Here is a 72,089-nt window from a genome sequence, read left to right on the forward strand (position 1 = left end):
AACTCTAACTCAGTATTATGGTGCAATTTGGATCCACAAATTAAAATAATGGTCAAAAATTTGAAATAACGTAACGTCAACCAAGTATCAGGGAAAGTCTTAATACCAAGTGATATATAGACCCAGTATACCAAGAACCTTGGTGTTACGGAAAGTTCAAATTCCAATTTATAGATGCAGGATGATGATTACGAGTATACATTTATCTCCCAGAAATATAATCCACAAGATGGTACAAAGTGAGAGGAACTGGGAGGATATAATCACGGTTGCCACAGTTGATAGATTTCAACTAAAACTGGAAGATTTTTTATTGTTCGGTAGATTCGTCGAATTACTGATGTTTTGGTAGATTTTGCAAAACATTCTTCTCCAACTGAAAGGTACCTCAATTTATAGAAATTTTGAGAAAATTTTCTATAGAAATAAAATTTTGAGAAATTTTCTATAGAAATAAAATTTTGAGAATATTTTCTATAGCAATACAAATTTGCGAAAATTTTGTATAGAAATACAGTTTTGACCAATGTTTTATAGAAATAAAATTTTGAGAAAATTTTCTATAGTAATAAAATTTTGACAAAGTTTTATTAAGACTTTTAGAAAATTGTCAATAAATATAAAATTTTGGGAAAATACTCCATAAAAATAAAATTTTGGAAAAATCCTCTATAGAAATAAAATTTTGATCAGATGTTTTATAGAAATAAATGTTGAGAAAATTTTCTATAGAAATAAAATTTTGACAATGTTTTATTAAGACTTTTAGAAAATTTTCTATAAATATAAAATTTTGAGAATAAAGAAACCAGACGAGAGCAGTGACGTTTCGCTGACTCTAATAAGAATAAATGTTTAGTTATTGTAACAGATATCATTACTTCCTGAAGAAGCAATTCAAGGAAATTGCGAAATATTGAAGAAAAATAAAAATACATATAGATCTCAAGCTCGAAAAAACAGAAAAACTTTTATTTGGAAAATAAAGATCGAAAAAACAAAAAAATACCCAAAAAAGAAAATCCTCCATTAAAATAAAATTTTGGAAAAATCCTCTATAGAAATAAAATTTTGATCAGATATTTTTTTGAAGTAAAATGCTGAGAAAATTTTCTATAGAAATAAAATTTTGACAAAATTTTCTATAGAAATAAATTTGTGACAAAATTTGCTATAGAAATAAAATTGTGACTAAATTTTCTATAGAAATAGCTTTTAGACAAAATTTTCTATAGAAATGAAGTTTTGACAAATTTTTATATAGAAATAAAATTTTGACAAAATTTTCTATAGAAATAAAATTTTGACAAAATTTTCTGTAGAAATAAAATTTTCTATAGAAATAAATTTGTGACAAAATTTGCTATAGAAATAAAATTGTGACTAAATTTTCTATAGAAATAGCTTTTTGACAAAATTTTCTATAGAAATGAAGTTTTGACAAATTTTTATATAGAAATAAAATTTTGACAAAATTTTCTATAGAAATAAAATTTTGACAAAATTTTCTAAAGAAATAAAATTTTGACAAAATTTTCTATAGAAATAAAATTTTGACAAAATTTTCTATAGAAATAAAATTTTGACAAAATTTTCTATAGAAATGAAGTTTTGACAAATTTTTATATAGAAATAAAATTTTGACAAAATTTTCTATAGAAATAAAATTTTGACAAAATTTTCTATAGAAATAAAATTTTGACAAAATTTTCTATAGAAATAAATTTGTGACAAAATTTGCTATAGAAATAAAATTGTGACTAAATTTTCTATAGAAATAGCTTTTTGACAAAATTTGCTATAGAAATGAAGTTTTGACAAATTTTTATATAGAAATAAAATTTTGACAAAATTTTCTATAGAAATAACATTTTGACAAAATTTTCTATAGAAATAAAATTTTGACAAAATTTTCTATAGAAATAAATTTGTGACAAAATTTGCTATAGAAATAAAATTGTGACTAAATTTTCTATAGAAACAGCTTTTTGACAAAATTTGCTATAGAAATGAAGTTTTGACAAATTTTTATATAGAAATAAAATTTTGACAAAATTTTCTATAAAATAAAATTTTGACAAAATTTTCTGTAGAAATAAAATTTTCTATAGAAATAAATTTGTGACAAAATTTGCTATAGAAATAAAATTGTGACTAAATTTTCTATAGAAATAGCTTTTTGACAAAATTTTCTATAGAAATGAAGTTTTGACAAATTTTTATATAGAAATAAAATTTTGACAAAATTTTCTATAGAAATAATCTTTTGACAAAATTTTCTATAGAAATAAAATTTTGACAAAATTTTCTATAGAAATAAAATTTTGACAAAATTTTTTATAGAAATGAAATTTTGACAAAATTTTCTACAGAAATAAAATTTTGACAAAATTTTCTGTAGAAATAAAATTTTCTATAGAAATAAATTTGTGACAAAATTTGCTATAGAAATAAAATTGTGACCAAATTTTCTATAGAAATAGCTTTTTGACAAAATTTTCTATAGAAATGAAGTTTTGACAAATTTTTATATAGAAATAAAATTTTGACAAAATTTTCTATAGAAATAAAATTTTGACAAAATTTTCTAAAGAAATAAAATTTTGACAAAATTTTCTATAGAAATAAAATTTTGACAAAATTTTCTATAGAAATAAAATTTTGACAAAATTTTCTATAGAAATAAAATTTTGACAAAATTTTCTATAGAAATAAAATTTTGACAAAATTTTCTATAGAAATAAAATTTTGACAAAATTTTCTATAGAAATAAAATTTTGACAAAATTTTCTATAGAAATAAAATTTTGACAAAATTTTCTATAGAAATAAAATTTTGACAAAATTTTCTATAGAAATAAAATTTTGACAAAATTTTCTATAGAAATAAATTTGTGACAAAATTTGCTATAGAAATAAAATTGTGACTAAATTTTCTATAGAAATAGCTTTTTGACAAAATTTTCTATAGAAATGAAGTTTTGACAAATTTTTATATAGAAATAAAATTTTGACAAAATTTTCTATAGAAATAAAATTTTGACAAAATTTTCTATAGAAATAAATTTGTGACAAAATTTGCTATAGAAATAAAATTGTGACTAAATTTTCTATAGAAATAGCTTTTTGACAAAATTTTGTATAGAAATGAAGTTTTGACAAATTTTTATATAGAAATAAAATTTTGACAAAATTTTCTATAGAAAAAAATGTTGACAAAATGTTCTATAGAAATAAAATTTTGACAAATTTTCTATAGAAATAAAATTTTGACAAATTTTCTATAGAAATGAAATTTTGACAAATTTTCTATAGAAATAAAATTTTGACAAAATTTTCTATAGAAATAAAATTTTTAGAAAATTTTCTATAGAAATGAAATTTTGACAAATTTTCTACAGAAATAAAATTTTGACAAAATTTTCTATAGCAATAAAATTTTTAGAAAATTTTCTATAGGAATACAATTTTGTAAACATGTTCTATATATATAAAATTAAGCAAACATTTTCTATAAAAAGTAAATTTTGAAAAATTTTTATATCGAAATAAAATTTTGACAAAATTTTCTGTAGAAATAAAATACATAAAATTTTTGCAAAATTATCTATAGAAATAAAATTTAGACAAAATCTTCTGCAGAAATAAAATTTTGATAAAATGTTCTATAGAAATAAAATTTTGTCAAAATTATATATTGAAAATAATGACAAAATTTTCTATAAAAATACAATTTTGAGAAGGATTTCTAAAGAACTAAAATTTTCTCAAAATTTGAGAAAGTTTTATATGGAATTCAACTTTTGAAACAATTTTCTATAGTATTAAATTTGGACAAAATTTTCTGCAGAAATAAAATTTGGACAAAATTTTCTATAGAAATAAAATTTTTAGAAAATTTTATATAGAAACAAAATGTTGACAAATTGTTCTATAGAAATGAAATTTTGACAAAATTTTCTATAGAAATAAAATTTTGACAAAATTTTCTGTAGAAATAAATTTGTGACAAAATTTGCTATAGAAATAAATTTGTGACAAAATTTGCTATAGAAATAAATTTTTGGCTAAAATTTCTAGAGAAATAGATTTTTACAAAATTTTTAGAAAATTTTATATAGAAACAAAATTTTGACAATTTTTTCTAAGAAATAAAATATTGACAAAATTTTCTATAGAAATAAAGTTTTGACAAATTTTTATATAGAAATAAAATTTTGACAATTTTTTCTAAGAAATAAAATTTTGACAAAATTTTCTATATAGTTTTGACAATTTTTTATATAGAAATAACATTTTGACAAAATTTTCTATAGAAATAAAATTTTGACAAAATTTTCTAAAGAAATAAAATTTAGACAAAATTTCCTATCAAAATAAAATTTTGACAAAATTTTCTATAGAAATAAAATTTTGACAAAATTTTCTGTAGAAATAAAAGTTTGACAAAATATCTTATAGGAATACAATTTTGACAAAATTTTCTATAGAAATAAAATGTTGGTAAACTTTTCCATGGAAATAAAATGTTGGCAAAATTTTCTATAGTGAGAAAATTTTGACAACATTTTCTAAAAAAAGAAAATATTTAACAAAATTTCCTGCAAAAAGAAAATTTTGACAAAGTTTTCTACGAAAAGACAGTTTTAAACAATTTTTCCAGAGAAATAAAATTTTGAGAAGTTTGATATAGAATTAACATTTTTAGACAATTTTCTATAGAAATAAAATTTTTAGAAAATTTTCTATAGAAATAAAATTGTTTGATAGTTGACCTTTAAACTGTTAATTATATTTGTTTATTCATATGACCTCAAGCCGAACTAAACAAATATAAGAAATAAATTTTTTAGAAAATTATCTATAGAATTAAAATTTTAACAGAATTTTCAATAGAAATGACTTTTTTATAAAAATGTGCTACATAATTAAAACTTTTAAAAATTTTCCATAGAAATAAAATTTTGAGAAAAATTTCTATAAATCCAATATCTGTATCCATTTGAATTTTCGTGTTATTCACTGATAGAAGGGGTTAGTCCTTCATTCCAAAAAAAATCCTTTTTTTCATACTAACCACAAAAATTTGATCAAAAACTTAAAAAAAAAATTCTTTTCAAATTTGGTAGATTTGTGGTAAAATTTTCTTCAAAGTTTGGTAGATTATGACGGTGATGGACCACGTAGGGTCCATCTCGAAGTATAGCAAATGCGTTTCCGAGGGAAAAATGATGGGGTTTTGGCCGGTATCGTAGATAGTGATGGTGTATCGGACACGGGTGATGCGCATAGCATCACCCATTTAACCAAAAAAACCTCTACAAATTAAAATAATGTCAAAAAATTTTGACTACAATTTTCTCCCATTGTGAAACTTTTTTCCCTGTTTGCTATTTAATATACATCTGCCGTGATTTCATTTCAGCAAAATCCTTCATAAAATATTTCTAGTAAGGGTTGTCGAATTCTTCATGTGAAGCTTTTTTCAATTTGTGTCGCCTGAGTCTGGCGTTGGCATTGTGCGACAATGTTTTCACTTCCGTTTCCTGTTTCGTTGTCAAACCAATATTTACTTATTTTCTTAAAAACTGAGCCATGCCAACGTTTGTCTTATTTCGATTTGGTTCGAAAGCCAATTCTGGTGTGGTTGTTGTGCTTTCTTGCATTTTTTATGATTCTTTTAATTAATTTTTTTCACAATTTGTGAAAGTCAAGGATTTTCGTTGCCATGACAAAAGCACCAGGGCTGATGGTGGTGGTTTTTAACATTCTAGAGTGCCTTAAGTGGCTCGGTTGGCTGTGCAGTTTTGAGTTTATAATGCCATCATTTAGGACTTTGTTGATGTCGGTTGTACTAATTATAATATTTTGTTGTTGCATGGCTAAAGGTAAATTGTGAATGGGGGAGTTTAGTGGGCGATGGAAGATGATAATGATGTTCATTATTTAATTTTTTGGATAAATATGTTATAAATATTTAAATGAAAGATGCCTTATGTTTGTTTGTGTTTGAGAGTGAAATCATTGCCCTCCTAAATAATCAACCCTTTGAGAACATCTAAATGAACGACACAGGGTTTTATCAAAATACTTTTTTTGTTTTATATGAATATAAATTTTTAAATCTTATGAATATTAAAAATGCGTTATTCCAAGGTTTTTGGATTTAGGTAATCAACAAAATGGCCAATACATTGGGTTTTACAGCTAACTGGTACTCGGTCAATGGTGAAAAATATAAAATTCTTTTCACTTTTATATGTGATGTGTGGTCGATTTTGGAAAATATTCCTCTTCAACTATGAGGCACTTGAAAAACTTTTATAGAAATAATTTTCTATGGAAATACAAAATTTTCTATAGAAATAAAATTTTGACAAAATTTTCTATTGCAATAAAATTTTGACAAAATTTTCTATAGAAATAAAATTTTGACAAAATTTTCTATAGAAATAAAATTGTGAAAAAAATTTCTGTGGAAATAAAATTTTAAGAAAATGTTCTATAAATAGAAATAAAATTTTGAGAAATTTTTCTATAGAAATCAATTTTGACAAAATTTTCAATAGAAATAAAATATTGACAAAATTTTCTATACAAATAAAATTTTGACAAAATTTTGTATAGAAAAAATATTGACAAAATTTTCTATACAAATAAAATTTTGAAAAAAAATTCTATATAAATAAAAATTTTACAAAATGTTCTATAAAAATAAAATTTTTGACAAAATTTTATATAGAAATAAAATTTTGAGAAAATTTTCTATAGAAAAAAATTACAAAATTATCTATAGAAACAAAATTTTAACAAAATTTTCTTTAGAACTAAAATTTGGACGAAATTTTCTACAGAAATAAAATTTGGACGAAATTTTCTATAGAAATAAAATTTTAAGAAATACATTTTTTACAAAATTTTCTGTAGAAATAAAATTTTGAGAAAATTTTCTATAGAAATAGGGAGCCACCATGGTGCAATGGTTAGCATGCCCGCCTTGCAGACACAATGTCGTGGGTTCGATTCCTGCTCCGACCGAACCCCAAAATTTTTTTCAGCTGTGGATTATCTTCTCTCAGTAATGCTGAGTATTTCAAAACTTCTCTAAGTGGTTTCTAAATGTGAAACACCGTTCGGACTCGGCTATAAAAAGGAGGTCCCTTGTCATTGAGCACAATGGAATCGGGCAGCACTCAGTGATAAGAAAGCAGTTCACCACTGTGGTATCACAATGGACTGAATAGTCTAAGTTAGCCTAATATATCAACCTGCCAGCTAACCTACCTAACCTTCTATAGAAATAAAATTTTGACAAAATTTTCAATAGAAATAAAATTTTGATAAAATATTCTATAGAAATAAAATTGTGAAAAAAAATTTCTGTGGAAATACAATTTTGACAAAATTTTCTATAGAAATAAAATTTTACCAAAATTTTCTATAGAAAATTGTAATAAAATTACATTTGCCGTGGGATAAAGAGGAGGATAGTTCGCTATAGTTCTTTACTTTCTCTATTCTTATATAAAACATAACTCTAAACCTAATTTGACTATTATACTAAGCTATACAGATTTCAAAAAAATTCTCCACAAAAATCCCCAAATTTTTGGAAATCCCCCACCCAAGTCCCCAAACCAAAACTTCGTTCCCATCCATGAAAAAGTATCCCTGATTTGGAGAAAAATCCACTACACTGGTAACACTGCCCAGCAAAAAAAAAGCGTCGCCAAAAAAGTAGTGAATATGTTCTTTTTGGATCCGGAAGTGGGGCAAAATTGGCACAGAAGCGATGAATTTAACATGAGCTTGTCATAGGACGGATGTCCACCATTTCAACATCCCTTGCTCTGAATTTGTATCACTTCTTTAGGTGTAGTCCGAATTCAATGTTTCGGATGTGAATTATAAAATTGTATCATATTTTGTTAAATAAATAATTTTTAAATTTGTTTATGATTTTTAATGCATTTTAACGCTCTAACGCTTGTGCAATTTTTCTAGAATGGATTTAGAATTTTTTTTCGACAAAATTTAATTTAATACTTACTCTCTTTTTAACCTTGTTAAAACAAAACAAGTATAAACAGCCGTAAGTTCGGTCAGGCCGAATCTTATATACCCTCCACCATGGATTGCATTGAAACTTGTACTAAAGACTGTCATCCACAATCGAATTACTTGGGTTGTGGTAACACTTGCCGATGGCAAGGTTTCTTAACACTTCTTAACACCGTCTACTCAATTGTAAGTTAGTCTATACGGAGTATTTATTAAAAAAAGGTCGATTAACTACTATATGATACAGTTTGACAAAATTTTCTATAGAAATAATTTTTTTACAAAATTTTCTATAGAAATAAAATTTTGACAAAATTTTCTATAGAAATAAAATTTTGACAAAATTTTCTATAGAAATAAAATTTTGACAAAATTTTCTATAGAAATAAAATTCTAACAAAATTTTCTATCGAAATAAAATTTTAACAAAAATTTCTATAGTAATAAAATTTTGACAAAATTTTCTATCGAAAAAAAATATTGACAACATTTTCTATAGTAATGAAATTTTGACAAAATTGTCTATAGAAATAAAATTTTGTTAGATTACTTTTGGGGATCGGCTATATATAACTATAGACGGATATGGACCAATTTTGGCATGGTTGTTTTGTACATTGTGTATACTAGCACAATGTACAAAATTTCACCACGTACCAAATTTTAACCGGATCCGATGAATTATGGTCCTCTAAGAGCTCTGGAGGTCAAATCTGGGGATCGGTTTAAATGGGGGTTATATAATTAAGACCGGTATGGACCAATTTTTGCATGGTTGTTAGAGACCATATACTAACACCACGTACCAAATTTCAACCGGATTTGGTGAGTTTTGCTCTTCCAAGGGGCTCCGGAGGTCAAATCTGGGGATCGGTTTATATGGGGGCTATATATAATTATGAACTGATATGAACCAATTCATGCATGGTTATTGGATACCATATACTAATATCACGTACCAAATTTCAACCGAATCGGATGAATTTTTCTCTTTCAAGGGGCTCCGGAGGTCAAATCTGGGGATCGTTTTATATGGGGGCTATATATAATTATGGACCAATTTCGACCAATTTTTGCATGGGAGTTTGAGGCCATATACTAACGCTATGTACCAAATTTCAGCCGGATCGGATGAAATTTGCTTCTATTAGAGGCTCCGCAAGCTAAATCGGGGGATCGGTTTATATGGGGGCTTATATAATTATGGACCGATATGGACCAATTTTTGCATGGTTGTTAAAGACTATATACTAACACCATGTACCAAATTTCAGCCGATTCGGATGAAATTTGCTTCTCATAGAGGGTCCGAAAACCAAATAGGGGGATCGGTTTCTATGGGGGCTGTATATAATAATGACCGATGTGGACCAATTTGTGTATGGTTGTTAGAGACCATATACTAACACCTTGTACCAAATTTCAGTGGGATCGGATGAAATTTGCTTCTCTTAGGGGATTCGCAAGCCAAATTTGGGGGTCCGTTTATATGGGGGCTATACGTAAAAAAGGACCGATATGGCATATTTGCAATACCATCCGACCTACATCAATAACAACTTCTTGTGCCAAGTTTCAAGTCGATAACTTGTTTCGTTCGGAAGTTAGCGTGATTTCAACAGACGGACGGACGGACATGCTCAGATCGACTCAGAATTTCACCACGACCCAGAATATATATACTTTATGGGGTCTTAGAGCAATATTTCGATGTGTTACAAACGGAATGACAAAGTTAATATACCCCCATCCTATGGTGGAGGGTATAATACTTACTCTCTTCTTAACCATGTTAAAACAAAACAAGTATATACGGCCGTAAGTTCGGCCAGGCCGAAGCTTATGTACCCTCCATCATGGATTGCATTACTTAAGTTGCGGTAACGCTTACCGATGGCAAGGTATCTTAAAACCTCCTAATACCATCTTCTAAATTGTATGTAAGTCCATACGTGGTATATATTAAATCAAAAAAGTTCGATCCAATATGTATATAATTCAGTTTGACAAAGTAGACATAAAATTTTGACAAAATTTTCTACAGAAATAAAATGTTAACAAAATTTTCTATAGAAATAAAATTTTCACAAAATTTTCTATAGAAATAAACATTTTGACAAATTTTTCTATAGAAAGAAAATTTTGACAAAAATTTCTACAGAAATAAAATTTTAACAAAATTTTCTATAGAAATAAACTTTTGACAAAATTTTCTATAGAAATAAAATCTTGGTAGGTTATTTTTGGCTCGAGTGGCAACCATGATTATGAACCGAATAAAATTTGAACAAAATTTTCTATAGAAATAAAATTTTGACAAAATTTTCTATAGAAATAAAATTTTGACAATGAGGAAAATTTTATTATGAACCGAATAAAATTTTTACAAAATTTTCTCTAGAAATAAAATTTTGACAAAATTTTCTATAGAAATAAAATTTTGGTAGATTATTTTTGGCTCTATTGGCAACCATGATTATGAACCGATATGGACCAATTTTTGTGTGATTGGACCAATTTTGGTATGGTTGTTAGCGACCATATACTAACACCACGATCCTAATTTGAACCGGATCGACCGAATTTTGCTCCTCCAAGAGGCTCCGGAGATCAAATCTGGAGAACGTTTTATATGGGGGCTATATATAATTATGGACCGATATGGACCAATTCTGGCACGGTTGTTATACTAACACCATGTTCCAAATTACAACCAGATTGGATGAAATTTGATTCTCTTGGAGACTTCGCAAGCCAAATCTGGGGATCGGTTTATACTGGGACTATATATAATTATGAACCGATGTGGACCAATTTTTGCATGGTTGTTAGAGACCATATACCAATATCATGTACCAAATTTCAGGCGGATCGGATGAAATTTGCTTCTCTTTGAGGCTCCGCAACCCAAATCTGGGGATCGGTTTATATGGGCGCTATATATAATTATGGACCGATGTGGACCAATTTTTGCACGGTTGTTAGAGACCATATACCAATACCATGTACCAAATGTCAGCCGGATCGGATGCAATTTGCTTCTCTTTGGGGCTTCGCAAGCCAAATCTGGAGATCGGTTTATATGGGGTCTATATATAATTATGGACCGATGTGGACCAATTTTTGCATGATTGTTGGACACCATATACCAACATCATGTACCAAATTTCAGCCGGATCGGATGAAATTTGCTTCTCTTTGAGGCTCCGCAAGCCAAATCTGGGGTTCGGTTTATATGGGGGCTATATTTAATTATGGACCGATGTGGATCAATTTTTGCATGATTGTTAGAGACCATATACCAACACCACGTACCATATTTCAGCCGGATCGGATGAAAGTTTCTTCTCTTTAAGGCTCCGCAAGCCAAATCACGGGATCGGTTTATATGGGGGCTATATATAATTATGGACCGATGTGGTCCAATTTTTGCATGGTTGTTAGAGACCATATACCAACACCATGTACCAAATTTCAGCCAGATCGGATGAAATTTGCTTCTCTTTTAGGCTCCGCAAGCCAAATCTGGGGATCGGTTTATATGGGGGCTATATATAATTATGGACCGATGTGAACCAATTTTTGCATGGTTGTTAGAGACCATATACCAAATTTCAGCCGGCATGGTTGTTAAATATCATATACTACCACCACGTACAAAATTTCAACCAGATCGGATGAATTTTGCTTCTCCAAAAGGCACCGCAGGTCAAATCTGGGGGTCGGTTTATATGGGTGCTATATATAATTATGGACTGATATGAACCAATTCCTGCATGGTTGTTGGATACCATATACTAATATCACGTACCAAATTTCAACCGAATCGGACGAATTTTGCTCTTCCAAGGGGCTCCGGAGGTCAAATCTGGAGATCGGTATATATGGGGGCTAAATATAATTATGGACCAATTTCGACCAATTTTTGCATGGGAGTTTGAGGCCATATATTAACACCACGTACCAAATTTCAACTGAATCTGATGAATTTTGGTCTTCCAAGGGGCTCCGGAGGTCAAATCTGGGGATCGGTTTATATGGGGGCTATATATAATTATGGACCGATGTGGACCAATTTTTGCATGGTTGTTAAAGACCATATACTAACACCATGCACCTAATTTCAGCCTGATCGGATGAAATTTGCTTCTCTTAGAGGCCTCGCAAGCCAAATTTGGGGGTCCGTTTATATGGGGGCTATACGTAAAAGTGGACCGATATGGCCCATTTGCAATACCAGCCGACCTACATCAATAACAACTACTTGTGCCAAGTTTCAAGTCGATAGCTTGTTTCGTTCGGAAGTTAGCGTGATTTCAACAGACGGACGGACGGACGGACATGCTCAGATCGACTCAGAATTTCACCACGACCCAGAATATATATACTTTATGGGGTCTTAGAGCAATATTTCGATGTGTTACAAACGGAATGACAAAGTTAATATACCCCCATCCTATGGTGGAGGGTATAATAATATAAAATTTTTTTATTAAAAATATGAAAAAACGGGATTTAAAAAATTTTAATCAAAAGAACTTCCTGTGTGGTTAAAATAAAGAACATCTTTGGGAGGGCATTTTTGAAAGTGCGTTTAAAGTAGTACCTTTAGAAGAACTTCTATTTTTTGCTGGGTTTCTATTAGTACCACTACTATCAAAATTCCCAACTATAACTAAATTTAAATTTAAATGATAATTCTTACATATTCCATATTTCGTTCAACTTAGACGGAGAAAACAGTCCTTATGTTGTCCCTCTCATTCTCGTTCAAGATAATGGCACATGTTGACAGCACTTAAACAAATCAATGGTAAATCTGTTTTCTTTATCTTTTTTTTTTTGTTTGGAACAATATTTGTACATTAAAATAATAATAATAATGCAAAAATCTTTTAATTGATAAAAGATAGCTTCTATCAATCTTTGAGATTGCTTGATAGGATCTTATCAAAAGAAAAAAAAATTTAGAAACTTCAAAAAACGTAGGTTAAGTTTTTCTTTTGTTGTTCTTTGGGAAACTGAGCGTAAGAGAAAAAAAAGCAAAATGGTTCGATATAAAAAGCAATGCTGCCCATTTAACCAATGCAGTAACGCAATTATACTAAAAGCGTTTGCTTCTTCTTTTGGAATAAACGACAAGGAAATTTCCAACTATGAAATCTATATATGGTAAGTTCAGTTGAAATTATGGAAATTCAATGACGACGATTTAATGGAAATTTTTTTTAAAAGCCTTTGCTTGTGTTTTATTGACCTTGACGGTTGCAAATGCTGCTACCTTGAGTAGTTCCACCTATGCCCGTTATTTGTGTCAAACACGTGATGATGGTTTTCGAACCATAGTACCTGGTAGCTGCTCACAGTACTACGAATGTGAAGATGGTATACCCTTGGTCAAGACATGTCCTAAATTTTTTGATGCGAATATTGGCTTATGTACCGATTTGGATACGGGTTGTGTGGCTAGAGAAGAAATTGTAAGGCGTTTAGCTGCTACTGAGGCACCGCCATGTACAGCGAGTATTGCCACAACTACGGCTTGTACTGCTACCGAGCCGACAACAACCAAAACTGAATGTACGGGGACCACAACAATAGCAACAACGACGACTACCACGTGCACTGATGAAACAACCACCACTTGCACTACAACAGAATCTCAAACTACCTCCTGCACTACAACAGAATCTCAAACTACCTCCTGCACTACAACAGAATCTCAAACTACTTCCTGCACTACAACAGAATCTCAAACTACCTCCTGTACTACAACGGAATCTCAAACTACCTCCTGCACTACAACAGAATCTCAAACTACCTCCTGCACTACAACAGAATCTCAAACTACCTCCTGCACTACAACAGAATCTCAAACTACCTCCTGCACTACAACAGAATCTCAAACTACCTCCGCCTCTTCAACAGAATATCAAACTAGCTCCCCCACTTCAACGGAATCTCAAACTACTTCCTGCACTACAACAGAATCTCAAACTAGCTCCCCCACTTCAACGGAATCTCAAACTACCTCCTGCACTACAACGGAATCTCAAACTACCTCCTGCACTACAACAGAATCTCAAACTAGCTCCCCCACTTCAACGGAATCTCAAACTACTTCCTGCACTACAACAGAATCTCAAACTAGCTCCCCCACTTCAACGGAATCTCAAACTACCTCCTGTACTACAACAGAATCTCAAACTACCTCCTGCACTACAACAGAATCTCAAACTACCTCCGCCTCTTCAACAGAATCTCAAACTACCTCCTGCACTACAACAGAACCGCAAACTACCTCCTGTACTACAACAGAATCTCAAACTACTTCCTGTACTACAACAGAATCTCAAACTAGCTCCCCCACTTCAACGGAATCTCAAACTACCTCCTGCACTTCAACGGAATCTCAAACTACCTCCTGTACTACAACAGAATCTCAAACTACCTCCTGCACTACAACAGAATCTCAAACTACCTCCTGTACTACAACAGAATCTCAAACTACCTCCTGTATTACAACGGAATCTCAAACTACCTCCTGCACTTCAACGGAATCTCAAACTACCTCCTGTACTACAACAGAATCTCAAACTACCTCCTGCACTTCAACGGAATCTCAAACTACCTCCTGTACTACAACCGAATCTCAAACTACCTCCTGCACTACAACAGAATCGCAAACTACCTCCTGTACTACAACAGAATCTCAAACTACCTCCTGCACTACAACAGAATCTCAAACTACCTCCTGCACTTCAACGGAATCTCAAACTACATCCTGTACTACAACAGAATCGCAAACTACCTCCTGTACTACAACAGAATCTCAAACTACCTCCTGCACTACAACGGAATCTCAAACTACCTCCTGCACTTCAACGGAATCTCAAACTACCTCCTGTACTACAACAGAATCTCAAACTACCTCCTGTACTACAACCGAATCTCAAACTACCTCCTGCACTTCAACGGAATCTCAAACTACATCCTGCTCTTCGACAACAACAGCTTGCACTGGTACAACTAAGACCACACCTTGTCCAAGTTCAAACTCAAATTTAAACGGCAATGGTCTAGGATCGTCCTATCTGCTTCAACCTCCACAGACATTACAAGCTAACATTGACATGTATATGCTCTATGTGTGCCGCGATAAACCAAATAATTTCTTGGTAGCTTCCCTGAAGAGTTGTAATCAGTACTACATGTGCCAGAATGGAGTTGCTCTACCCGTTAGCTGTGGCCAATTGTACTTCAATGCCTTGAAGGGAGTTTGTGATCTACCCCATAGATCAGGATGTATTCAATCGGCTGGCTACAGAAAACTTTATTAGAATGTTAATGATTTAAAATTTCATAATGCTAAAAGTGAAAGGAATTGCTTGTCTCTTCAATAAATTTGAAATTCTTATGTATCTCCCATAATGGTGAATTTTTTGCTAACCTCAATATACCAAAAGAGAAAATACCATAAGGACTCATTTTACCAAATTTCAAGTACCGCAGGTAAATTAAAAGTGAAATATCAGAATTGGTGAATTTCAATGAGTTAAGTGGGTGATTTTCCAAAAAGGGTAATTGTTTGGCTAAAATTTTGAAACAGAAAATTATATTCTGATTATTAGAATGACTAATGAGAATATATCAAAGGGCGACTGAGCATAGACCTCAAGGGCTTGTGTACAACACTGTTTAAAGCTATCAACTTATATTTGAAAAAAAAGTTTATATTGTCTAAATTTGTGGCGATATTTGATCGATAATATTTTCCAAACCCGATAGTGGAATTCCAACAAAAATTTATAGATTTTTACTGTCTGATAGATTGGTAAAATATTTCATAATTTGGTAGATTTTGCAAAATATCCCTCTCTAACTAAAATATACCTAATATTTTATAGAGATACAATTTTGAGGCAATTTTCTTTAGAAATATTTTTTTCCATAGAAATAAAATTTTGTCAACATTTTCTATAGAAATAATATTTTGATAAAATTTTCTTTAGAAATAAAATGTTGATAAAATTTGCTATAGAACTGAAATTGTGACAAAATATTCTATAGAAATAAAACGTTGAGAAAATTTGCTATAGATATAAACTTGTGACCCAATTTTCTATGGTAATAAAACTTTAACAAAATTTTCTAAAGCAATAAAATATTATCAAATGTTTCTAGAGAAATAAAATGTTGACAAAGTTTTCTTTACGCAATTTTGATTAGAAATAAAATTTTGACAAATTTTTCTACAGAAGTAAAATTTTGACAAAATTTTCTATAGAAATGACATTTTGACAAAATTTTCTTATTATTATTATTATTAGTTTATTTAAAATCATAATAAATTATGAAAATAAATACAAAATAAAGGTACTAACAACTAAGCTTTTCGATCTAACAAAATGTTCTATAGAAATAAAAATTGAAGAAATCTTCTATAGAAATAAAATTTTGACAAAATTTTCTAGAGAAATAAAACATTGCCAAATTTTCTACAGAAATAAAATTTTTCAAAATTTTCCACAGAAATAAAATATTGACAAAATTTACTATAGAAATAATATTTTGACAAAATATTCTATAGAAATAAAATTTTGGCAAAAACTTTCTATTGAATTTTATTAAAATTTTCTAGAGAAATAAAATGTTATCAATATTTTCTATACAAATAAAATTCTGACAAAAATTTTCTATAGAAATAAAATTTTGACATAATATTCTATAGAAACAAAATTTTGACAAACATTATCTATAGAAATAAAAAGTTAACATAAGTTTTCTATAGCATTAAAATTTCCTTTGACAAAATTTTCTATTGAAATAAAATTTTATTAAAATTTTATGGAGGAATACAATTTTATCAAAATTTTCTATAGAAATAAAATTTTGAACAAATTTTGTTTAAAACAAGTAAGGAAAGTCTAAAGTCGGGCGGCGCCGACTATATTATACCCTGCACCACTCTGTAGATCTAAATTTTCGATACCATATCACATCCGTCAAATGTGTTGGGTGCTATATATAAAGGTTTGTCCCAAATACATACATTTAAATATCACTCGATTTGGACAGAATTTGATAGACTTTTACAAAATCTATAGACTCAATATGTAAGTTGGCTAATGCACTAGGATGGAACACAAAGTTAGTAAAAAAATATGGGAAACATTTAAATCTGAATCAATTTTAAGGAAACTTCGCAAACGTTTATTTATGATTTATCACTCGATATATATGTATTAGAAGTTTAGGAAAATTAGAGTCATTTTTACAAATTTTCGACTAAGCAGTGGCGATTTTACAAGGAAAATGTTGGTATTTTGACCATTTTTGTCGAAATCAGGAAAACATATATATGGGAGCTATATCTAAATCTGAACCTATTTAAACCAAATTTGGCACGCATAGCTACAATGCTAATTCTACTCCCTGTGCAAAATTTCAACTAAATCGGAGTTAAAAATTGGCCCCTGTAGTCATATGAGTGTAAATCGGGCGAAAATATATATGCGAGCTATATCTAAATCTGAACCGATTTCAACCGAATTTCGTACAATTACTGATACTATAAAACGTACTCCTTGTGCAAAATTTGAAGCAAGTCAGGGCAAAACTTTGGCTTTTGAGGCCATATAAGTCCAAATCGGACGAAAGATATATATGGGAGCTATATCTAAATCTGAACCGATTTCAATCAAATTTGGCACACATGACTATACTACCAATTGTACTCCTTGTGCAAAATTGCAAGCTAATCGGGATAAAACTCTGGCTTCTGGGTCCATATAAGTGCATATCGGGTGAAAGATATATATGGGAGCTATATCTAAATCTGAATCGATTTCAACCAAATTTGGCACGCAATGCTAAATCTACTCCCTGTGCAAAATTTCAACCAAATTGGGCCAAAACTCTGGCTTTTAGGACCATAGTAGTCCAAATCGGGCGAAAGATATATATGGGAGCTATATCTAAATCTGAACCGATTTCAATCAAATTTTGCACATACGTGTTATGTTTGTACAAAATTTCAAGCAAATCGGTAAAAAAAATCTGGCTGCTGGGTCCATATTAGTGCATATCGGGCTAAAGATATATATGGGAGCTAGATCTAAATCTTAACCGATTTCTTCCAAAATCAATAGGGTCCTATTCTGCCCCAAACTAGGAACATGTGCCAAATTTGAAGGCGATTGGACTTAAATTGCGACCTAGACTTTGATCACAAAAATGTGTTCACAGACAGACTAACGGACGGACGGACAGACGGACATGGTTATATCGACTCAGGGACCCACCCTGAGCATTATTGCCAAAGACACCATGTGTCTATCTCGTCTCCTTCTGGGTGTTACAAACATATGCACTAACTTATAATACCCTGTTCCACAGTGTGGCGCAAGGTATAAAAATTTTTTGAACGCATCTAGTATAGAAATAAAAATTTCACAAAATTTTCTCTAGAAATTAAGTTTTAACAAAATTTTCTATAGAAATGAAATTTTGACAAAATTTTCTAACGAAATAAAATTTTAACAAAATTTTCTATAGAAATAAAATTTTGACAAAATGTTCTGTAGAAATAAAATTTTGACAAAATTTCCTATAGAAATAAAATGTTGACAAAATGTTCTAAAGAAATAAAATATTGACAAAATGTTCTATAGAAATAAAATTTTTACCAAATTTTCTGGAGCAAATAAAATTTTGAGAAAATTTTTTAGAAAAACGATATTTTGAAAAAATTTTCTATGGAAATAAAATTGTCACAAAATTTTCTATAGAAATAAAAGTTTAACAATATTTTCTAGAGAAATAAAATTTTGACAAAATTTTCTAGAGAAATTAAATTTTGACAAAATTTTCTATAGAAATAAAATTTTGACAAAATTTTCTATAGAAATAAAATTTTGACAAAATTTTCCATAGAAATAAAATTGTGACAAAATTTTTTATGGAAATAAAATGTGACAAAATTTCTTATAGAAATAAAATTTTGACAAAATGTTCCATAGAAATAAAATTGTGACAAAATTTTTTATGGAAAAACATTTGACAATTTTTTTATAGAAAAAAACAACAACAAAAAACAAAAATTTTTATCGAAATAAAATTTTGACAAAAATTTGTATTGAAATAAAATTTTGACAAAATTTTCTATCGAAATAAAATTTTATCAAAATCTATACATATAAAATTCAATCTATGTTTGTTTATTTGTTTGTTTGTTTGTTTGTTTGCTTGTATGTACCGAGTTGGCTCCGAAACGGCTGAACCGATTTACTTGAAACTTTCAGAGATCGTAGGGGGCGTTCATGTGGTGAAAATAGGGTACCTCATTTTTTGACACCTGGTCGCGGAGGGGGACCTCCCCATTGTCGGACTTTTTGAAAATTGGACCAAAGTTGACCGATTTGGTTGAAATTTTCGTTGAAGATTGGGGTTGGCATATAGACAAAGATCCGCTACTTTTTATTTCGATATTTGGAGGCGGAGGGGGGCCTCTCCTTTGTTCGACTTTTTTTAAAGTACAGTGAAAAAACTAAAATTCTCTAAATTATCTGAGATTTACAGAGAGCATGTGGTGAGGTTATGGAATTAATATGGGGTACCCGATGATTTCATATGTGGATGGGAAGGGGGACCTCCCCCTTGCCCTACTTTTTGAAACTTGGAACAAAATTATGCGATTTGCTTGAAATTTTCATTGAATGTTGGGGTTGGCATGTAGACGAAAATCCGCTACATTATTTTTCGATATTTGGTCGGGGAGGGGGACCACCCCTTTGCCCAATTTTGTTTTTTTTTTGAAAGTTCAAACAAAACTAAACTCCCCCGACTGAAATTTTACAGAAAACATGTGTTACGAAATTTATATCAGGTTCCTGATTTTTTAATAAAAATAAAAGGTCATAGGGAGACATCCGCTTCTCTTAAGTACATACAGAGAAACAATTAAACTTTACCGAGTTACTTGAAATTTACAGAGGACTGGGGAGAGATCGTAACCTCCGTCAACCGTAATAGTTGATACCTGATTTTGTGATATTTGGACGGAAGAGAGGCCGCCCCTTTAGGCTTATAATTTGATTGACATTTTCTGGGACGTTTACAAAAGATACGCTTTTCGACATTTGGTCGGGGAGGAGGTCCTCCTCTAAAACTACAAAAAAAATTTAAGTTTTCTTGAAATTTACAAAAGCAGTGGGGGAAGGTTATGAACGAAGAGGCAACCTTCCTTGCCCCACACTTGAAGGAAAGTTTCAAGATTTTTCAGGGAAGGTTAGGGGTGTCGATATTGTATCGGGGAAAGTGACGTCCCTTTAAAACAATAGATCACAATTTAAACATCTCCGATCTACTTGAAATTTACAGGGACGTGGCAGGAGGTGATTCAATTTATACATAATTTTTAAATTAGTATATGATTTTTCGATATCTGGTTGGAGAAGGGGAAAATTGAAATAAACTTTATCGATTTACTTCGATAGAATTTATAGGGACCATTGAGTAGTTGCGAAATTAATATAGGGTACGTGATAGTCCGATATCAGGTCGGAGTGGAGCGAAGGTGGGGGGAGGGTTCCCTTTTGTCCGTTTTTTTTTTTCTTAAATTGAAAGTAGAGGGTTGTCCGTAAATGGGAACTCGGTACATAATTTTATGCTTTTGCACAGGCTTCTGCCAGACTCCTTTTTAGTAAAGAACTTAAATTTACATGAAATTGGCAGCCAACGTAGAGGGTGCATCATTTTCCAACATTTTAGCAAATGTTAATGTGGTAAAATTTTTTACTACTTTTGCTTTTTCCGATTTATTGGATGGGAAACAGTAATTCTTTGTATGTTATTATAATATAGTGCTTAATTTTCAGATATGTTGAGGAGAAGGATACCTTTCCTTGACAAACCCCACTTAAAATTCACAAGAAATATAGAAGATTGTCCAACTACTTGAATACAGAACATTATTAAAAAAATTTGGAGGAAAGGGTACACCCTCTCCCGCCGTATTTGTACCTATAAACGAAAAATCAAGTAGTCCGATTTGTTTAAAAGAATTGAAATCTTTTCGAATTTGTTTTCAGCACGAAGGATATAGTTGACTAAGTTAATGCAAAATGTTCCTCCAAATACGCTTCGGAAGGCGCAGCGAAGCGGGCCGGGTTACGCTAGTTTTCTATAGAAATAAAATTTTGAACAAAATTTGTTTTGTTTTGTTTTGAACTAATCTCGTATAGAAATAAAAAGAAATAAAATTTTTACACAATTTTGTATAGAAATAAAATTCTATAGAAATAATCTTTACAAATAAACAATTATAAATATATCGTGTATATGATGAAATAACGCCTTGATTTGAAATCTTAAATCTGTAGATTTTTCCGCCAATATTTAAATAAATACGAAGAGTAAACTCTGGAAAATTTACCTTCAGTTTCAAGCAATTTGATCAGTGCGCCTGGTAGAAGTGTTTTCTTTTCGGATGAGCGAAATTTTAGACAAGCAAAGTTTTCTTCTGACACAAATTTTAGAGATAATCGTTGAATCGCTTATCAAAAATTCGGATTAGTTTGCTCTAAACGAAAATACTTTATACGCGAGGGGAATTTCATTTCATAAAATTTCATTCCGGAGGAAAATATTTTTTCTTTGGGTGTACCCTCAAGAAGTGAAATCGGTCTATATCGATGCCTTGAAAAATGGACCGGTAAAAATAAATGCGATGCAGATTTTTGAGGGTCTAAAATTCCAGTATATTTACATTTTTGTGCAAATCGGATAAAACCTACGGTTTCTAGAAGCCCAAGGGGTTAAATCTGGAGATCGGTCTATGTGGAGGCTATAGTAAAACATGGGTCGACATACACCATATTCGGCTGACCTATTTGTGGTCAGCCGGATTCCAGAAGTCCTAGAAATAAATTCGGGAGTTAGGTCTATATGGGGGCTATACCAAAACATGGACCAATACTCACCACCTTTTAATGTTCCTCAAATACCTCTACAATTCCACTTTCAGACGAATTGGGTGAAAACTACGAATTCTAGAAGCCCAAGAAATAAAATCGGGAGATCAGTCTATATGGGGGATATACCAAAACATGAACCAATACGGACCTTTTTCGACACAACTCTTTATGGTCCCACAATACCTCTAGATTTCCAATTTCAGGCAAATCGGATAGAAAATACAATTTCTAGACGTCCAAGAAGCCAAATCGGGAGATCGGTCTATATGGTGGATATGTTAAACCATGGACCGATACGAAGCATTTTCGACACACCTCTTTATGGCCCTAAAATACCTCCGCAAGTACCTCTCGATTTCAATTTCAGGAAAATTGGATAAAAACTACGGTTTTTATAAGCCCAAGACCCCAAATCGGGAATCTTCGAACTTATATATATATATATATATATATATATATATATATATATATATATATATATATATATATATATATATATATATATATATATATATATATATATATATATATATATATATATATATATATATATATATATATATATATATATATATATATATAAAAAGGGTGATTCTTTTGAGGTTAGGATTTTCATGCATTAGTATTTGACAGATCACGTGGGATTTCAGACATGGTGTCAAAGAGAAAGATGCTCAGTATGCTTTGACATTTCATCATGAATAGACTTACTAACGAGCCACAACGTCGAATTTTCAGTGAATGGGCCCTAGAAAAGTTGGCAGAAAATCCGCTTTTTTATCGACAAATTTTGTTCAGCGATGAGGCTCATTTCTGGTTGAATGGCTACGTAAATAAGCAAAATTGCCGCATTTGGAGTGAAGAGCAACCAGAAGCCGTTCAAGAACTGCCCATGCATCCCGAAAAATGCACTGTTTGGTGTGGTTTGTACGCTGGTGGAATCATTGGATCGTATTTTTTCAAAGATGCTGTTGGACGCAACGTTACGGTGAATGGCGATCGCTATCGTTCGATGCTAACAAACTTTTTGTTGCCAAAAATGGAAGAACTGAACTTGGTTGACATGTGGTTTCAACAAGATGGCGCTACATGCCACACAGCTCGCGATTCTATGGCCATTTTGAGGGAAAACTTCGGAGTACAATTCATCTCAGGAAATGGACCGGTAAGTTGGCCACCAAGATCATGCGATTTGACGCCTTTAGACTATTTTTTGTGGGGCTACGTCAAGTCTAAAGTCTACAGAAATAAGCCAGCAACTATTCCAGCTTTGGAAGACAACATTTCCGAAGAAATTCGGGCTATTCCGGCCGAAATGCTCGAAAAAGTTGCCCAAAATTGGACTTTCCGAATGGACCACCTAAGACGCAGCCGCGGTCAACATTTAAATGAAATTATCTTCAAAAAGTAAATGTCATGGACCAATCTAAGGTTACAAATAAAGAACCGATGAGATTTTGCAAATTTTATGCGTTTTTTTTTTAAAAAAAGTTATCAAGCTCTTAACAAATCACCCTTTATATATATATATATATATATATATATATATATATATATATATCTCAAAATTTTATTTCTATAGAAAATATTGATAATATTTATTGCTCCAGAAAATTTGGTAAACATTTTATTTCTATAGAAAATTTTGCCAACATTTTATTTCTATAGAAAATTTTGTCAAAATTTTATTTCTATAGGAAATTTTTTTCAAAATTTTATGTGTATAGAAAATTTTGATAAAGTTTTATTTCTCTATAAAATTTTAATAAAATTCAATTGAAAATTTTTGACAAAATTGTATTTCTATAGAAGATTTCTTCAATTTTTATTTCTATAGAACATTTTGTTCGAAAAGCTTAGTTGTTAGTACCTTTATTTTGTATTTATTTTCATAATTTATTATGATTTTAAAGAATCTAATAATAATAATAATAAATATATATATATATATATATATATATATATATATATATATATATATATATATATATATATATATATATATATATATATATATATATATATATATATATATATATATATATATATATATATATATATATATATATATATATATATATATATATATATATATATATATATATATATATATATATATATATATATATATATATATATATATATATATATATATATATATATATATATATATATATATATATATATATATATATATATATATATATATATATATATATATATATATATATATATATATATATATATATATATATATATATATATATATATATATATATATATATATATATATATATATATATATATATATATATATATATATATATATATATATATATATATATATATATATATATATATATATATATATATATATATATATATATATATATATATATATATATATATATATATATATATATATATATATATATATATATATATATATATTTTTATTATTATTATTATTAGATTCTTTAAAATCATAATAAATTATGAAAATAAATACAAAATAAAGGTACTAACAACTAAGCTTTTCGAACAAAATGTTCTATAGAAATAAAAATTGAAGAAATCTTCTATAGAAATACAATTTTGTCAAAAATTTTCAATTGAATTTTATTAAAATTTTCTAGAGAAATAAAACTTTATCAAAATTTTCTATACACATAAAATTTTGACAAAATTTTCTATAGAAATAAAATGTTGGCAAAATTTTCTATAGAAATAAAATGTTTACCAAATTTTCTGGAGCAATAAATATTATCAATATTTTCTATAGAAATAAAATTTTGAGATTTAAAAAAAAAAAACGAAATTTTGACAAAAATATTTATGGAAATAAAATTGTCACAAACTTTTCTATAGAAATAAAAGTTTATAAAAAATTTCTAGAGAAATAAAATTTTGACAAAATTTTCTAGAGAAATAAAATGTTGACAAAATTTTCTAGAAAAATAAAATTTTGACAAAATTTTCTATAGAAATAAAATTGTTACAAAATAAAACTAGAAATAAAATTTTTTCAAAATTTTTTAGAGAAATGTAATATGGGCAAAATTTTCTAAAGAAATTACATATTGACAAAATTTTCCATGGAAATAAAATTGTGACAAAATTATTTATGGAAATAAAATTGTTTATAGAAATAAAATTTTGACAAAATATTGTACAGAAATAAAATTTTGAACAAATCCAGTATAGAAATAAAATTTCCGCAAAATTTTCTGTAGAAATGAACTTTTGACAAAATTTTATATAGAAATGAAATTTTGACAAAATTTTTTTATAGAAATAAAATTTTGACAAAATTTTCTATAGAAGTAAACCTGTGACAAATTAAAAATATTGACCAAATTTTCCATAGGAGTAAAATTTTGATAAAATTTTCTATAGAAATAAAATGTTGACAAAATTGTCTCTAGAAATAAAATTGTGACACAATTTCCTATAGAAATAAAATGTTGACAAAATTTTCTATAAATATAAAATTTTGGTAAAAGATTCTACTGAAAAAAAAATTGACAACATTTTTTAGAGAAATAAAATTTTACCAAAATATTGTTCAAAAACTTCAAAATATTTTTATACCCTTCACCACTACTGTGGTACAGGGTATAATAAGTTTGTGCATTTGTATGTAACGCCAAGAAGGAAAAGTCTGAGACCCATCGTTTAGTATACCGATCGTCTTAGAATTAAATTCTGAGTCGATTTAGCGATGTCCGTCTGTCTGTCTGTCTGTCTGTCTGTCTGTCTGTCTGTCTGTTGATGTATTTTTGTGTGCAAAGTACAGCTCGCAGTTTTAGTCCGATTGTTCTAAAATTTGGTATAGGGTCCTGTTTTGGCTCAACGACGATCCCTATTGATTTTGGAAAAAATCGGTTCAGATGTAGATATAGCTGCCATATATATTTTTCACCGATCTGGTCATAATTGGCGTGTATATCAACCGATCTTCCTCAAGTTCCGTACATCCGAATATTTTATGAGTCTCGAAAAACTTGCAAAATATCATCCAAATCGGTTCAGATTTAGATATAGCTCCCATATATAGCTTTCGCCCGATTTACACTCATTTGCCCACAGAGGCCAATTTTTTGCTCCGATTTAGTTGAAATTTTGAACAGGAAGTAGAATTAGCATTATAGCTATGCGTGTCAAATTTGGTGGAAATCGGTTCAGATTTAGATATATCTCCCATATATAGCTTTCGCCCGATTTACACTCATATGGCCACAGAGGCTAATTTTTTGCACCGATTTAGTTGAAATTTTGCACAGGGAGTAGAATTAGCATTGTTGCTATGCGTGCCAAATTTGGTTGAAATCGGTTCTGATTTAGATATAGCTCCCATATATATGTTTTTCTGATTTCGACAAAAATGGTCAAAATACCAACATTTTCCTTGTAAAATCGCCACTGCTTAGTCGAAAAGTTGTAAAAATGACTCTAATTTTTCTAAACTTCTAATACATATATATCGAGCGATAAATCATAAATAAACTTTTGCGAAATTTCCTTAAAATTGCTTCAGATTTAAATGTTTCCCATATTTATACCCTTCACCACTACTGTGGTACAGGGTATAATAAGTTTGTGCATTTGTATGTAACGCCAAGAAGGAGTAATCATAGACCAACCTTTTAGTATACGGATCGGCTTAGAATTAAATTCTGAGTCGATTTAGCGATGTCCGTCTGTCTGTCCGTCTGTCTGTCCGTCTGTCTGTCTGTCTGTCTGTCTGTCTGTCTGTCTGTTGATGTATTTTTGTGTGCAAAGTACAGCTCGCAGTTTTAGTCCGATTGTCCTAAAATTTGGTATAGGGTCCTGTTTCGGCTCAAAGACGATCCCTATTGATTTTGAAAAAAATCGGTTAAGATTTAGATATAGCTGCCATATATATTTTTCACCGATCTGGTCATAATTGGCGTGTATATCAACCGATCTTCCTCAAATTCCGTACATCCGAATATTTTATGAGTCTCGAAAAACTTGCAAAATATCAGCCAAATCGGTTCAGATTTAGATATAGCTCCCATATATAGCTTTCGCCCGATTTACACTCATTTGCCCACAGAGGCCAATTTTTTGCTCCGATTTAGTTGAAATTTTGCACAGGGAGTAGAATTAGCGTTGTAACTATGCGTGCCAAATTTGCTTCAAATCGGTTCAGATTTGGATATATCTCCCATATAAAGCTTTCGCCCGATTTACACTCATATGACCACAGAGGCCAATTTTTAACTCCGATTTAGTTGAAATTTTGCACAGGGAGTAGAATTAGCATTGTAACTATGCGTGCCAAATTTGGTTGAAATCAGTTCAGATTTAGATATAGCTCCCATATATAGCTTTCGCCCGATTTACACTCATATGACCACAGAGGCCAATTTTTAACTCCGATTTAGTTGAAATTTTGCACAGGGAGTAGAATTAGCATTGTAGCTATGCGTGCCAAATTTGGTTGAAATCGGTTCAGATTTAGATATATCTCCCATATATAGCTTTCGCCCGATTTACACTCATATGTCCACAGAGGCCAATTTTTAACTCCGATTTAGTTGAAATTTTGTACAGGGAGTAGAATTAGCATTGTTGCTATGCGTGCCAAATTTGGTTGAAATCGGTTCAGATTTAGATATATCTCCCATATATAGCTTTCGCCCGATTGACACTCATATGTCCACAGAGGCCAATTTTTAACTCCGATTTAGTTGAAATTTTGCACAGGGAGGAGAATAAGCATTGTTGCTATGCGTGCCAAATTTGGTTGAAATCGGTATAGATTTAGATATAGCTTCCATATATATGTTTTTCTGATTTCGACAAAAATGGTCAAAATACCAACATTTTCCTTGTAAAATCGCCACTGCTTAGTCGAAAGGTTGTAAAAATGACTCTAATTTTCCTAAACTTCTAATACATATATATCGAACGATAAATCATAAATAAACTTTTTTGAAGTTTCCTTAAAATTGCTTCAGATTTAAACGTTTCCCATATTTTTTTACTAACATTGTGTTCCACCCTAGTGCATTAGCCGACTTAAATTTTGAGTCTATAGATTTTGTAGAAGTCTATCAAATTCTTCCAGATCGAGTGATATTTAAATGTATGTATATGGGACAAACCTTTATATATAGCCCCCAACACATTTGACGGATGTGATATGGTATCGAAAATTTAGATCTACAAAGTGGTGCAGGGTATAATATAGTCGGCCCCGCCCGACTTTAGACTTTCCTTACTGGTTTTTTACTAACATTGTGTTCCACCCACACAAAAAAATTTTTTTTTTGATTCAATCACGAAATTAATTGATCCAATTAATTTTTAATTGAAATGTCTTCAATCACAGAAATGATAGTATCAATTAAAAAATTAATTGAAGGTCAATTAAAAAGTTAATTGATCCAATTGAAGAATTAATTGATACTATTATTTTTGTGATTGATTTTTGTTTCAATTAAAAAATTTGTTGAATCAATTAAATTTGTAATTGAATATTTTTTAAAACTCAATTAAAATTTTAATTGGAAAATTTTTCGTGAAATTTTTTTGTGTGCCCTAGCGCATTAGCAGACTTAAATTTTGAGTCTATAGATTTTGTAGAAGTCTATCAAATTCTGTCCAGATCGAGTGATATTTAAATGTACGTATTTGGGACAATCCTTTGTATATAGCCCCCAACACATTTGACGGATATGATATGGTATCGAAAATTTAGATCTACAAAGTGGTGCAGGGTATAATATAGTCGGCCCCGCCCGACTTTAGACTTTCCTTACTTGTTTTTATACCCTTCACCACTACTGTGGTACAGGGTATAATAAGTTTGTGCATTTGTATGTAACGCCAAGAAGGAGTAATCATAGACCAACCTTTTAGTATACGGATCGGCCTAGAATTAAATTCTGAGTCGATTTAGCGATGTCCGTCTGTCTGTCTGTCCGTCTGTCTGTCCGTCTGTCTGTCCGTCTGTCTGTCTGTCTGTCTGTCTGTTGATGTATTTTTGTGTGCAAAGTACAGCTCGCAGTTTTAGTCCGATTGTCCTAAAATTTGGTATAGGGTTCTGTTTCGGCTCAAAGACGATCCCTATTGATTTTGGAAAAAATCGGTTCAGATTTAGATATAGCTGCCATATATATTTTTCACCGATCTGGTCATAATTGGCGTGTATATCAACCGATCTTCCTCAAATTCCGTACATCCGAATATTTTATGAGTCTCGAAAAACTTGCAAAATATCAGCAAAATCGGTTCAGATTTAGATATAGCTCCCATATAAAGCTTTCGCCCGATTTACATTCATTTGCCCACAGAGGCCAATTTTTTGCTCCGATTTAGTTGAAATTTTGCATAGGGAGAAGACTTAGCATTGTAGCTATGCGTGCCAAATTTGGTTGAAATCGGTTCAGATTTGGATATACCTCCCATATATAGCTTTCGCCCGATTTACACTAATATGACCACAGAGGCCAATTTTTAACTCGGATTTAGTTGAAATTTTGCACAGAGAGTAGAATTAGCATTGTTGCTATGCGTGCCAAATTTGGTTGAAATCGGTTCAGATTTAGATATAGCTCCCATATATATGTTTTTCTGATTTCGACAAAAATGCTCAAAATACCAACATTTTCCTTGTAAAATCGCCACTGCTTAGTCCAAAAGTTGTAAAAATGACTCTAATATTCCTAAACTTCTAATACATATATGTCGAGCGATAAATCATAAATAAAGTTTTGCGAAGTTTCCTTAAAATTGCTTCAGATTTAAATGTTTCACATATTTATACCCTTCACCACTACTGTGGTACAGGGTATAATAAGTTTGTGCATTTGTATGTAACGCCAAGAAGGAGTAATCATACACCAACCTTTTAGTATACGGATCGGCCTAGAATTAAATTCTGAGTCGATTTAGCGATGTCCGTCTGTCCGTCTGTCTGTCCGTCTGTCTGTCCGTCTGTCTGTCTGTCTGTCTGTCTGTCTGTTGATGTATTATTGTGTGCAAAGTACAGCTCGCAGTTTTAGTCCGATTGTCCTAAAATTTGGTATAGGGTCCTGTTTCGGCTCAAAGACGATCCCTATTGATTTTGGAAAAAATCGGTTCAGATTTAGATATAGCTGCGATATATATTTTTCACCGATCTGGTCATAATTGGCGTGTATATCAACCGATCTTCCTCAAATTCCGTACATCCGAATATTTTATGAGTCTCGAAAAACTTGCAAAATATCAGCAAAATCGGTTCAGATGTAGATATAGCTCCCATATATAGCTTTCGCCCGATTTACACTCATTTGCCCACAGAGGCCAATTTTTTGCTCCGATTTAGTTGAAATTTTGCATAGGGAGTAGAATTAGCATTGTAGCTATGCGTGCCAAATTTGGTTGAAATCGGTTCAGATTTGGATATACCTCCCATATAAAGCTTTCGCCCGATTTACACTCATTTGCCCACAGAGGCCAATTTTTTCCTCCGATTTAGTTGAAATTTTGCATAGAGAGTAGAATTAGCATTATAGCTATGCGTGCCAAATTTGGTTGAAATCGGTTCAGATTTGGATATACCTCCCATATATAGCTTTCGCCCGATTTACACTCATATGACCACAGAGGCCAATTTTTAACTCGGATTTAGTTGAAATTGTGCACAGAGAGTAGAATTAGCATTGTTGCTATGCGTGCCAAATTTGGTTGAAATCGGTTCAGATTTAGATATAGCTCCCATATATATGTTTTTCTGATTTCGACAAAAATGCTCAAAATACCAACATTTTCCTTGTAAAATCGCCACTGCTTAGTCCAAAAGTTGTAAAAATGACTCTAATATTCCTAAACTTCTAATACATATATGTCGAGCGATAAATCATAAATAAAGTTTTGCGAAGTTTCCTTAAAATTGCTTCAGATTTAAATGTTTCACATATTTTTTTACTAATATTGTGTTCCACCCTAGTGCATTAGCCGACTTAAGTTTTGAGTCTATAGATTTGTAGAAGTCACAAACAAACCTTTATATATAGCCCCCAACCCATTTGACGGATGTGATATGGTATCGAAAATTTAGATCTACAAAATGGTGCAGGGTATAATATAGTCGGCCCCGCCCGACTTTAGACTTTCCTTACTTGTTTTTTTTTTAATTTTGTAGATTTTCGTAAAATGTTTTTAAATTTTGGTAGATATTTTTATTTTTTATAAAGTTTGACACTAGTTTTGATCAAATATTTGCATAGTGAGATTACACCCTGAGACGATATAACGATGTTCGTCTGGCTGTCTGTGGTAATTATGATACATCCACTGTAAAGAAGCTATCGTTGTTAAATTTTTGTCTGTAGGCAGGTCAAGGGCTATATTGGCCTATGTATTGATATAGCCCCTACATAGACTAATTTCTCGCAATGACTTCGTGAAAGCATGGAAGCCTGAATCTAAAATAGTTTCAAGTCAATTAATAGCTACACTCAAAAAAAGTTTACTTGGATCCAAAGGTTTTGACCTTCCCTTAAGGATTTTGCTATTGATTACGAGCCAAAGATGCGGCTTCTTTAAAATAAAGATATTTTTTGCGACCTATCTGGCTTTAAATCTAGGTCCATAAAAAACTAAAATTAGGATACAGATCTCATTTACTAAATTTTAATTCTCTTTTCGCGTTTTATTAATAAAGGTACTCACGTACAAACAAATGCCAGCTTAAAAATTCAAATTATAACGGATACTTCAAAGTAAAAAATTTTTTCTTAATTCAAAAAAAAAAAAAAAACTTTGAACCAAAGACGCTAAATCCTCAAACTAAGTGTTAGCTTATATTTGATGCTTATTTATCTTAAATAGAAATTAAATTTTGACAACATTTTGACAAAATTTTCTATAGAAATAAAATTTTGACAAACTTCGCTGTAGAATTAAAATTTTTAAAAATTTTTTATTGTAATACAATTTTGACAAAATTTTCTATAGAAATAAAATTGTGACAACATTTTCTAGAGAAATAAAATTTTGAAAAAATTTTCTATAAAAATAAAATTTTTAGAAATTTTCTATGGTACTAAATTTTTGACAAATTTTTTCAATATTTCAGTTAATTTAAGGACAATTTCTTTAAATCAAAAACGTGTTTCTTTACATTAAGTTCAAAGACATGCGACTTTAACGGAGGGACGAAAATTTATAAAATTTCTGTCCTAAATTGAATGAAATTTTTTTTTTTGAAGCGAAGACTATAAACTTTATTTTAAATAAGATTTCATTATTCTACAAAAATTTGTCCTTTATATTTTTTGTAAATTTCGCAAAATTTAGGTTGCGTAATCTTTAATATCACGTAAATATTTTTTTCAGTGTATGCTAAATACATAACAGACCATGTTTCGATATAACCCCCATATAGACCAATATTTAAATGTCCTAAGTAGCTATGGCAAATTTGATGCTAAAATTAATTAAAATATATTAAATAAAACAATTATTATTATTAGAATTATTGCATTTATTTTATTTTTTTTTTATTTTATTAATTGTTTTTATTTTTCCTAAAGATCAATTTCGGATGTATTTCCATTTTTTCAAATACGATTTCCATAGAGTTGCGATTGTACACAATCGGTATTTTCGGGTAAATCACACATGCCAGTCAATGCATTGAAATAATTTCGGCCACAGCTCACCACTATGGCGGCCCCATTACGGCAAACATAAAATTGATTGCATGTCTTCAGAGAGGCAAATTTAAAGTTTTCTGGTTTGTTGCGACAAACCGAACGTAAATATAATTCAAAGCTGGCCTTTGCTGCTTGGGGTGGAGTGAAGATATTAGCCTCGGCACCATGGGTTATTGTTTTGTCATTTGAAGCGCATGGAGCTATTGTCGTCGTGGGAGATAATGAGCATGGCGTTGTTGTTGTTGGAATGGTAGTGGAACGGCCAGTACATGGTGTGGTGAAGCTTATGGTGGCCGTGGTTGGTGTGGTGTAGGATATGGTGGCCGTGGTTGGCGTGGTGAAGGTTATGGTGGCCGTGGTTGGTGTGGTGTAGGATATGGTGGCCGTAGTGCAGGTTGTAGTTGTCGTTGGTGTTGTTGTTGTAGTAGTGGTAGTTGTCGTTGTTGTGCAGGTTGTAGTGGTTGTTGTAGTTGTTGTGGTAGTAGTCGTAGTAGTTGTGGTGGTTGTAGTTGTAGTGGTTGTTGTAGTACACGTTGTAGTCGAAGTAGTTGTTGTAGTGGTGGTTGTGGTAGTCGTAGTTGTAGTTGTTGTAGTAGTAGTTGTGGTACAGGTTGTAGTGGTTGTTGTTGTAGTGGTTGTGGTAGTCGTAGTTGTAGTAGTTGTCGTACAGGTTGTTGTGGTCGTAGTTGTGGTTGTTGTTGTAGTAGTGGTTGTTGTCGTAGTAGTAGTGGTAGTTGTTGTAGTAGTTGTGGTAGTCGTAGTGGTCGTTGTTGTTGTTGTGGTCGTAGTAGTTGTAGTAGTAGTTGTGGTACAGGTTGTAGTAGTGGTTGTTGTTGTGGTGGTGGTGGTGGTCGTAGTTGTCGTGGTTGTTGTGGTTGTAGTAGTAGTGGTTGTTGTAGTAGTTGTCGTACAGGTTGTGGTGGTGGTCGTAGTTTTTGTTGTAGTTGTAGTTGTTGTGGTAGTCGTAGTTGTTGTTGTCGTAGTAGTAGTTGTGGTAGTCGTAGTTGTCGTTGTTGTAGTAGTGGTTGTTGTAGTGGTTGTTGTAGTAGTTGTTGTGGTAGTCGTAGTAGTTGTCGTACAGGTTGTGGTGGTGGTCGTAGTTGTTGTGGTAGTTGTTGTGGTAGTCGTAGTTGTTGTCGTAGTAGTTGTTGTACAGGTTGTGGTTGTTGTGGTAGTCGTAGTTGTCGTTGTTGTAGTAGTGGTTGTGGTAGTGGTAGTTGTTGTGGTGGTAGTGGTTGTTGTAGTAGTAGTAGTTGTGGTACAGGTTGTAGTGGTGGTAGTCGTTGTTGTGGTGGTCGTAGTTGTTGTGGTTGTTGTTGTAGTGGTTGTTGTAGTAGTAGTAGTTGTGGTACAGGTTGTAGTGGTGGTAGTCGTTGTTGTGGTGGTCGTAGTTGTTGTAGTAGTTGTTGTGGTAGTCGTAGTAGTTGTCGTACAGGTTGTAGTGGTGGTAGTCGTTGTTGTGGTGGTGGTCGTAGTTGTTGTAGTAGTTGTAGTTGTTGTGGTAGTCGTAGTTGTTGTTGTCGTAGTAGTAGTTGTTGTACAAGTTGTGGTTGTTGTAGTAGTTGTCGTTGTTGTAGTTGTGGTTGTGGTAGTCGTAGTTGTTGTGGTGGTAGTGGTTGTTGTAGTAGTAGTAGTTGTGGTACAGGTTGTAGTGGTAGTAGTCGTTGTTGTGGTGGTCGTAGTGGTGGTAGTCGTTGTTGTGGTGGTGGTCGTAGTTGTAGTTGTTGTGGTAGTCGTAGTTGTTGTTGTCGTAGTAGTAGTTGTTGTACAAGTTGTGGTTGTTGTGGTAGTTGTCGTTGTTGTAGTTGTGGTTGTGGTAGTCGTAGTTGTTGTTGTGGTTGTTGTGGTAGTCGTAGTAGTTGTCGTACAGGTTGTGGTAGTTGTAGTTGTTGTGGTAGTCGTAGTTGTTGTTGTCGTAGTAGTAGTTGTTGTACAAGTTGTGGTTGTTGTGGTAGTTGTCGTTGTTGTAGTTGTGGTTGTGGTAGTCGTAGTTGTTGTGGTGGTAGTGGTTGTTGTAGTAGTAGTAGTTGTGGTACAGGTTGTAGTGGTAGTAGTCGTTGTTGTGGTGGTCGTAGTTGTTGTAGTGGTTGTGGTAGTCGTAGTCGTAGTAGTTGTTGTTGTGGTCGTAGTTGTAGTACAGGTTGTTGTAGTCGTAGTTGTAGTTGTAGTAGTGGTCGTAGTTGTGGTACAAGTTGTTGTAGTAGTTGTCGTGGTTGTTGTTGTTGTTGTCGTAGTAGTAGTTGTTGTAGTAGTAGTGGTTGTTGTTGTTGTACTACATGTTGTAGTAGTGGTAGTCGTCGTAGTAGTTGTTGTTGTAGTAGTGGTTGTTGTAGTTGTTGTTGTTGTGGTGGTTGTCGTCGACGTCGTTGTAGTACAATCTGTTGTGCTGGTAGTCATAGTACATGGCGTAGTTGTACTACTCGTGGTACACGGTGTAGTCGTTGGCGTTGCCTCCGTACAAGGTTCCGTTGTTACCTCACGAACAGATCTAAGACCCTCACGCAAAGGCTCACATTTTAAACGGGCCACATTAAACTCTTCATTTTTATTACATCCGAATGTAGTAGCTACCGCATTTTCACGACATTCATAGTATACCGATGGATCTTGAAAATCTACAGCATAACCTTGGGAAATTCCACAGCAGGGTCCTTCACAGTTTGCAACTAAATTCAACGATGAAATATCCAATTTGGCTGCACTGCTAACTGTCGTTGTTAGCGCCAGTAACAGGCATGCTAAGGCTAAAAAAAAAAACAGAAGACAAAGCACACAGGATGTGATTTTGTGGTCACTGATATTTTTCGAAGAGAATTCTGGAAATATTTTCTAGCTTACCGTAAATTGTCTTGATTTTCGTCATTTTTCTTAGACTCGTGTGTTAGACCGTTAGAGTCGTTAATGGACTTTCTGGTATAATGTCTCACTGTTCAGACAACAGCCTATTTATACAGAACAAACAGTGGCTCATAGAGCCATTAGAGAAACTAAAAATAGTTGCATGGACATGCTGCGTGCTTGTTTCGTTTTTTTTTTCCACCAACTTATCAAGATGAAATTTACTCTGTGTCATTGATCTTTATCGGCAAAATAGAAGAGAGTTGCTACGCTTTCGCTTTGCCGGAATATCACTTAGCTTTATAAATTTAATGCATTATTAATGTATCGTTGTGATGAATGAATGGCCACGTGCCCCAGTCATAATATTTGGCAATTGAAGCAAGGCCCATTAATGAATTGATTATATGCTGTATGGATAAGGGAAGGATATATGTATATGGGGAACAAGTAAGGAAGAAAGTCTAAACTTGGGCACTGCCAATTTATAGGGCAACATACTCGAGGAGCCACCGTGGTGCAATGGTTAGCATGCTCGCTTTGCATACACAAGGTTGTGGGTTCGATTCCTGCTTCGACCGAACACCAAACAGTTTTTCAGCGGTGGATTATCCCCCGCTCAGTAATGCTGGTGACATTTCTGAGGGTTTCAAAGCTTCTCTAAGTGGTTTCACTGCAATGTGGAACGTCGTTCGGATTCGGCTATAAAAAGAAGGTCCCTTGTCATTGAGCTTATTATGGAATCGGGCAGCACTCAGTGATAAGAGAGAAGTTCACCAATGTGGTATCACAATGGACTGAATAGTCTAAGTGAGCCTGATACATCGGGGTGCCACCTAACCTAACCTAACCTACTCGTATTAGATAGCATTCTTCAAATTTGTTAGCAACTATATAATATTTAAATATGAACCGATTTGGGAAAAATAATTAAATTATACCCTAAACCAACCCTACTGTATTAGTAAACGTAAGCATTTGTGGGGTATCATTGAAAGAGGTTTGGGAGATAAACCGCATTTCCATATTTTTAACCACATTTTCGATAACATATCATGTCCAATGTGATGGATGCTATATATAAAGGCTTATGTTCCCATATACATATATTTAAATTTGACCCGAACTGGACAAAATTTGTTAGAGTTCTACAAAATTTATACACGCAAAAAAATAATTCTTTCCTCCCAAACGAAATTTTAGACAAACAAAGTTCGTTTCTCATTTGCTTTTCGCTGTAAGGAAGTGTATTTGGACGAAAAGTATATACTTTTTGTGATAAACGTTTATTCTTTTCCAGGACGTAAAAACAATTTCATAAAGACAAACTCAAAAAAAAATAAAACATTGTTTTCTTGCTAATTGCATTTTCCCTCACATCCACGAGGTTTTTTAGTTCTTAACTCCTTTTCTTGTAATACCAACAATGTAGAAGAAACTATACGATTTTATAAGTTTTTAAAATTTTTTTACCTTTCGGCTGGACGGAGAATCGAACCGCGGACCATGCACTTTGTAAGCCAACACACTAACCACTGAGCTATGTAGTTATATTTATATAGCATAGCTTGCGGCGCCCACGAACCGTATAAACAAAGTTTATTTAATAGAAACAAACATTTAGTTTGGCACCGTGGAGCAGTGGTTGCTACGTCCGACTTGCATGCCAAGGGTCGTGGGTTCGATCCCTGCTTCGACCAAATTTTTTTTTTTTTTTGACATATATTCCTGATATGTTCGGAAGATTCCGAAAAAATGTTCCACATTATATTGTAGTATATTAAATTTTGAACTGTAAAATGTGTCTTATTAAAGACCTAAAGTCAGAAAAGAACAGTGTTTGATATAAACGAAATGGGATGTGTTGTTTTTTCAAAAATACCTTTTCTATTGAAAAAATAAAAATTTTGTAACAAACGAATTTTTTGGTGATAAAAGTTTAAAATTTTCGAAGCAATTCAAAAAACTCTAACAAAAGAAAAACGTTTTCCAAACGTTTTTTTTTTTCTTTGCGTGTAGATTTTAACTTTAAATCGGCTAATGCCCTGAGGTGGAACACAACGGTTAGGTTAGGTGGCAGCCCGGTGTATCAATGTCACTTAGACTATTCAGTCCATTGTGATACTACATTGGTGAACTTCTCTCTTATCACTGAGTGCTGTCCGATTCCATGTTAAGCTCAATGACAAGGGACCTCCTATTTATAGCCGAGTCCGAACGGCGTTCCAAATTGCACTGAAACCACTTAGAGAAGCTTTGAAACCCTCAGAAATGTCACCAGCATTACTGAGGTGGCGTAGTCCACCGCCGAAAAACTTTTTGGTGTTCGGTCGAAGCAGGTATCGAACCCACGACCTTGTGTATGCAAGGCGGGCATGCTAACCATTGCACCACGGTGGCTCCCACCATTGGAACACAATGATATTAAAAACAAGTATATACGGCCGTAAGTTCGGCCAGGCCGAATCTTATGTACCCTCCACCATGGATTGCGTAGAAACTTCTACGAAAGACTGTCATCCTCAATCGAAATACTTGGGTTGTGGTATCTTAAAACTTCTTAACATCGTTTTCTAATTTGTGAGTTAGTCCATACGTGGTATATACAATTATGAACTTGATATGGACCAATTTTTGTGTGATTGGAAATCGATTTATCTGAGCGATATATATAACTATAGACCGATATGGACCTAGTTGTTAACGACCACATACTAGCACAATGCACCAAATTTCAACTCACTCGGATGAAATTTGCTCCTCCAAGAGGCTCCAAAACGAAATCTCGGGATCGGTTTGTATGGGGGCTATATATGATTATGAACTGATATAGACCACTTTTGGCATGGTTGTTAAATATCATATACGATCACCACGTACCAAATTTCAAGCAGATCGGATGAATTTTGCTTCTCCAAAATGCACCGGAGGTCAAATCTGGGGATCGGTTTATATGGGAGCTTTATATAATTATGGACCGATTTCGACCAATTTTTGCATAGGAGTTTGAGGCCATATATAAACACCACGTACCAAATTTCAACTGAATCAGATGAATTTTGGTCTTCCAAGAGGCTCCGGAGGTCAAATCTGGTGATCGGTTTATATGGGGGCTATATATAATTATGGACCGATGTGGACCAATTTTTGCACGGTTGTTAGAGACCATATACTAACACCATGTACCAAATTTCAGCCGGATCGGATGAAATTTGCTTCTCTTAGAGGCCTCGCAAGCCAAATCGGGGGATCGATTTATATGGGGGCTATACATAATTATGGACCGCTGTGGACCAATTTTTGCATGGTTGTTAGAGACCATATACTAACACCATGTACAAAATTTCAGCCGGGTCGGATGAAATTTGATTCTCTTAGAGGCCTCGCAAGCCAAATCGGGGATCGGTTTATATGGGGGCTATATATAATTATTGACCGTTGTGGACCAATTTTTGCATGGTTGTTAGAGACCATATACTTACACCATGTACCAAATTTCAGCCAGATCGGATGAAATTTGCTTCTCTTAGAGGCCTCGCAAGCCAAATTTGGGGGTCCGTTTATATGGGGGCTATACGTAAAAGTGGACCGATATGGCCCATTTGCAATACCATCCGACCTACATCAATAACAACTACTTGTGCCAAGTTTCAAGTCGATAGCTTGTTTCGTTCGGAAGTTAGCGTGATTTCAACAGACGGATGGACGGACATGCTCAGATCGACTCAGAATTTCACCACGACCCAGAATATATATACTTTATGGGGTCTTAGAGCAATATTTCGATGTGTTACAAACGGAATGACAAAGTTAATATACCCCCATCCTATGGTGGAGGGTATAACAAGTAAGTAAAGTCTAAAGTCGGGCGGAGCCGACTATATTATACCACTAACTTATAATACCCTGTTCCACAGTGTGGAGCAGGATATAAATATGGGAAACATTTAAATCTGAATCAATTTTAAGGAAACTTCGCAAAAGTTTATTTATGATTTATCGCTCGATATATATGTTTTAGAAGTTTAGGAAAGTTAGAGTAATTTTTATAAATTTTCGACTAAGCAGTGGCGATTTTACAAGGAAAATGTTGGTATTTTGACCATTTTTGTCGAAATCAGAAAAACATATATATGGGAGATATATCTAAATCTGAACCGATTTCAACCAAATTTGGCACGCATAGCTACAATGCTAATTCTACTCCGTGTGCAAAATTTCAACTAAATCGGAGTTAAAAATTGGCCTCTGTGGTCATATGAGTGAAAATCGGGCGAAAGCTATATATGGGTGATATATCTAAATCTGAACCGATTTCAATCAAATTTGGCACACATAGCTAGAATGCTAATTTTACTCCCTGTGCAAAATTTCAACTAAATCGAAGCAAAAGATTGGCTCTGTGGTCATATGAGTGTAAATCGGGCGAAAGCTATATATGGGAGCTATATCTAAATCTGAACCGATTTCAACCAAATTTGGCACGCATAACTACAATGCTAATTCTACTTGTTGTGCAAAATTTCAATTAAATCGGAGTAAAAGATTGGCCACTGTGGTCATATGAGTGTAAATCGGGCGAACGATATATATGGGAGCTGTATCTAAATCTGAACCGATGTCTTCCAAAATCAATAGGGTTCTATTCTGAGTCAAAACACATAGTTGTGCCAAATTTGAAGTCAATTGGACTAAAACTGCGATCTAGACTTTGATTACAAAAATGTGTTCCCGGACAGACGGACATGGCTATATCGACTCAGGAGCATTTTTGCCAAAGACACCATGTGTCTATCTCGTCTCCTTCTGGGTGTTGCAAACATATGCACTAACTTATAATACCCTGTTCCCCAGTGTGGCGCAGGGTATACAAATAATTTATTAACCAAATCAAATGAAACATAAAATATTTATATGATATATACATATTGGGGATGCAAGGGAGAGTGACGCGTAATGCACAGCCTATCCTCTTCAAAAGACAACCTCACCCACTGTCGCATAGACTTGGTGCTCCCTGTTCCCTAGCAAACGAGGCTCTGTCGACCGGCCGTAGGCGGTATAACCTTCTCAGGTGCATGGTATCCATACCATGCTACCAAAGCACGTCTGGGTGCTTAGTCAGCAGCCCTGACACCAGAATCGGACGCTGTGGGTCGATCCCTCACTCGTCCTAAATCTACACGATCAACGAAACCGTAACACATACATCCTACCATAACCAAACCGATAAACCGATGACGACCTTTAGCCTCAAACATGGATCACGAATTGGAACCTGGAACGTACGTACCCTTCTGGAGACATCAAAACTGGGACAACTCTGCAATGTATTCCTTCAATATAATCTCCTCCTCCTCGGCATATCCGAAGTGAGATGGCCAGGGTCTGGCGAGTTCTCAGCGCCGAACGGTCTAAGACTATTATTCTCCGGCAAACAAGCGGACCAGCGAAGAGAGGGTGGTGTCGGCATCCTCCTCTCAAAAAATGCATACCAGGCTTTAATGCAATGGAAAGCATATTCTGACCGAATCATATCAGCAAGATTTCGAACAAGAGCGAGAAATACAACAATCATACAGTGCTACGCACCGACGGATACAGCACAAATAGAGCAAAAGGAAGAATTCTATAACAGCCTTGGCAAAGTATTTCAGGATGTTAAGCGAGGTGACATTATAATTTTACTCGGCGATTTCAATGCGCAATTAGGTGACAACAACAATGGCGTGGAGAAAACAATGGGCCGACACGGAATTGGCAATATGACCGAAAATGGTGAACTCTTTAAAAATTTTTGTCTAAATCACAACCTGGTAATTGGTGGAACATTATTTCCCCATAAACGCATACACAAAGTGACATGGGTCTCACCCGACGGTATGACCGAAAATCAAATCGATCACATAGCCATAAGTAAAAATTGGAGAGGTTCTCTCCTAGATGTGCGAAATAAGCGAGGAGCAGATATATTCACCGATCATCACTTGCTAACCGCCACCATCCGCCTTAAAGTAGCCGCAATAAAAAAGGGCTCAAGAGGCCAGAAAAGGTTCGACACTGCAAAACTAGAAAATCCTACTACCAAATCTGATTTTACCAATGCTATAAGAGACGCGTTTAACAACCATTCTACAAATGACACATGGACACACACGAAGAACATATTGATTAAAGCCGCAGAGGAACATATCGGCTACAAAACAATGACGAAGAAACCATGGATAACTGATAAAACATGGAATCTTATTCGCATGCGGTCGGAAGCAAAAAATGCTACCAATTCTGCTAAAACAAGGAACGCGAAAACACTAGCACAAAGAGAGCACGCTAGACTGGACAAAATGGTGAAAAAAAGCGCTAGATCGGACAAAAGGAACTGGAGCAACCATATCGCCCTAACAGCACAAGCAGCAGCAGACACACATCGCAACCGAGACTTATATAAATCAGTTCGACAGCTGACGAGGTCATCGACAGCAACATCCAAGCCATTAAGAAGCAGTAACGGCGAGTTAACGTCAATAAAAGAGGAGCAAATCAAAATATGGGAAACATACTACAAAGAGCTGCTCACGGCACCCACACACCCCCTGGAAAACATCTGCAATTGCTCTCAGCATGAAGAAGCACTACATTTTGACACTTCCTGTCCCAACATACCAGAAATAGCCCAAGCAATTTCATCTCTGAAGTCCCACAAATCTCCTGGCCCAGACAACATATCTCCGGAGTTATTGAAAGCCGATAGCTCGCTGAGTGCCGAACTTTTACAACCATTTGTATCAAATTTTTGGTCAACAGAAGTCTTACCGACGGAAGTCAAGGAAGGAATTATTACTTTGCTCCCGAAGAAAGGCGACCTATCTCTATGCAAGAACTGGAGGGGAATCACATTATTAAACATGGTCAACAAAGTAATATCACATATCCTGAACAAGCGGTTATCAGACTTTGTAAATCCAAGCTTGAGAAACGAACAAGCTGGCTTTAGAGCGCGGCGGTCTTGTGTCGACCATGTCAACACTATACGAATAATAGTCGAACAATCCGTTGAGTGGCGCTCACCACTTTATCTGTGCTTCATTGACTTTGCAAAAGCTTTTGATACCATACGACACGAAGCATTACTGAAAGCGCTGGAATGTAAGAGAGTTCCAAAAAAAATAATCCGCCTAATAGCTAGCCTGTACGACGGTGCAACTTGCCGAATACGACACGAACAGCAGCTTAGCGACCAAATAACAGTCGAGATAGGCGTACGCCAAGGATGTGTCCTCTCACCACTCCTCTTCAACATACTTCTCGATGTAATAATGTCACGAGTAACCCAAAGTCACAGAGGAATAACCTGGGGACTACAAGGAAACCTCTGCGATCTCGACTACGCCGACGATATCTGCCTGATTGCGCATAAGGGCACAGAAATCCAAGGTATGCTGAACGAGCTAAATAAGTATGCGGCGACTGCTGGAATGTCCATAAATATCCAAAAAACAAAAGTCATGCGAATCAATGCGAGCAACAATGATACAATTGCAGTAAATCGGAAGCCAATTGAAAATGTAAATACATTCTGCTACCTGGGAAGCATTATAACATCCGAAGGTGGTTCCTCCGAAGATATAAAAAAGCGCCTCAATAAGGGCCGAGCCGCTTTCGCGTCCCTTGAGAAAGTATGGCGTTCAACATATATATCGAGGAACACGAAAATCAAAATCTTCAACGCAAGCATAAAATCAGTAATACTGTATGGCTGTGAGACATGGAATTCCGCAAACAAAGAACTACAGGCTATTCAAGTATTTATTAATCGCTGCCTAAGGAAAATAGTACGAATATTTTGGCCAAATACTATCACAAACGAAGAACTATGGCGTACCACCAAGCAGGAATCTGTACTATTGGAAATTCGAAGAAGAAAATGGATGTGGATCGGGCATACCTTGAGGAAGCCGCACGATGACATAACAAGAACAGCACTTGACTGGAATCCACAGGGAAGCCGAAGAAGAGGTAGACCAGCGAACACGTGGAGAAGACTAGTAGATGCCGAAATACACGATGCGGGATACACTTGGCGAGAACTAAAAAACTTAGCTAATGACAGAACAAAATGGAATGCATTTGTTACGGCCCTATGTTCCTCCTAGGAATTTCAGGAAAATATATATATATATATATATATATATATATATACATATAAACATTTTCAAGCCCCATAAAGTATTTGCTGTTTTCTGGTAAATCACAAATACCCTTGGAAGTAATTTAAATTAAATTAAATGTGTAAAAATTTCAGTATATTAAAAAATATATTCTGTAATAATTTAAATTGAAATAGAATTCAAATCTTATTCACATAATTTCCACACCATATTAAAAGTTTGTTTTATTTATTGTAAATTATTTGTTTTACTTTTTATATGTTAAAATTTAATTATTTAATTTAAACCAGACTTTGAAATTCATTTTAGAATTCAGAATTTTAAAATTACACAATTTTCATACTAAATTCAAATTTTGTTGTGATTATAAATCATTTGTTATGTTTTACAAAATAAAAGCATTTATGTATTAATTCACGTGTAAAATAAAATATTTATTTATTATTCAAAAACATATTGCTCCATAATGCATTTGGTGCTTTCCGGTAAATCGAAAATACCCTTGGAGGCAATTCGAATTAAATGTGTAAACTTAATTGAAACAAGTATATACAGCAGTAAGTTCGGCCGGGCCAAATCTTAAATACCCACCACCATGAACCAAATATTAGGGTTTCCTTTGAAATTTCAGGAGGGCTTGAGGACACTTCCCGAAGATAAATTTAAAGATTTCACCTATGAGGACTATATCAGATTCTGGATTTATAAGAACCATTTTTGTTTGAGTTTTAGAGGAATCATTAACATCTCTTTTAAGTGTGCAAGAAAATTATAAAATAACGTCTTGATTTGAAATCTTGAATCTGTAGATTTTCACCAGAGAAGTAAAATCTGGAAATTTTACATTGAGTTTCAAGCAATTTTCATGATCAGTGCGCCTTCTACACCCTCAAGAAGTGAAGTCGGTTTATATGGAGGCATTACCAAATGGACCGATAAAAACTTAATCCGATACACGTTTTTGTGAGCCTAAAATACCAGAATATTTACAATTTCAGGCAAATCGGATAAAAACTACGGTTTCTAGAAACACAAGGAGTTAAATCGGGAGATCATTCTTATGGGGGCTATACTAAAATATGGACCGATACTCACCGTTTTCCGCACACCTCTTTATGGCCCGAAAATACCTCTAGATTTCCAATTTCAGGCAAATTGGATAAAAACTTCGGATTCTAGAAGCCCAAGAAGTAAAATCGGGATATCGGTCTATATGGGGGCTATACCAAAACATGGACCGATACTCACCATTTGTGGCACACCCCTTTATGGTACCAAAATACCTATAAATTTCAAATTTTTGGCAAATTGTATATAAACTACGGATTCTATAAACCCAAAATGTAAAATCGGGAGATCGGTCTATATGGGGGATATACCAAAACATGGAACGATACGGACCATTTTCGGCACACCTTTTGATGGTCCTCAAGTGCCTCTAGATTTTCAATTTCAGGCAAATTTGATAAAAAAAACTACGGTTTCTATAAGCCCAAGACCCCAAATCGGGAGGTCGGTTTATATGGGGACCATACCAATACATGGACCGATGCTCACCATTTTTGGCACACCTCTTTATGGTCATAAAATACCCCTAGATTTCAAATTTCAGGCAAATTGGATAACAACTACGATTTCTATAAGCCCAAGACCCCAAATCGGGAGGTCGGTTTATATGGGGACTATATCAAAACCTGGACCGATATAGCCGATCTTCGAACTTGACCTGCCTGCAGACAAAAGACGAGTTTGTGAAAATTTTCAGCACGATTGCTTCATTATTGAAGACTGTAGCGTGATTACAACAGACAGCTAGACAGACAGACAGACAGACATCGTTATATCGTCTTAGAATTTCTCCCTGATCAAGAATATATATATATATATATATATATATATATATATATATATATATATATATATATATATATATATATATATATATATATATATATATATATATATATATATATATATATATATATATATATATATATATATATATATATATATATACTTTATATAGTCGGAAATCGATATTTCGATGTGTTAAATCGTGTTTTTATTTTTCAATTCATATGTGAAAAATATTTATTTCATTTAAAACCATATTCTATAGCCATTGAAATTCAATTACAATTCAAATAATATTCACATAATTTTCACACATTTTACTATTGTGTTTTATTGATTATAAATCATTTCCTTTTATTAAAAAAAAACATATTCTGTTATATTTTATATTCATATAAAATTCAAATCATATTAACATAATTTTCACAAGCATATTAAAAGTTTATTTTATTGATTATAAATCATGTTTTTATACCCTCCATCATAGGATGGGGGTATATTAACTTTGTCATTCCGTTTGTAACACACCGAAATATTGCTCTAAGACCCCATAAAGTATATATATTCTGGGTCGTGGTGAAATTCTGAGTCGATCTAAGCATGTCCGTCCGTCCGTCCGTCCGTCCGTCTGTTGAAATCACGCTAACTTCCGAACGAAACAAGCTATCGACTTGAAACTTGGCACAAGTAGTTGTTATCGATGTAGGTCGGATGGTATTGAAAATGGGCCATTTCGGTCCACTTTTACGTATAGCCCCAATATAAAGGGACCCTCAGATTTGGCTTGTGGAGCCTCTAAAAGAAGCATATTTCATCCGATCCGGCTGAAATTTGGTATATGGTGTTGGTATATGGTCTCTAACAACCATGCAAAAATTGGTCCACATCGGTCCATAATTATATATAGCCCCCATATAAACCGATCCCCAGATTTGGGTTGCGGAGCCTAAAAGAGGAGCAAATTTCATCCGATCCGGCTGAAATTTGGTACATTGTGTTGGTATATGGTCTCTAACAACCGCGCAAAAATTGGTTCACATCGGTCCATAATTATATATAGCCCCCATATAAACCGATCCCCAGATTTGGCTTGCCGAGCCTCAAAGAGAAGAAAATTTCATCCGATCCGGCTGAAATTTGGTACATGATGTTGGTATATGGTCTCTAACAACCATGCAAAAATTGGTCCATATCGGTCCTTAATTATATATAGCCCCCATATAAACCGATCCCCAGATTTCGCTTGTGCAGCCTCTAAGAGAAGCATATTTCATCCGATCCGGCTGAAATTTGGTACATGGTGTTGGTATATGGTCTCTAACAATCGTGCAAAAATTGGTCCACATCGGTCCATAATTATATATAGCCCCCATATAAACCGATCTCAGATTTGGCTTGCGGAGCCTCAAAGAGAAGCAAATTTCATCCGATCCGGCTGAAATTTGGTACATGATGTTGGTATATGGTCTCTAACAACCATGCAAAAATTGGTCCACATCGGTCCATAATTATATATAGCGCCTATATAAACCGATCCCCAGATTTGGGTTGCGGAGCCTCAAAGAGAAGCAAATTTCATCCGATCCGCCTGAAATTTGGTACATTATATTGGTATATGGTCTCTAACAACCATGCAAAAATTGGTCCACATCGGTTCATAATTATATATAGCCCCCATATAAACCGATCCCCAGATGTGGCTTGCGAAGTCTCCAACAGCAGCAAATTTCATCCAATCCGGTTGTAATTTGGAACATGGTGTTAGTATATGATCTTTAACAACCGTGGCAGAATTGGTCCATATCGGTCCATAATTATATATAGCCCCCATATAAAACGTTCTCCAGATTTGACCTCCGGAGCCTCTTGGAGGAGCAAAATTCATTCGATCCGGTTCAAATTAGGAACGTGGTGTTAGTATATGGTCGCTAACAACCATACCAAAATTGGTCCAATGACACAAAAATTGGTCCATATCGGTTCATAATCATGGTTGCCACTAGAGCCAAAAATAATCTACCAAATTTTTATTTCTATAGAAAATTTTGTCAAAATTTTATTTCTAGAGAAAATTTTGTTAAAATTTTATTCGGTTCATAATAAAATTTTCATCATTGTCAGAATTTTATTTCTATAAAAAATTTTGTCAAAATTTTATTTCTATAGAAAATTTTGTTCAAATTTTATTCTGTTCATAATCATGGTTGCCACTCGAGCCAAAAATAATCTACCAAGATTTTATTTCTATAGAAAATTTTTTTAAAATTTTATTTCTGTAGAAATTTTTGTCAAAATTTTCTTTCTATAGAAAATTTTGTCAAAATGTTTATTTCTATAGAAAATTTTGTGAAAATTTTATTTCTATCGAAAATTTTGTTAAAATTTTATTTCTACTTTTTCAAACTGAATTATATACGTATTGGATCGATCTTTTTTGATTTAATATATACCACGTATGGACTTACATACAATTTAGAAGATGGTGTTAGGAGGTTTTAAGATACCTTGCCATCGGCAAGCGTTACCGCAACTTAGGTCATTCGATTGTGGATGGCAGTGTTTAGAAGAAGTTTCTAAGCAATCCATGATGGAGGGTACATAAGCTTCGGCCTGGCCGAACTTACGGCCGTATATACTTGTTATTTTTAAATTCATATGTGTAAAGTTTTTAATTTAATTTAATACCATATTTTGTTACCATTGAAATTCAAATAGAATTCAAATAATTTTCACACATATTACAATTGTGTTTTATGGATCATAAATGGTTTTTTAATGTTTTACAAAATAAATTTATTTATTTTTTCAATTCAGATGGGGAGCATTTTACTCCATAATGCATTTGGTGTTCTCGGGTAAATCACAACTACCCTTGGAAGCATTAAAGAATTTTAAGCCACAACTTTTGACCAAGGTATTACCACCACTACATATGTAATATTCACTGCAACTATTCAAGGAAGATAGAACATAATTATCTGGTTTGTCACGGCAAACAAAACGTTTGTATAACTCAATGGAGGTGACTTTGTGGGACTCATTCTTAGATTCTATTGGAGGAATTTCGATTTTCTCATTTTTCGATTCATCTGTAAAATCATTTGCTGGGGAATTGTCTATAATACATTTAGTATTTTCTGGAAGATCACAAATACCCTTGGCCATATTGAAGAAAAGCTTACCACAGCTGTTGGTTTCAGCCAGACCATTTTGGCATACGTAGTACTCATTACATTTCTCCAATGAAACCAAAAATTCACCATTGGCTTTATTACGGCAAACATACGTTTTGTAGAGGGAAACAGCCGTCGATGATGATGATGATGATGATTTCTTGAATGTTGCTGGAGAAGATATGGAAGATTTCTCCGGTTTTGTTTGTAATAAACATTGACTATTTTGAGGTAAATCACAGGCTGATTTCAAGCCATTGAAATGGAGAAGGCCACAACTATGGACTTGGGCTAAGCCATTTTCACAAGCATAGAATTCATTGCATTTTTCCAAGGATGCCATGAGCAGACCATTTGGCTTACCACGACATATAAAACGTCTATAGATTTCAAATTTGGATGGTTGGATAAATGGGGGGTCCTTGAGAGAGGGTTCTTGTTGATATTCTGGAAGAGGTTTAGGTTGAATTTCCAAATCTTTCCTTTTCGTTTCCAAAAAACATTCACTATTTTCAGGTAAATCACAGCTACCAGTTTGACTGTTGAAGTATTGCCCATGACCACAGGAATGTTGTATGGCCTTTCCTTCACTACAGCTATAGTATTCCCTACAGCTGGTATATGAAGCTAAATTAAAGCCATTTGGCTTAGCTAGACAAATGTATTTTAAATATAATTCAATATTTTTTTGTTCCGTCATCGACAAGTCTATTAAGCCTGGTCCCGTAGGGTTTTCACGGAGTGGCACATTCAAATTCTCTTCTGTTGGAATTTCCAAATTACATTTGGTGTTTTTGGGTAAATCACAAACATTTCTCTCTGTATTAAAATATCGATCTTTACAGCTATGAACTTGGGCTCGACCATTGCTACATAGATAAAATTCATGACAACTAGTCACAGAGGGCAATAGAGTTCCATCGTTTTTGTCATGACATATAATTTCCAAATATTTGGAAATTTTGGGAAGATCTTTAGTAAGGGGATTTTTTTCCACAGCTATATCAGAACCAATGGTACTTGGATATCTTTTTGAAAATGCATTTTTCCCTCCCAAGGTCTCCACACATCCTGGATTATGTAAAACACAAGTTCCCTTTGTACCATCAAAGTATAGGGGACATGATTGCAATCTGGACCGTCCGTATTGACACTCATAATATTGGCTACAACTTCCCGGGACCAGAGTCCTATAGCCATTTGGTTTCGTGGTACAAACATAACGGGCATAAAGTAGATTTTCTAAATTTCCCAAGTAGGCTGCATGACCTATACTCGCCCATGCTAATATCAATAAAGCTGAAAAGGAAAAAAAATATTATTATTATTTTTTTTTTTAATTCAAATCAAAATCTCACCTTTTAAGACTCTCATCGTTTCACTATTTAAATCAAAATGTTATAAAGCAAAGGCATTTATACCATTGTGTACAATAATAGAAATTAATATTCTTAAAATCAATAACAACTCATTTGGAATCGTACAGAATCTTATCATTTTACCTAGATGTCTTTGAGTGTAGGGTGAAGAAATTTAATCAGTTCATGTATCAGCTACCATTATCATCGTGACATCTTTTGGATTCTCAACATGTGCTTAAATTATTCTAATGAATTTGCAATGTTGCCATATTTTGGTAATTTTTATTAAAATTTTTAAGAGAAAATTTTAATTTTTATACCCTCCACCATAGGATGGGGGTATATTAACTTTGTCATTCCGTTTGTAACACATCGAAATATTGCTCTAAGACCCTATAAAGTATATATATTCTGGGTCGTGGTAAAATTCTGAGTCGATCTGAGCATGTCCGTCCGTCCGTCTGTTGAAATCACGCAAACTTCCGAACGAAACAAGCTATCGACTTGAAACTTGGCACAAGTAGTTGTTATTGATGTAGGTCGGGCCATATCGGCCAACTTTTACGTATAGCCCCAATATAAACGGACCCCCAAAATTGGCTTGCGAGGCCTCTAAGAGAAGCATCCAATCCGGCTGAAATTTAGTACATGGTTTTAGTATATGGTCTCTAACATCCATGCAAAAATTGGTCCACATCGGTCCATAATTATATATAGCCCCCATATAAACCGATCCCCCGACTTGGCTTGCGAGGCCTCTAAGAGAAGCAAATTTCATCCGATCCGGCTGAAATTTGGTACATGGTGCTAGTATATGGTCTCTAACATCCGTGCAAAAATTGGTCCACATCGGTCCATAATTATATATAGCCCCCATATAAACCGATCACCAGATTTGACCTCCGGAGCATCTTGGAAGACCAAAATTTGCCTGATTCAGTTGAAATTTGGTACGTGGTGTTAATTTATGGCCTCAAACTCCCATGCGAAAATTGGTCGGTATCGGCCTATAATTATATATAGGCCCCATATAAAACGATCCCCAGATTTGGCCTCCAGAGCCCGTTGGAAGAGCAAAATTCTTCCCATTCGGTTGAAATTTGGTACGTGATATTAGTATTTGGTATCCAACAACCATGCAAGAATTGGTTCCTATCAGTCCATAATTATATATAGTTCCCATATTAACCGATCCCCAGATTTGACCTCCGGTGCCTTTTGGAGAAGCAAAATTCATCCGATCTGCTTGAAATTTGGTACGTGGTGATAGTATATGATATTTATGCCAAAAGTGGTCCATATCATTCCATAATCATATATAGCCCCATATAAACCGATCCCGAGATTTGGTTTTGGAGCCTCTTGGAGGAGCCAATGTACCAAGCCAAATCATCCGAGTGAGTTGAAATTTGGTACATTGTGCTAGTATATGGTCGTTAACAACCATGCCTAACTAGGTCCATATCGGTCTATAGTTATATATATATCCCTCAAATAAATCGATTTCCAATCACACAAAAATTGCTCCATATCAAGTTCATAATTGTATACAGCCCCCATATAAGCGACCCCCATATATCAATTCTGGCTCTCTACGTACCGTGCAAAAAGTCCATATCAATTCGTAATTATTTGTAGACTTAACTATACATAACTTTTTTGTCTAATATATACCACGACTGGACTAACTCACAATATTGAAAACGATGTTAAGAAGTTTTAAGATACCACAACCCAAGTAATTCGATTGTGGATGACAGTCTTTCGTAGAAGTTTCTACGCAATCCATGGTGGAGGGTACATAAGATTCGGCCTGGCCGAACTTACGGCCGTATATACTTGTTTGTTTTATATCATAGAAATAAAAGTTTGACACCATTTTCTATAGAACTAAAATTTTGACACCATTTTCTATAGAACTAAAATTTTGACACCATTTTCTATAGAACTAAAATTTTGACAAAATTATCTATAGAAAAAACATTTGACAAAATTTTCTATAGAAATAAAATTTGACAAAATTTTCTATAGAAATAAAATTTGACAAAATTTTCTATAGAAAAAAAATGTACAAAATATTAAAGGACTTTGATAGCATATGAAGAAAAAAAACGAAAAATTAAAATGTGCTTCCTAGAAGCAAGTACAAGACCAAAATTTAAAAGAGAATTGTGTCTTAAAATTATCCTTACTTGTATTCTCTGCTTCTTTTGCTCGGAATCGATACCAAAATTTTTAAAATAAAACAAAATCTTTGGAATCTGAGTGTAGGATGAAGAAATTTAATTAGTTCATGTATCAGCTACCATTATCATAGTGAGACCTTTTGGGTTCTCAACATGTGCTCAAATTATTCTAATGAATTTCCAATGTTGCCATATATTGGTAATTTTTATTAAAATTTTTAAGAGAAAATTTTAATTTTTTTTATATCATAGAAATAAAATTTTGACAAAATTTTCTATATAAAAAAAAAATTGACAAAATTTTCTATAGAAATAAAATTTTGACAAACTTTTCTAGACAAATAAACTTTTGACAAAATTTTCTTTAGAAATAAAATTTTGACAAAATTTTCTATAGAAATAAAATTTTGACAAAATTTTCTAGAGAAATAAAATTTTGACAAAGTTTTCTAGAGGAACAAAATGTTGGCAAAATTTTAATTAAAAGACTTCAAAATAATGTTTATACCCTAAACCATATAGTGGTCAGGGTATAATAAGTTTGATCGACCAAAAAATGTGCCTACCAGAAATATTGATTTTAGACCCCATAAAATATACCGATCGACTCAGAATCACCTCCTGAGTCGATCTAGCGCTTGGTGTCCGTCCGTCCGTCTGTCCATGTATTTGTTGTTCACACGATTCCGGTCGCAATTATTAACCGATTTTGATGAAATTGGTACAGGGAGTTTTTTGGGCACAAGGACGAACGCTATTGAATTTGGAAGAAATCGGATCAAATTTAGATATAGCTCCCATATATATGTATCGCCCGATTTCGACAAATAGGGTCACGTTGCGCGTTTTTTCAAACGGATCGTCACCAAATTTGGCAAAAGGTAATCTTTTCCATCGGGAGCCACCGTGGTGCAATGGTTAGCATGCCCGCCTTGCATACACAAGGTCGTGGGTTCGATTCCTGCTACGACCGAACACCAAAAAGTTTTTCAGCGGTGGATTATCCCACCTCAGTAATGCTGGTGACATTTCTGAGGGTTTCAAAGCTTCTCTAAGTGGTTTCACTGGAATGTGGAACGCCGTTCGGACTCGGCTATAAAAAGGAGGTCCTTGTCATTGAGCTTAACATGGAATCGGGCAGCACTCAGTGATAAGAGAGAAGTTCACCACTGTGGTATCACAATGGACTGAATAGTCTAAGTGAGCCTGATATATCGGGCTGCCACATAACCTAACCTATCCTAACCTTCCATCGCCCTGCAAGTCTGCAAAATTTCATCCAAATCGGTTCAGATTTAGATATAGCTCTCATATATATGTATCGCCCGATTTTCCCAAATTTGGACACAAAACCTTTATTTATCAACCGAGTTGGCTAAATATAATCTTCTATAGCACTAACTCTATATGCAAAAAATCATCGAAATCGGTTCAGATTTAGCTATAGCTCCCATATATATGTACCGCCCGATTTTTCTAAATTTGGCCATAAAACCCTTATTTATCAACCGATCTTACCCAAATTTGGCTAAATGTAGTCTTCTATAGCACTAGCTATATATGTTGGCTAAATATAATCTTCTATAGCACTAACTATATATGCAAAAAATCATCGAAATCGTTTCAGATTTAGCTATAGCTCCCATATATATGTACCGCCCGATTTTTCTAAACTTGGCCATAAAACCCTTATTTATCAACCGATCTTACCCAAATTTGGCTAAATGTAGTCTTCTATAGCACTAACTATATATGTTGGCTAAATATAATCTTCTATAGCACTAACTATATATGCAAAAAATCATCGAAATCGGTTCAGATTTAGCTATAGCTCCCATATATATGTACCGCCCGATTTTTCTAAATTTGGCCATAAAACCCTTATTTATCAATCGATCTTACCCAAATTTGGCTAAATGTAGTCTTCTATAGCACTAACTATATATGCAAAAAATCATCCAAATCGGTTCAGATTTAGATATAGCTCCCATATATATGTATAGCCCGATTTTCCCAAATTTGGCCATAGAACCCTTATTTATTAACCGATCTTACTAAAAGTTGGCTAGATCCAGTCTTCTATAGTACTAACTATATGTGCAAAATTTCATCGAAATCGGTTCAGATGTAGATATAGCTCCCACATATGTATCACCCGATTTTGAAAAATTCGCCACTAATAACCTTATGTTTGACCATACAGGCCTCATTTCTTAACTGATCTTACTCAAATCTTGCACAAGGTAACATTTTGTGGTATTAATCAAACCCGCAAAATATTATGCAAATTGGTTCAGATTTATATATAGCTTCCATATATATGCATCGCACGATTTTCCCAAATTTGGCCATAGTACTCTTATGTATTAACCAATGTTACTCAAATTTCAAATTTTGATGTACTAGCCGATCGTACTTATACGTACTTGTAGCTCTTACATAAGAATATTGCTCGATTTTCACAAATTTGTATGTATTACCCACACTAATTTAACGATTTTCTCTTTTTTAATAATGGGCTCAATATTAGTGGCATACTAACTCCGTAGGCGCAATATCAACACAGCCAGTGTTGCTAGAAGTAGGGGAAATTCCCTAAATGTAGGGGTTTTCTAATATTTAGCGTGTTGTAGGGACGTAGGGCCACAATGTAGGATATTTTCACTCAACACAATTTGTAATAATTTTTACATTTTGATGGCTCTAGAGGAGGAAATTAGAAGCCGGCAAGGCTTGATCTTTAACAATGTGTGGTAAACTTTATTCCTGTAGAGATTTTTGTCAACATTTTATTTCTATAGAACATTTTGTCAAAATTGTATTTCTATAGAATTTTTTTTCAAAATATTATTTCAAAATTTTATTCTATAGAAAAATTTCTCACAAAAATTTGTTTATAGAAACTTTTTCCAAAATTTTATTTTTATAGAGATTTAACAAAAAAGATTACTAATTTGGGTAGAATTCTACCAACTGTGGCAACCGTAGTGGTAATACAAATTTATATTCTAAGTTATATACGTTTCATATTCATGTTTTAAGATAATAAAGTACTTAGAACCATTTTTGTTTTGTAAAATTTTTTAAATTTAACGAAAAATATAGTTGGGAAAATTGTTTGGAAATGTATGGGAAAGTAGGGAACTTTTTTTGTCCTTGTAGGGTAAACCGAACATTTTCCGTGGCAACATTGACTTAATTTTCTTAAATATGCAACTGCGGTTTATCTCCCAGACCTATATGTTACCCCACAAATGCTTATGATTACTAATTCTGTAATGGTGGTTTAGGGTATGATAAAGTCGGCCCCGCCCGACTTTCTACTTTACTTACTTGTTTTTTAATTAAAATATTAAAATTTTGTATCATTGACTTAATTAACTAAATGTATCATTTAATTTATTAATTGAAAAAAATGTCAACTTCAATTAACTTTTTAATTGTAAATATTTTGGTGACATTTTTTCTGTGTATAGCCCCCGTATAAATTGATCAACAAAATTTGACTTTTAGAGTCGAATGGAAGAAAAAATTTCATCCAATCCGGGTAAAATTTGGCCTTCTAATTAGCATGCGTCGCCAAAAATGTCTGAGTCAGTTTTGTAATGTCCGTCCGCCCGTCTGTTGGAATCGCGCTAACTTCCTAACGAAACAGGATATCGACCTGAAACTTGTCATTGATGTAGGTCGCATGGTATTGCAAGTGGGTAATATCGGACCACGTAATTTCCCCTCTGAGGGGAAACCATGGCGAAGGGTACATAAGATTCGGACTGGTCGAACTTACGACTTTAAATACTTGTTTTTTTTTTTTTTTTTAATTTCCTATAGCTCTAACAAAATCATCGGGTATATTTAGGCTATATCTAAAATTGATTCACCCTTTGGCTCATAGTTCAAAAATAATATTTTCCTCTAGGAGTTGATCATATTACTTCTATGTTTTCTTGTTTTAAAAAACATAAAATTGCATGTACCAAATTTCATTAGAATCGGTTAATAATTGCGATCGGAATTTTGCTAACAACAAATGCATGGACAGACAAACGGAGGTCATTATGGGCTAGATCGCCCCAAGAGGCGATTCTAACTCGATCGGTAAATATTTTTTGGGGCTTAAAACTAATATTTCTTGTAGGTCTCTATTTTGCAGATCAATGCTATTATACCCTGGCCACTATGTGGTTTGGGGAAAAATTAATAGTTGGGATATTATTCCTACATTACATTATTGTTATATTAAGTGAATATTACATCAACCCTATCAAACAATGGCAATGCAAATTCATATTTTCACATATTCCATACGTAAAATTATTTCAGAAATGTGGGTATGCTGCAATTTTGGCCTGCGCACTGATTACCTATACTTAATTAAAATTTCTTCGAAATAATTTTGGTGTAAATGTTTATGGGAATCCCATACGAATATTAAGATATTTCTTGATGGGCGAATGCTGCAATTTCCATTCTATGGTGTTGAGATAATAATATGGAGTAAGGAGGACAGAAAAATATGTAGAGTAAGAAGTGATGGTTGCTGGTGATTAACCATTAGTGAAAATTCTATTATAACCATCACACAAGAAGCAATGCTAATTTAGTTTATAGTGATCAGTGGTAAATCATTTGGACAAATGATCCGTAAAAAACAAGTATATAGGCAGTAAGTTCGGCCAGGCCGAAACTTATGTACCCTCCACCATGGATTGCGTAGAAACTTCTTCTAAACACTGCCATCCACAATCGAATTACTTGAGTTGCGGTAATGCTTGCCGATGGCAAGGTATCTTAAAACCTCCTAACACCGTCTTCTAAATTGTAAGTAAGTCCATACGTTGCCCATCAAAAAATACCGATTAAATACGTTTACAATTCAGTTTGACAAAATTTTCTATAGAAATAAAATTTTGAAAAAATTTTCTATAGAAATAAAATTTTCACAAAATTTTCTATAGAAATAAAATTTTCACAAAATTTTCTATAAAAAATAAAGTTTTGACAAAATTTTCTATAGAAAATGCAATTTTAACAAAATTTTCTATAGAAATAAAATTTTAACAAAATTTTCTATAGAAATAAAATTTTAACAAAATTTTCTATAGAAATAAAATTTTGACAAAATTTTCTATAGAAATAAAATATTGGCTCGAGTGGCAACCATGATTATGAACTGATATGGACCAATTTTTGTGTGATTGGAGATCGGCTATATACAACTATAGACCGATATGGACCAATTTTGGTATGGTTGTTAGCGGCCATATACTAATGCCACGTTCCAAATTTGAACCGGAGCGGATGAATTTTGCTGCTCCAAGAGGCTCCGGAGGTCAAATCTGGAGAATGGTTTATATGGGGGCTATATATAACTATGCACCAATGTGGACCAATTTTTGCATGGTTGTTAGAGTCCATATACTCACACCATGTTCCAAATTTGAACCGGATCGGATGAATTTGCTCCTCCTAGAGGCTCCGGAGGTCACATCTGGAGAACGGGGGCTATATATAATTATGAACCGATGAGGACTAATTTTTGCATGGTTGTTAACGATCATATGCTGACACCATGTACCAAATTTCAGCCGGATCGAATGAAATTTGCTTCTCTTAGAGGCTCCGCAAACCAAATCAGGGGATCGGTTTATATGGGGGCTATATATGTATAATTATGCACCGATGTGGACCACTTTCTGCATAGTTGTTAGAGACCATATACTAACCATATCAGCCGGATCGGATGAAATTTGTTTCTTTTAGAGGCTCCGCAAGCCAAATCTGGGGATCGGTTTATATGGGGGCTATATATAATTATGGACCTATGTGGACCAATTTTTGCATGGTTGTTAGAGACCATGTGCTAACACCATGTACCAAATTTCAGCCGGATCGGATTAAACTTGCTTCTCTTAGAGGCTCCGAAAGCCAAATCGCGGGATCGGTTTATATGGGGGCTATATATAATTACGAACCGATGTGGACATATTTTTGCATGGTTGTTGGAGACCATATACTAACACCATGTACCAAATTTCGGATGAAATTTTCTTCTCTTTGAGGCTCCGCAAGCCAAATCTGGGGAACGGTTTATATGAGAGCTATATATAATTATGAACCGATGTGGATTTGCATGGTTGTTAGAGACCATATACTAACTAACGCCGAATCGGAAGAAATTTGCTTCTCTTAGAGCAATCGCAAGCCAAATTTGGGGGTCCGTTTATATGGGGGCTATACGTAAAAGTGGACCGATATGGCCCATTTGCAATACCATCCGACCTACATCAATAACAACTACTTGTGCCAAGTTTCAAGTCGATAGCTTGTTTCGTTCGGAAGTTAGCGTGATTTCAACAGACAGACGGACGGACATGCTCAGATCGACTCTGAATTTCACCACGACCCAAAATATATATACTTTATGCGGTCTTAGAGCAATATTTCGATGTGTTACAAACGGAATGACAAAGTTAATATACCCCCATCCTATGGTGGAGGGTATAAAAACGGACAAAAGGGAACCCTCCCCCCACCTTCGCTCCACTCCGACCAGATATCGGACTATCACGTACCCTATATTAATTTCACAACTAGTCAATGGTCCCTATGAATTCTATCGAAGTAAATCGACAAAGTTTATTTCAATTTTCCCCTTCCCCAACCAGATATCGAAAAATCATATACTAATTTAAAAATCATGTATAAATTTAATCACCTCCTCCCACGTTCCCTGTAAATTTCAAGTAGATCGGAGATGTTTAAATTTTGTTCTATTGTTGTAAAGGGACGGCACTTTCCCCGATACAATATCGACAAACACCGCAGTGAATAGCACCCCTAACCTTCCCTGAAAATTCTTGAAACTTTCTTTCAAATGTGGGACAAGGAAGGTTGCCTCTTCGTTCATAACCTTCCCCCACTGCCTTTGTAAATTTCAAAACAACTTAAAAATTTCTTTTTTTTTTTGCAGATTTAGAGGAGGACCTCCTCCCCGACCAAATATCGAAAATTTATATAGCGTATCTTTTGTAAACGTCCCAGAAAATGTCAAGCAAATTATAAGCCTAAAGGGGCGGCCTCTCTTCCGTCCAAATATCACAACATCAGATATCAACTATTAATATCGTAACCTCTCTCCAGTTCTCTATAAATTTCAAGTAACTCGGTAAAGTTTAATTGTTTCTCTGTATCCACTTAAGAGAAGCGGATGTCTCCCTATGCGCTTTTATTTTTATTAAAAAATCAGGAACCTGATATAAATTTCATAACATCACCCATTTTTTCCGTAAAATTTCAGTTGGGGGAGTTTAGGTTAGGTGGTAGCCCGATGTATCAGGCTCACTTAGACTATTCAGTCCATTGTGATACCACATTGGTGAACTTCTCTCTTATCACTGAGTTCTGCCCGATTCCATGTTAAGTTCACTGACAAGGTACCTCCTTTTATAGCCGAGTCCTAATGGCGTTCCACATTGCAGTGAAACTACTTAGAGAAGCTTTGAAACCCTCTGAAATGTCACCAGCATTACTGAGGTGGGATAATCCACCGCTGACAAACTTTTTGCTGTTCGGTCGAAGCTGGAATCGAACCCACGACCTTGTGTATCTAAGGCGGGCATGCTAACCATTGCACCACGGTGGCTAAACTCGGGGGAGTTTAGTTTTGTTTTCACTGTACTCAAAAAAAAAAAAAAGTCGTGCAAAGTGGTGGTCCCCCTCCCCGACCAAATATCGAAGAATAATGTAGCGGATTTTTGTCTAGATGCCAACCCCAACATTCAATGAAAGTTTCAAGCAAATCGCATAATTTTGTTCCAAGTTTCAAAAAGTGTGGCAAGGGGGAGGTCCCCCTCCCCGTCCACATACGAAATCATCAGGTACCCCATATTAATTCCATAACCTCACCGCATGTTCTCTGTAAATCTCAGATAATTTAGAGAATTTTAGTTTTTTCATTGTATTTAAAAAAAGTCGAACAAAGGGGAGGACCCCCACCGAAATATAAAATAGCGGATCTTTGTCTAGATGCCAACCCCAACCTTCAATGAAAATTTCAAGCAAATCGGTCAACTTTGGTCCAATTTTCAAAAAGTCCGACAAAGGGGAGGTCCCCCTCCGCGACCAGGTGTCAAAGAATTAGGTACCCTATATTCACCACATGAACGCCCCCTACGATCTCTGAAAGTTTCAAGTAAATCGGTTCGGCCGTTTCGGAGCCAACTCGGAACATACAAACAAATAAACAAACACACAAAAAATTTTTTTTCTGATTCAATCACGAAATTAATTGATCCAGTTAATTTTTTAATTGAAATATCTTCAATCACAGAAATGATAGTATCAAGTAAAAAATTAATTGATCCAATTAAAAAATTAATTGATCCAATTAAAAAAATAATTGATCCAATTAAAAAATTAATTAATACTATTAATTTGTGTGATTGATTTTTATTTCAATTAAAACATTTGTTGATTCAATTAAATTTTTAATTGAATATTTGCATAAAACTCAATTAAGACTTTAATTGGAAAATATTTCGTGAAATTTTTTCTGTGAACATAGATTGAATTTTATACATATAGAAGATAGAAGATAAATAAAATTAATAATATTCCAATACTTTTTATGTCAAGATTAATTCTGAAATATTTGGCAACCCCGTAAACTACTCTGGGAGCAAGATGAACCCATTACATGGTTTGCGTTACCATTCTGTGAACATAAATTCCAATTATAGTTTTGAACATCATATACTTCCACTTAAAAATAATGTGATAAAAATTTGTGTTCCAAACATATAATTTTTACAGCGAAATGTATGAAAAACAGTTTTTTTTTTGTCCGTGCGGGAGGGATGTTAACAATTCTCTGAAATTATTTTATTATTTTTTCCCCAATTTTTGACCTCCTTGCAATATAGTAGAAACTGAGAATCTAAATGTTTGCCCCACTGTGTTCTAATGATTACTATGATCATTGTCATAATTGGTCATAGCCTAATATTCAGATATTCATTTTCGTAGCCATAAGAACTAGGAATTCATATTTGAATATGCAATGACACCACCATAACACCCACTCATTAACGTATTCCCCCCTACAATGAAACCATACATAGTCATCCTAATGAAATGCACCATTTGGCCAAGCACAACTATGCAATCTAATGCCATATAGAGAGTGAGAGAGAGAAGTGAGAGAGAGTGGTGATTAGGCGAGTACATCCCATAACGAATATTATCGTTCACAACTACTTATTGGTGGGACCTCCATCTGGTATTTGATGCCAGAGCATTTTGTTGCCGATGCTTGGTTTTTGAAATTTTGTTCTTTGTTGCTTTTGTTGTTGTTGTTGTTTTCGCAATGCATCCTTTTGACTTTGTAGGATCCATCAACAAAACCAGCAACATCAGCATCATGCGACAACGCAAACCGACACCAACACCACCACCACCATCATCATTATAATCATCATCACGTGGTACGTACCAGTATTGCCACAGACAATACACAGATCTCCATATTTATGCATATGCATGAGATGTCACTTACAAGTGTTGGGCGACGTTAGTTTGTCTGTCCATATATCTGTCTAGTTTTGGTTATCTGACCACCCATATATCTCCTTTTGTTGAATAGTTGCTTGCCGCTTTGTCGTGGTCATTATTCGAAATTGTAAATTTGAGTGGTCACAAAGTGTCACCACATGTTGATGTTAATTTATCAAAGACATTTCTAAGCAATTCTTTAATTAATCCATATGGGAGTTAAATGATTTTACAAATCAAAGACAAATCGTAATAGGCAAGTATTTTATTACAGTTTTTTTTACATTTGAACGAAAGTATTATTCCATCTTGGAAAAAGAAACTTTAAGCAAATTAAGAAATTCTTTAAGAATATAGAGACCCTAGATAAAAGATTACAAATAGGGATTGTATACGGATAAGGAACCAGAGAAAGAACATGATCAACACAAACATGTTTCAAGAGCAAAATGTAATTTTTGTCACAATTTTTTTTTTGTTTTTTTGTGAAAATTTTGTCAAAATTTTATTTCTATAGAACATTTTGTCAACATTTCATTTCTATTGAAAAATTTGTCAAAATTTTATTTATATAGAAAATTTTCTTAAAATCTTATTTATATAGAAAATTGTCTTAAAATCTTGTTTATATAGAAAATTTTCTCAAAATCTTGTTTATATAGAAAATTTTCTCAAAATCTTATTTCTACAGAAAATTTGGTCAAAATTTTATTCCTATAGAAACTTTTTCATCGAATTTTTTTTTTCTTTAGACAATTATGTCACAATTTTATTTCTAAAGAAAACTTTATCAAAATTTTGTTTGTGTATAAAATTTTGTCCATAATTTTATTTCCATCGAAAAATTTGTCAAAATGTTATTTCAATAGAAAATTGTGGTAAAATTTTAGTCCCATAGAAAATTTTGGTAAAATTTTATTTTACAGAAATTTTTGTAATTACTAATTCCACAGAAAATTTTGTCAAAATCTTAATTTTATAGAAAATTTTATTTCAATAGAAAATTTTTATCAAAATTTTATTTCTATAGAAATGTTGTCAAAATTTTATTTCTTTAGAAAATTTTGTCAACTTTTCTATTTCTTTAGAGAATTTTGTCAAATTTTTATTTCCATAGAAAATTTTACCAAAATTGTATTTCTATAAAAAGTTTTGTCAAAATTTTATTTCTATAGAAAATTTTGTCAAAATTTTAGACTGGAAATTTTGTCAAAATGTTATTTCTATAGGAAATTTTGTCAAAATTTTATTTCTGTACGAAATTTTGTAAAAGTTTTATTTCTATAGCAAATTTTGTCAAAGTTTTATTTCTATAGAAAATTTTGTCAAAACTTTATTTCTGTAGAAAATTTTGTCACAATGTTTATTTCTAAAAAAAATTCTGTTAAGATTTTATTTCTATCGAAAATTTTGTCAAAATTTTATTTCAATAGAAAATTTTGTCAAAATTTTATTTCTGTAGAAAATTTTGTCAAAATTTTATTTCTGTAGAAAATTTTGTCAAAATTTTAGATTAGAAATTTTTTCAAAATGTTATTTCTATAGGAAATTTTGTCAAAATTTTATTTCTGTACGAAATCTTGTAAAAGTTTTATTTCTATAGCAAAATTTTCCAAAATCTTATTTATTTAGAAAATTTTGTCAAAACTTTATTTCTGTAGGAAATTTTGTCAAAATTTTATTTCTGTACGAAATCTTGTAAAAGTTTTATTTCTATAGCAAATTTTGTCAAAATCTTATTTATTTAGAAAATTTTGTCAAAACTTTATTTCTGTAGAAAATTTTGTCAAAATTTTATTTCTAAAGGAAATATTGTTAAGATTTTATTTCTATCGAAAATTTTGTGAACATTTCATTTCTATAGAAAAATTTGTCAAAATTTTATTTATATAGAAAATTTTCTTAAAGTCTTATTTATATAGAAAATTGTCTTAAAATCTTGTTTATATAGAAAATTTTCTCAAAATCTTGTTTCTACAGAAAATTTTGTTAAAATCTTATTTCTATAGAATCTTTTTCATCCAAATTTCATTTCTCTAGACAATTTTGTCACAATTTTATTTCTAAAGAAAACTTTGTCAAAATTTTGTTTGTGTATAAAAATTTGTTCATAATTTAATTTCCATCGAAAAATTCGTCAAAATGTTATTTCAATAGCAAATTGTGGTAAAATTTTAGTTCAATAGAAAATTTTGGTAAAATTTTAGTTCAATAGAAAATTTTGGTAAAATTTTATTTTATAGAAAATTTTGTAATAACTAATCCCACCGCAAATTTTGTCAAAATCGCAATTTTACAGAAAATTTTAGCAAAATTAATAAAATTTATAGAAAATTTTATTTCAATAGAAAATTTTTATCAAAATTTTATTTCTATAGAAAATGTTGTCAAAATTTTATTTCTTTAGAAAATTTTGTCAAATTTTTATTTTTTTTTAGAAAATTTTGTCAAATTTTTATTTCCATAGAAAATTTTACCAAAATTTTATTTCTATAAAAAGTTTTGTAAAAATTTTATTTCTATAGAAAATTTTGTCAAAATTTTAAACTGGAAATTTTGTCAAAATGTTATTTCTATAGGAAATTTTGTCAAAATTTTATTTCTGTACGAAATTTTGTAAAAGTTTTATTTCTATATCAAATTTTGTCAAAGTTTTATTTCTATAGAAAATTTTGTCAAAACTTTATTTCTGTAGAAAATTTTGTCACAATGTTTATTTCTAAAAAAATTCTGTTAAGATTTTATTTCTATCGAAAATTTTGTCAAAATTTTATTTCAATAGAAAATTTTGTCAAAATTTTATTTCTATAGAAAATTTTGTCAAAATTTTATTTCTGTAGAAAATTTTGTCAAAATTTTAGATTAGAAATTTTTTCAAAATGTTATTTCTATAGGAAATTTTGTCAAAATTTTATTTCTGTATGAAGTCTTGTAAAAGTTTTATTTCTATAGCAAATTTTTCCAAAATCTTATTTATTTAGAAAATTTTGTCAAAACTTTATTTCTGTAGGAAATTTTGTCAAAATTTTATTTCTGTACGAAATCTTGTAAAAGTTTTATTTCTATAGCAAATTTTGTCAAAATCTTATTTATTTAGAAAATTTTGTCAAAACTTTATTTCTGTAGAAAATTTTGTCAAAATTTTATTTCTAAAGGAAATATTGTTAAGATTTTATTTCTATCGAAAATTTTGTCAAAATTTTATTTATATAGAAAATTTTCTTAAAGTCTTATTTATATAGAAAATTGTCTTAAAATCTTGTTTATATAGAAAATTTTCTCAAAATCTTGTTTCTACAGAAAATTTTGTTAAAATCTTATTTCTATAGAATCTTTTTCATCCAAATTTCATTTCTATAGACAATTTTGTCACAATTTTATTTCTAAAGAAAACTTTGTCAAAATTTTGTTTGTGTATAAAAATTTGTTCATAATTTAATTTCCATCGAAAAATTCGTCAAAATGTTATTTCAATAGAAAATTGTGGTAAAATTTTAGTTCAATAGAACATTTTGGTAAAATTTTAGTTCAATAGAAAATTTTGGTAAAATTTTATTTTATAGAAAATTTTGTAATAACTAATCCCACCGCAAATTTTGTCAAAATCGCAATTTTACAGAAAATTTTAGCAAAATTAATAAAATTTATAGAAAATTTTATTTCAATAGAAAATTTTTATCAAAATTTTATTTCTATAGAAAATGTTGTCAAAATTTTATTTCTTTAGAAAATTTTGTCAAATTTTTATTTTTTTAGAAAATTTTACCAAAATTTTATTTCTATAAAAAGTTTTGTAAAAATTTTATTTCTATAGAAAATTTTGTCAAAATTTTATTTCTATAGAAAATATTGTCAAAATTTTAGACTGGAAATTTTGTCAAAATTTTATTTCTGTACGAAATTTTGTAAATGTTTTATTTCTATAGCCAATTTTGTCAAAATTTTATTTATTTAGAAAATTTTGTCAAAACTTTATTTCTGCAGAAAATTTTGTCACAATTTTATTTCTAACGAAAATTCTGTTAAAATTTTATTTCTATCGAAAATTTTGTCAAAATTTTATTTCTATCGAAAATTTTGTCACAATTTTATTTCTATAGAAAACTTTGGCAAAATCTTATTTATATAGAAAATTGTTTCGAAATCTTGTTTATATAGAAAATTTTCTCAAAATCTTATTTCTACAGAAAATTTTGTCAAAATCTTATTCCTATAGAAACTTTTTCATCAATTTTTTTTCTATAGACAATTTTGTCACAATTTTATTTCTAAAGAAAATTTTGTCAAAATTTTGTTCATAATTTTATTTCTATAGAAAAATTCATCAAAATGTTATTCAATAGAAAATTGCGGTAAAATTTTAGTTCCATAGAAAATTTTGGTAAAATTTTATTTTATAGAAAATTTTCTGAAAACTAATTCCACAGAAAATTTTGTCAAAATCTTAATTTTAAAGAAAATTTTATCGAAATTAATAAAATTTATAGAAAATTTTATTTCAAAAGAAAATTTTTATCAGTAGTTTATTTCTATAGAAAATGTTGTCAAAATTTTATTTCTTTAGAAAATTTTGTCAAATTTTTTATTTCTTTAGAGAATTTTGTCAGATTTTTATTTCGATAGAAAATTTTACCAACATTTTATTTCTATAAAAAGTTTTGTCAAAATTTTACTTCTATAGAAAATTTTGTCAAAATTTTATTTCTATAGAAAATTTTGTCAAAATTTTAGATTGGAAATTTTGTCAAAATGTTAGTTCTATAGGAAATTTTGTCTAAAATTAAAAGTTTTATTTCTATAGCAAATTTTGTCAAAATCTTATTTATTTAGAAAATTTCGTCAAAATCTAATTTATTTAGAAAATTTTGTCAAAACTTTATTTCTGTAGGAAATTTTGTTAAAATTTTATTTCTAAAGAAAATTCTGTTAAGATTTTAGTTCTATCGAAAATTTTGTCAAAATTTTATTTCTATAGAAAATTTTGTCAAAATTGTATTTCTATAAAAAATTTTGTCAAAATTTTATTTCCGTAGAAAATTTTGTCAAAAATTTTTAACAAAACATTTATTTCTATAGAAAATTTTGTCAAAATTTTATTTCTGAAGATTTTTTTTTTTCAAAATTTTATTTCTATAGAAAATTTTGTCAAAATTTTATTTCTATAGAAAATTTTGTCAATTTTTTTCTGTAGAAAACTTTGTCAAACTTTTATTTCTATAGATTTTTTTTAACTTTTATTTCTATAGAAAATGTTGTCAAAATTGTATTTCCATAGAAAATTTTGTCAAAATTTTATTTCTATAGAAAATTTTGTATTTCTATAAAAAAATTTGTCAAAATTGTATTTCTATAAAAAAATGTTGTCAAAATTGTATTTCTATAAAAAATTTTGTCAAAATTTTATTTCCATAGAAAATTTTGTCTAAAATTTTTATCTATAGAAAATTTGGTCAAAAATTTATTTCTATAGAAAATTTTGTCAAAATGTTATTTCTGAAGATTTTTTTTTTTCAAAATATTATTCCTATAGAAAATGTTCGCAAAATTTTATTTCTATAGAAAATTTTCGCAAAATTTTATTTCTATAGAAAATTTTGTAAAATGTTTATTTCTGTAGAATGCCGAATATAATCGCGAAAATATCCTAAAAACAGTATTGAAGCGCTGGGCGGATACAAATTTCGATCGCAGATCGTGGACAATAGGACTCAGTATTATCACACTCATAAGAAGAAGTGAGGTTCCCCGCCTCATTCTACCACACACTGGCCATCAAAATCTCCGGATCTCAATCCATTGGACTTTTGTTTCTGGAAAATTTTGGAGAGTAAGGTTGTTACAAAATAATATTAAAGTGTCGATCTGGGGGCTTTGCGAGTAATGGTTCAAAATATGACATAGCCACTTTTGTGCAGTGCAGTGTTGGCTTCGTTGATCGACTGAAGGCTATAATTCGTGCCAAAGGTTACCAATAGGAACCAAACTAAGCTGAGTCTTCAATTTGATATTGTTTCCGATATTTTTTGCTTTGCAATAATTACAAAAATAGCGCTGAATATTTGAATCCTTCCATACCCTTTATATATGGCTTTCCACAATAACCAAATCCCTAATGACCCGTCCATGCATTGTAATCACTGACTTTGACCGAGTTGAAGGGTCAAGATACGCAGTTATTCAAGTTTAAATTAGAATTCATCAATGGTCCAGTCTGACGCCCAGGCGCCCATTGGTCTATTTGGAGTAAAACTTTTCATGATTATTTTTCCAATTTTGTTCTTCTGCCAACATCAAACATTAAACATTCCTTTACGAAATTTTTTTCCACACTAAGATTTCCTTTTGGGCTTTTTTTTCTTGTGCCATAGCATAAAAAAAAATAAAACTTTTTATGTCCATTTAATAGTTCAGCAATAAAAAGGCAAAACTTTACCATCAAACTTTAACCCTTCAATTTGGTACGTGCTGCGGTAAACTTAATGTCGTATTTTGCTTTTTTTTCTAGTGCTTAACCTGAAAGATAGACAATCCTTATGACGTTTTTATTTGAAGGCCAACCATCCAACCAACCAACAACAGTAGAAGTCAACTAGCAAATGCAGTTAAACCATTGAAATATTTCATTCTAATTGAATCTTAAAAATTCCCCAAACACAAACAAAAAAGCAACTCAAATTGAAACAAGTTTTGCTGGTCATAAAATGTGATCATAGAAATTGTAAAAAAAAAATCCCCTTAGTAAAAGAAAACATGACCAAAGGCAAAAAAACCCGAAAAAGTTAGATGAAAATATTTTTATATTCAAGGCAGAAGGTCATTAGAAAGGACTAAAGGTCAACATAAAATGCAGACGTTAAGCAAACATTAGACGAATAGAAAGTAAGAATGAGTTGAGAGTTCCTAAAAAGGGATTTAAAAAATTCAAAGGGCAATAAAACTATCATAAAATTACGAAAGGCATGCATACGCCATGCGTGGTATGTTAATGCAGTATGAACAGAAACATTCTTCTAAGGTATTGAATCGGAGAAAGTTTCGTCCGACAAAGCCATCACACGATGCACGAAAGTGGCACCGTGGTAGATTGGCCCACTCTCGACGAAGTGTCGTCTTGAGATGATTAGAAATTTTGTATTTTTAAGTGCCAACCTTACACTTTAAAATTTTGACAAAAATTTGCTATAGAAATAAAATTCTAATAAAATTTTCTATAGAAATAAAATAGTTGCTATAGAAATAAAATTCTAATAAAATTTTCTATAGAAATAAAATTTTGAAAAAATTTTCTATAGAAATAAAATTTTGAAAAAATTTTCTATAGAAATAAAATTGTGACAAAATTTTCTATAGGAATGAAATTTTGACAAAATTTTCTATAGAAATACAATTTTGAAAAAATTTTCTATAGAATTAAAATTTTGACAAAATTTTCTATAGAATTACAATTTTGACAAAATTTCCTATAGAAATAAAATTTTGACAAAATTTTCTATAGAAATAAAATTTTGACAACATTTTCTATAGAAATAAAATTTTGTCAAAATTTTCTATAGAAATGGAATAAAGTGTTGACAAAATTTTTATAAAATTAAAATTTTGATAAAGTTTTCTATAGAAATAATATCTTCAGAAAAATTTCCATAGACAAAAATTTGATGTGGTATCCCTCTTTCCCAGTGTACCTATAAATCTAGCGATAAAGACGATTAAAGAACAAGTATATATGGCCGTAAGTTCGGCCAGGCCGAATCTTATGTATCCTCCACCATGGATAGCGTAGAAACTTATACGAAAGACTGTCATCCAGAATCGAATTACTTGGGTTGTGGTATCTTAAAACTTCTTAACATCGTTTTCTAAATTGTGAGTTAGTCCATACGTGGTATATATTAGACAAAAAAGATATGTATGGGTAAGTCTACAAATAATTACGAATCGACATGGAATTATGGAATTATGAACTTGATATGGATCAATTTTTGTGTGATGGGGGCTATATAGAATTATGAACATGATATGAACCAATTTTTGTGTGATTGGGGATCGACTTATCTGAGGGCTGTATGTAACTATATGTTAGACCGATATGGACCTAATTAGGCATGGTTATTAACGGTCATATACAAGCACAATGTACCAAATTTCAACTCGGATGAAATTTGCTCCTCCAAGAGGCTCCAAAACCTTAAATCGGGATCGGTTTATATGGGGGCTATATATGATTATGGACTGATATGGACCACTTTTGGCATGGTTGTTAAATATCATATACTACCACCACGTACAAAATTTCAACCAGATCGGATGAATTTTGCTTCTCCAAAAGGCACCGGAGGTCAAATCTGGGGATCGTTTTATATGGGGGTTATATATAATTATGGACTGATATGAACCAATTCCGGCATGGTTGTTGGATACCATATACTAACATCACGTACCAAATTTCAAACGAATCGGATGAATTTTGCTCTTCCAAGGGGCTCCGGAGGTCAAATCTGGGGATCGGTTTATATGGGGGCTGTATATAATTATGGACCGATTTCGACCAATTTTTGCATGGGTGTTTGAGGCCATATATTAACACCACGTACCAAATATCAACTGAATCAGATGAATTTTGGTCTTCTAAGAGGCTCCGGAGGTCAAATCTGATGATCGGTTCATATAGGGGCTATATATAATTACTGACCGATATGGACGAATTTTCGCATGGCTATTAGAGACCATATACTAACACCACGTACCAAATTTCAGCCGGATCGGATGAAATTTGCTTCTCTTAGAGGCTTCGAAAGCCAAATCTGGGGATCGGTTTATATGGGGTAATTATGGACCGATGTGGACCCTTTTTGCACGGTTTTAGAGACCATATACGTACACCATGTACCAAATTTCAGCCGGATCGGATCGAATTTGCTTCTCTTAGAGGGTCTGCAAGCCAAATTTGGGGGTCCGTTTATATGGGGGCTATACGTAAAAGTGGACCGATATGGCCCATTTGCAATACCATTCGACCTACATCAATAACAACTACTTGTGCCAAGTTTCAAGTCGATAGCTTGTTTCGTTCGGAAGTTAGCGTGATTTCAACAGACGGACGGACGGACGGACGGACATGCTTAGATCGACTCCGAGTTTCACCACGACCCAGAATATATATACTTTATGGGGTCTTAGAGCAATATTTCGATGTGTTACAAACGGAATGACAAAGTTAATATACCCCCATCCTAGGGTGGAGGGTATAAAAATGGACTAAGGTTGGCTGATAAGTCCCCGGTCTGACACATAGATGGCGTCGCTAGTATTAAATGTATATTATTTTTATATAGTACAAACCTTCAAATGATGTGTGTCAAAATTTGACGTCTGTAAGTCAATTAATTTGTGAGATAGAGCGTCTTTTGTGAAGCAACTTTTGTTATTGTGAAAAAAATGAACAGAAGAAATTTCGTGTTTTGATAAAATACTGTTTTCTGAAGGGAAAAAGTACGGTGGAATCAAAAACTTGACTTGATAATGAGTTTTCGGACTCTGCCCCAGGGAAATCAACAATAATTGATTGGTATGCAAAATTCAAGCGTGGTGCAATGAGCACGGAGGACGGTGAACGCAGTGGACGCCCGAAAGAGGTGGTTTCCGACGAAAACATCAAAAAAATCCACTAAATGATTTTGAATGACCGTAAAATGAAGTTGATCGAGATAGCAGAGGCCGTGAAGATATCAAAAGAACGTGTTGGTGATACCATTCATCAATATTTGGATATGCGGAAGCTCTGTGCAAAATGGGTGCCGCGCGAGCTCACATTTGACCAAAAACAACAATGTGTTGATGATTCTTAGCGGTGGTTGCAGCTGTTAACTCGTAATACACCCGAGTTTTTCCGTCGATATGTGCCAATGGATGAAACATGACTCCATCACTACACTCCTGAGTCCAATCGACAGTCGGCTGAGTGGACAGCGACCGGTGAACCGTCTCCGAAGCGTGGAAAAACTCAAAAGTCCGCTGGCAAAGTAATGGCCTCTGTTTTTTGGGATGCGCATGGAATAATTTTTATCGATTATCTTGAGAAGGGAAAACCCATCAACAGTGACTATTATATGGCGTTATAAAAGGATGCTCGCAGGGAAAAAATTTGGCTGCAATGGAGATGTGATCGCCGAAACTGAGGCCTATTTTGAGGCAAAACTGAAGGAGTACTACCAAAATGGTATCAAAAAATTAGAAGGTCGTTATAAT

General features: G+C 32.6%; 2 protein-coding genes across 2 annotated transcripts; one reads left to right on the top strand and one right to left on the bottom strand.

Annotated features, from left to right (window-relative positions):
* Positions 1–13,216: 13,216 nt before the first annotated feature.
* Positions 13,217–15,481, top strand: LOC142224484 (uncharacterized). Its single transcript, XM_075294259.1, has 2 exons — positions 13,217–13,232; positions 13,296–15,481. The coding sequence occupies exons 1-2, from the start codon at positions 13,217–13,219 to the stop codon at positions 15,398–15,400; spliced, it is 2,121 nt and encodes a 706-aa protein (XP_075150374.1). The 3' UTR covers positions 15,401–15,481.
* A 17,135-nt stretch (positions 15,482–32,616) lies between these two features.
* LOC142224485 (uncharacterized) lies at positions 32,617–50,192 on the bottom strand. Its single transcript, XM_075294260.1, has 8 exons — positions 50,104–50,192; positions 48,401–50,044; positions 43,496–43,650; positions 42,902–43,020; positions 42,759–42,851; positions 42,667–42,689; positions 42,214–42,576; positions 32,617–35,456 (listed from the first exon to the last, which is right to left on the bottom strand). The coding sequence occupies exons 1-8, from the start codon at positions 50,117–50,119 to the stop codon at positions 32,617–32,619; spliced, it is 5,253 nt and encodes a 1,750-aa protein (XP_075150375.1). The 5' UTR covers positions 50,120–50,192.
* Between the last annotated feature and the right edge of the window lie 21,897 nt (positions 50,193–72,089).

Source organism: Haematobia irritans, chromosome 2 (genome assembly GCF_050003625.1).
Source record: "Haematobia irritans isolate KBUSLIRL chromosome 2, ASM5000362v1, whole genome shotgun sequence".
Taxonomy (NCBI): domain Eukaryota; kingdom Metazoa; phylum Arthropoda; class Insecta; order Diptera; family Muscidae; genus Haematobia; species Haematobia irritans.

Coding starts and splice junctions, on each gene's coding strand:
- LOC142224485 (XM_075294260.1), bottom strand. Junction 43,651..48,400: donor CACCAAATGCATTATGGAGT/AAAATGCTCCCC, acceptor TTCTGTCATTAG/CTAAGTTTTTTAGTTCTCGC. Junction 35,457..42,213: donor AATTGCTTGGGCTATTTCTG/GTATGTTGGGAC, acceptor TTTTTTTTTTAG/CCTTAGCATGCCTGTTACTG.